Raw genomic sequence first — 72089 nt, forward strand, 5'->3', positions numbered from 1 at the left:
ATTTTGCTCAACTAGAGTGTCTGCAACTTGAGGACAGAAAATTTCCCATGTTATCAAGAACAGAGAACTCTGCATAGAAATAAGAGAGAGAGAGAGAGAGAGAGAGAGAGAGAGAGAGAGGAAAAAGGAACGGATGAAGAGAGAAAGGAAGGGAGGAAGGAAGGGAGGGAGGAAGTAAGGAAGGAAGGAAGGAAGGAAGGAAGGAAGGAAGGAAGGAAGGAAGGAAGGAAGGAAGGAAGGAAGGAAGGAAGAAAGAAAGGAAGGAAGGAAGGAGGGAAGTTTTATAGTGTTTTAAAATTAACAAAATACTCTCATTATAATAACTCTGAATTAACTTCTGTAATACTCAGTTTTCTTTTCTGAAAAAATAAAAGAGATTGGAATATATAATTTCTGATGTTCTTTCCAACTCTGGATATGTCATGACCTCTAAGACAAAATGAGACCATGTCTACCCTCAGAGAGCTTATAATCTCTAGAGGAAGACAACATATACAAGACATGTCTCGCAACATATTAGAGACCTGTGTTTGAATCCCATCTGTCACTATGTGACCATGAACAAGGCATTTAACTTTTGTGAGCCTCAGTTTTCTCATCTGTGCAAAGAGGGGTTGGCCAAACGATTTCTGAGTTTCCTTCAAACTCTAAGCCTTGTAATCTCATAATCATATTTCTACAAAGGCCAACTATTCTGTTATTCTCATGAGAAGAGGGCTTCAGTTCTTTATTTAGCTCCTCTTTTCCAGACTCCATCCTACCTTTCTTTTGCCTGTTTGCATTTAGTCTAGACTATATTATTTTGCAAATTGTTAACGTTCTTGTCTGGGACTTTGCAAATGCCACTCCCCAATGCAGAAGTCCTTCCCATTTCTGTCATCTATCCAAATACTCTTCCCCACCCCTACCTGAACATTCTTCCAAGAGCCACTTCAACTCCTACTTCTTCCAAGAAGTCTTCCTGATCTACTCCAAAAAACTACCCCATTCCACTTATAGTCATTAGATTGAACTAGAAATTGTGTCATTTTAATCTTTGTATCTGGTACAGTTACTGGCATAAAGTGGGCATCACCCTAGTATCGTCATTACCACCAGCCTGAACTATTGCAATAGCCTCCTATTGAGTCTTCCTGCCTCTATTTTTCCTTTTTCTATTTCCCTTCAATCCAACTGTCATGTAACCACCAGATTTCATGTCATTCCTCTGCTAAAATAAATCTTCAGTGGTTCCCTATTGCCTACCAAATTCAATTTACTTTGCCTAACATATTTCATCCTTTCAGAGTTTGCCACCCATCTTATCTTTAAAAATATCACTGTGCTCCAGTCCCTAGAACATACACTCTACTCTCTCATCTCTGCACCTTTGCCCAATCTGTTCCTTCTATCTAGAGTGCTCCTCCTTCCTCTTTTTGCTTAATTTCAAACCATCCTTTAAAGCCCATTGAAAGATCCATCCCTTTGGGGAAGTCTTCCATCATCACTCATCAGTAAGTTTACTATTGCACAAAATACTTCATTTTGCATTGTCATATCAATGTTTTACTTCTCTCTCTACTAGACTATAAGTTTTATGAGGTGAGGGACTATGTCTCATCTAAACTTTGGATCTCCCCCAGTGCCGAGCACTATCCTCTACATACAATAATTGCTCAGTAAATACTTTGGTTTATTGTGAATTCAAATAGATTAATTGTTCTGTTTTCTGTTTTTGATATCCCATTTAGATTTTTGAAAGTAAAGATTAACCTTTTATTTGTATCCCCTGCCCACTTTCCTGGACATGTATATATAGGCCTGGACATGTAAAAGATACTCAATGATATTGAAAATTGACTAGAACTGCAGAAGCCCTTAGGGATCACCCACTCCAAATCCCTCATTTGACAGATGAGGAAACTGAAGCTCTGAGAGGGAAAGTGACTTACACAAGGCTACATATATTGTATGCCACAAAACCAGGATTCAAATCCAGATCTTCTGACACCTTTAGTAACTGAGGAAATACAAAGGGTGACCAGGGCAGCTAGTATGTGCTAGAAAGAAGGGAAGAAGCTAGAATATTAGCACCAAGGATAAAAGTAGGAAGAGTACCCCTCAAGAACATTTTGCATTCCCACTGAGTACAGAACAAAAATGAGTTTATGCTGCAATTGGGGTCGGTGTGAGAAAGTCACAATGTCAACCAATTGAATCAATTTAGTTGTTTGTTTTCTTCATTCTACAGGTCAAGCAAATGGTTTGAGGGGAAGGATTTGAGGGGAAACTATATTATACCAAATTCTCAGTTAGGTCCCATCATCCCCACCCATATCCACCACCAAACCTTTCCTCTCCCATCTCCCAGTAATCTGCTCTAGTGGAAAGGAGACTTCAGAGCAAATCCATGGATTGACCCATCTTCTTTCTCCCTTCTCTCTAGTAGAGCTGACTACTACCTCAACTCAACCATCTCCTCTTCCTTTGGCCAAATGGCAGAGCAAGGCACTACTTGGCCCCTGAAGGCAAATCAACCAGTCCTAGAGTTTCTCCAAGATCCCATTTAAAAAATGTCCTCCTTACACATCTCCCACCTCTACCCCCCAATCAGATAAGTTAAGATTCTTTTATACCCAGAGAGGCTTCCAGAGATCCAGTGACTCAAGCCCCTTACTCAGCCACTACAATGAGGCCTTCCAGAAACTAGGGTCACGTGATTCTGCTCCCTACCCATAAAAAAAAAAAAAAAAAAAAAAAAGAATAGAAATCCCAGATTCCTAATAGGAGGTAAAGGAATATAAGGGAAGGAAGTAAAGGGAATTAATTGTAAACCAGAAGTAGAAACGGGAGGAACTTTTGAGATCAGAATTAAATTTTTTAATACAAAAAGCTTCTTTTTTTTTAAGATATAGCTGTATTTTGTTGTTGTTGTCGTCGTTTAAAAATAAATATGTACTACGGAATATCTCAAGAAACTGCACTAGAGACAAAGATGTGATGTTAATATCTTTTTTCCCCACAATTATTATGGATAAACAGTAGCACCAATAAATAAATGATAACAAATATTAAAATTAAAAAAGAGAGAAATTTAGTATGTAGAATTTTCTATTTTTTTTATAAAAACAGAGTGGCGAAGTCTATTTCATCAAATCACATATATACATAAACATATATATATATATATATATATATACAAACACAAGTAGCCAAATATATATATAGTATGTAGATGTATATTGAAACCTTATTTCAACAGGAATGTGTGGGGGAGCAGGGAAAATGGGGAGGGGCAAGTGTTAGAAAAATTAAATATCTGTTCGAAATATGCTACTGACCATCGCCAATGGTCCCCCCCCAATCGAGGTGAGGAGATACTGGAAACATGAACTTTATTCCCCCCCCCCAAAAAAAATACAAATAGAAAAGAAAAAGTAAGAGAGAAAAAGAGAAAGAGGTATATTTATAAATAGTTGAAATTAAATATTAACCAAGAATACTGAAAAAACCCTACTCTTTTAATTAAATTAACTGTTTTAATTTCTAATTAAAAAGGGATATTAAATAAGTAATATAAAACACTTTTTTTCTTTTCTCTGCCTACATACCAGGCATATGGATCCTGTTCTGTCTCCCCCCACCATGGAGTAGGAGGCAAGGTCAGGGTCCAGGGTCAGGGAAGCATTCCCACACCCGCAGCCACCCAGCCACCCAGCCACCCATTCGCCCTTTACCCTTTGTGCCTGCCTGTCTTTAGACAAGCCAACCTCGGACACCCTGGGGGAAGCTTCCTAGTGGTTTAGTAGTCTTGAGGGTTTATCTCTGCCTTCTAAAGCCTGCCTCATTGAGCAAGAGGAAGACAGAAGGGAATAGCTTCTCCTCCTTGGGAAAAGGTTTGGGAAGAGGGACTACATGGGGGAAGAAGGATGTATTATCACAAAAAATGCACCGCCCCATCTCCATATCATTTGTAATATCCCTCTCCAGAAATGTTCCATTGTGTTGTGAAGGACACCCAGGCAATTTAGAACCAGGGAATAGGATGTCTTATCATCAGGGGAGTTTGGAGAGCACCCCATCACTGTAGCATTCTGTGGTCCCCATTCCTCCTAACCATGCTGCTTCCTCTTTCCTGTCTCTCATCTCCCCGTCCTCTCCCCTTTCTTGACAAAAACAAAACAAAACAAAACAAAAAAACCCCAACAACCTAGGGGGCAGGTCCAACGTACAATCCAATAGAGTAAAATATGGGGGGGGGGGGGGGGGAGCACAGCTGAGTATGTCAACATGCCCTCAAAACCCAGAGCCAGGCAAATTCAATCTCCAGGTGCTGGACCTCTCCTTCAGTCATTCTTCCTGGGGCCAGCAGGACAAGGCAGGCCAGGGAGGGACAGAGTGGAAGGCACAGATAGATAGCTCTGGCCTCCCCCAAAAGAAGGTGGCCACGCCAATATCACTGCTCCCATCTTTCCCCAGCTGGATTCTGTATGGGGATATTTTTTCCCCACTCAAGTCCACAGCAGTCAAATACATCCAGTGAAGACACCAATAACATTAGCAATGTTAATTATTAAAAAAGAATATATATATTTTATATGTACATATAAAATATATATATTTATTTTTATATATATGTATATATATATATGAATGCATGTACGCGTGTGGGTGTGTCTATAGGAATCCCAGAAATAAAACCCTCTAATCTTCCTGGCTCCATGATTTAGCAGCATGAAAAACAGAATTGCAATCCAACTGGAAGAGGGACCCCTGCTCGGTCTCTTGCCCGGGAATGCTTCTGCCGGAGTCACACCTTCCGGACTCAAAGTGCTATGCGCCTCTCTTCATCCTTCATTTAAGGTTTCTTTTGGATTAGTGTTAGTTTCATCATCATTGGGTTGTCAGTGTTGGCGACGGTGGTGGCGGTGGTGGTGGCGGCTTGTGATTTCTTTTAATTGTTCTGATTCTGTCTTTTCCAGGTCTGAGAGGTCTGGTTCTAGAAATGCCGAGGGGCCTCACCGCCTTGGCTTGTCACATCTGCAAGGACAAAGACCAGAAAGGTTATAAATGGTACTAACTGTGCCCAAGCATTCTACTCTCCATCTTCCCATGCACATTTGGCAAATGAAGACTAGGCAAATGTGTCCTGAAACTTTTGGGAGCTGCTAATTGAGTCCCACCCCACCTCTGAAGGGAGAAGATACAATCCTTGCCCTCAAATTTCCCTTGAGGCTGATGGGGAAAATATAATTCCTGCACTCAGGGAGTCCCAAGTCTGAGAGAGGAGACAGTCCCTATTCTTAAGGCTTTCCCCGTTCTGATGAGGAAGATACCATGCTCCTGACTTCAGGGAGCTCTCACTCTGACTGAGATGAAACAGACATGACTCACATTTACAAAGTGACATACCAGCAGGTACCAACAAACAAAGACCAATTAATTTAAATTATTTGTGTCAAGCACCTTATAAACCTTAAAGTGTTATAAAAACATCAGCTTTTACTATTATTATTTGTTAGTAATAAATTCTCGACAAGACAAATCAAAGCAGTGATCAGAGTTGTTTGAAATCAAACAGACAAGGACAACTCAGGGGTGTGAGCCATGAGCTACATGTTTTAAAGGTACACAATTTAATAGAGCAGAGTGGGAAGGGTGTTTCAGGCCTCAGGTACAAACTATGCAAAAGCTTGGCAGTGGGAATATTGCCTTTTGGATAATGGTAGAAGTAGAGGGACTATACTGAGGAGTAAAAAGTAAGATGAAGATATGGATGGTCCTCAAAAGTCAGATAAGAAGGAGCCCCTAACACACCTAATTTTTAGCAGGGCAGGTGACATAAAGAAGCTAAGCATTACTAGGAATACCCCTCTTTCTCCACTTCAGTCTATGAGTTATATCAGAGCAGAACTAGTGAAGCATAGTTGGAAAACAAACACCTCTATGAAGAATATGTGCAGACTAATGTCAGGCATCTTCTTGCCTCCAATTTACTGTCTATTGGATTTAGGGGAGAGAGCAAAGGAAGAGGGAAACAGATGAGGAAGAAATTCTACTATAGAATGCTTTCAAATGAAGAGAACTCTCAAGTCTTCTCTTCCATCCTCTTGACCCTAAAAAAGACCTATCCACCCTCCACAACATAACCTTGCAGAGCCACTATTAAGGGAGACTGAGATCATATCTTCTAGACTAATGGAATAGGGTCAGAGAGTGGAAGTAGGCAGATTAGGATGAGCCTGTGATGTCTGAGATGATATTAGATTGAGAATTTGCTTTCTCAGTCTAATCCAGGTGCCCAGTAGCCTCAGATGCTCCCATCTACATGTTCCCTTCTCACTACCACTTATACCAAATTCTTTTACCACTAGAAGCAAACAGTTACATCTACTCTACTTGATTGTATCTTCATAGAATCCCAGGGAGAAAAGATTAGAATATGCTTCAGCTTTCCCTTACTCCTCCCCCTAACACACACTGGTTCCAGATCCTTCATGGGACAAATGGATCCCTCACACCAATATGTCAAGATCCATATTGGGTGCTCAGCATACCCAACCCCTAGGCAGTCACATGCCCAGGGAAGCTAGGTTTAAATAAGCAAAAAAAAGGCAGCCCAGGCAGAAAATGTTTCTAGGTTTTTTGTTTTCTTTTTAGTAATAACAAATGGGAAAAACCAAGTTGGAGAGGAGATCAACTTAGGGTTTCTTTAACTTCCCCCACCATGAAACCCTTACTTGCTGCAGCATACAGGAAATATGGATATAGGAGATATGCAGCAGATAGGAGCCACCCAATTTACTCCAACAACAGCACTGTTGGTATAAAGAACAGGAAACAAAAAGTAAGGAGATATGGGTTCAAATCCTGGCTCTCTTCCATTCTCTTGGACTGAAGTTTCCTCATGTGTCAAATGGAGGAGAAAAATATCTTCTCTGCCTCCCTGAAGAGTTTGGGAAGATGTTATAAGAGTCCAATAAGACAATGCTGGTAAAAAACAATGAGAGATGACAAAGCAACATAAACACACATTATTAATAACAACCACCTGGACCCAGACAACACAGCACATCACAGGGCGTTACCCTCCAAGGTAACACCACCACATGGAGCCACGCCAGTCTGTGCACCCTGCCAATGGGGGCAGTTTCCCTGGCACCTGGCCAGGACAGAACCCCGACACTCCACCCTCCACAGGGGGGATCCTGAGAGCAGGAGAAAGTAGCAGTCATAGAGCAGGGAGCTAAAAGCCAAGCGAGCAGTCTGTTTCTCTATGTATGTGTGTCTATCTCTCTCTTTCTCTTTCTCTCTCTCTCTCTCTCTCTCTCTCTCTCTTTCTCTCTCTCTCTCTTTCTCACTCTCGCTCTCTCTCTTTTTCTCGCTCTCTCTCGCTCTCTCTCTCTGACTCTTTCTGTTCGGGAAACCAACCTGCAAGTTCGTTCGTTTAACTCAAGCTGCCTCGCCTTGCACCTCGAGTCTGTGTTTTTGCAGGAGCATTTACACGTCTGTGGATCTTGTACAAACAAATGCTTTCTCCGCTCTGAGCAAGGCTCACAGGGACTGCAAAAAGGCAAAAGGAAAGAGATCTAAGCTAGAGCTTCAGCAGAGGGAAAAAAACCATCCCCGTGCAATATACCCCCACCCCTAACACATTGCCATCATGGGCTCCCACCTCCCTTCAATGCCCTCTCCCGGTCGTGCCATGACCGGACCCCACTCCCCATTCCCAATATCAGAGAGCTACAGCAGAAAGAGGCAAAGAGGCAGCTTTGGAGAGGCCTGCATGGAGGAGCCAAATGGGGCAGAGAGTTAGCTAGGAGAGGAGTCCAGAAAGAGGAGGCTGGTCTGATGGGACAAAAGAAGCAAAGACACAGCGTGCTTGAGCAAAGGCAGGTCTCAGGACTCCCAGAAATGGAGGTGGGGTTTCCTCCTTTGGCATGGTATATGGCAAAGAGCATAGGACTTGGAGTCAGAAGAACTGAGTTCAAGTCCCACTGTGCAGCTCACTACTTGTGTGAACTTGGGTAAATCAATGGCCTCTCCAGGCCTGTTCCCTCCTTTACAAGATGAGGTTATTGGACTTGATGGCCTCTAAGGTCTATTCCTGCTTTAAATGGACCAGAAAAAAGACCTGTAATTAGGTACTACCCTACCCATTTGGGGATGTTGGGGTAGGACGCGCTTGGATTCAAGAATGCCTCCAGCTCTATAGAGATATTGTGGAAGAATGGGGTTCATACCCTGCCTAAGACACTAACTAGCTATGGGACCCCAGGCAAATTATTTAATTATTTTGTCTTCCTCTTCTGAAAAATGAAGAGGTTGGGCAAGATGATCCTTTCCAACTCTAAATCTATAATCCTATGATCCTGAGAAGACAGACTAACCCAAGAAACTCCATTGGGAAGCAAAAGAATTTGGGAATCTCATTTGCAAAGTCCCTTCCCACCAATTCCCAGCTTCCCCAAAGGGGACTGACCTCCCCCCCAAAAAAAGAATCAATACTACTAGGATCATCATTTCTAATGCCCCGAGACACAGAATCATATGGGCCCTAGACCTCTTGACAATCTGTAACATGAAGAGAGATGGGAAGCAGGTCACTATACCCTCCCCAGAACTAGCCAGGTACAATCCCAGGAGCATCCAGGGCCTCAAGGCACTGCTGTTCCCTCTTTCTTTCCTGAGAAAAGGGAAGCCAGAGTACATCTTTATCCTAGGCACACATTTCATTGCTCCCTTAAAGATACAACAGAACAAAGATTTCTTCAAGGAGATAGGGTCCATGTTAATGACTGTGGCCTAAGTTGAATGAGGAAAAGGTGGAACCAGAAAACCTTTTCCTGCTTTAGCAAGAATTCCTCTCCATCCTTATCTTGTCATGGAGTAGGAGGGGAAAAGATGGCAACCATAATATTCTTCAGAAATTCTCCCCACCCCGCCAATCCCAGCCCATTCCACATTCTGCATCGTCGCAATGTCATTCGCTTAAGTACATATATTCCTTTCCCAAACCCTCCTCAAATGTTCCCCTACCCATCCTTATCTAAGACCTCCCCATTTGACTTTCAAACAAATGCATAAGCCAAGAGCTAGACTGGACAGGCACCACTTCCCAGTGCCCATGCCAACAGAGACCCCACCACCAGTGCCCAGTGGGTGAGAAAGTCTGTGCCCAGCCAAGCCATAGCACCCACCCTAGTCCTCAAGAACCCAGGGCCTAAACAGACGGCCACCACCACTTTGACCCCACTGGTGCCAATTAGTCAAGTGGAAAAAAATGGAGACACTAGGGATGGGAAGGGAGGGAAAAGATAGGGAGGGGTGTCAATGGGTGCTACAAAGAGAGGGTCTGATTATAGGGAGAGGGGATTAAGGGGAAGGGGTATTGAATAGCGCCGGGCACCAACGTACACGATCCAGGATTTATACCGGGATTTCTTTCGCTTGCGCTTTTGCCCCTTCCCCTTTCCTCGATTTGATTTTCTGGAAAATAAAAAAACAGAGACAGAGACAGACAAAGAACAGGTGGGATCCAAGGAAGGGCAGGAAGAAAGGGAAAGAAGCAGAAAGGGTCGGGGCGAGGGGAAACACATCCCCTCCTAAGCCCAACATCCCAATGGCTTCTCTCCCTAGGGAGGAGAACAAGAGGAGAAGGAAGCAAGCTAAAGGGAAGATGGTCTTGGGGGAGAGGGGGAAGATGTGTACCATAAATAAATCCCTTTATCATCATTTTGCTGACTTTGAAAAGATGTAGAGAGGTGATAAATTTGCCATTACCCTCATAACTCTCTCCATTCATATCACCACCTCTGTCAAGGGCAAAAAATCCAAGGACAGTGGGATTGTGGGCAGAAGGCATAGGGGCCATATTTATTTCTAAGGTATTACTATACTTTGGCAACTTACACCATCCCTATATGTGATAGGAGTAGAAAGGATATTGGCCTTGTTGTATTCAAATCCTTATTCTGATAACTATGTATCTCATTTTCCTGATGTGTGAAGGAGAATTTTTACTAATATTATTATTATATATAATAATAATAAAATAACTGACATTTATGTAGCTTTTTAAAGTTTACAAAGTGCTTTACAAATATCTCATTTGCTCTTTACAACCTGGGAGGAGCTATTATCCCCATTTTCCAGAGGAGGAAACTGTAACAACATTGTTTGTTGTATTGTATTTTTTATTATTATAATATCACAATGTTACAAGTATAATAAATGGTCTATGCATTTCTGTTTAAATATTAATAAATAAAATTATAATTATATGATAATATCATTACTATTATCACCACAGTGCCAGCCATGGCTCTTGAAGTCTAGAACAACATGATCTAGTAGAATAGACCGAAATCAGAAGATGCAAGTCCCATTAGTCACTTCACCAAGACTCAGTTTCTTCATCTTTTTAATTGGGGTGATGACACTTGGATTACCTCTCCTTCACAAGGTTATTAGGAGAAAAACACATTATGAGCCTTGAAAGTGAGAAATAATTTTAACCATTTAAAATATTTCAGAACTCTGAAGACAGGCACCCTAGGAAAAACAGTGGAGAAATGTCCCACCTCTACCAAATTGGGGTGCTTCCTTCAGCCCCAGCCACATATAAACGTGAGGAGAGGGCAGGGGGCCAGTACTGGACAAAGGCTCCAGAATTCCAGACTATGGTAAAGATACCCTTAAGGGTCCTCCCAGAAATGATGCAAAGCAACAAGGAGAAAAATGGATAGCAACTCAAGGTCCCGGGGGGCCTCCAAAACCATTTCCATGTTAAGAACATTATATGAACTTTGAGGGGGCTGGGCCAACAGCCCTGACTCACACTCCTGACTTTCCACTTAGCAACATTAAGAATCATCATAAAGGGGGATGGGTTGAAGAGCCCAAGGCATTGACTGGGGAGCAAGTATGCTTTATGATATATGTGTTGGAAGAATGATCTGAGCAGTCACAATGTGGAAATCCACTCCATAATGTGTAGGGCCATCCTGGGCAATGATAACTGTCCACTCCCAGGAAGAAGTCACCCTCCCACCCCCCAGAGCCTGAGGGAAAGCGGGCTTGTGGGTATGAGGGGGAGGGGGGATTGAAGGGGGTGTGGGAGGGGAGAGGCTGGGGCGTAACTTGGCAGGGTATCTTCCCCAGGCCCTGTCAGAGCCTGTTTGCCTTCTCACAAAATTTTTTTCCAAGCTACCCCTCTCTAGCTGCAGGCAAGGCTGATATCCTGGGAACAGACTGAGGTGGGGAACAGGGGGCTGGGACTCATAGGGAATGAGGAAGTGGGAGAAGTGGTGGGCTGTGGCCTTATTCACCCCCACCAAAAGGAAACCATCATTCCTCACACTGTCCCAGTTGGGGGAGGTGGATACAGCTCAGGGAGTTTTGCCAAAAAAGAGGGGAAAGGGGGAGGAGAAAGGAAGGGGGGCCTCCATTATTTTCCTAGGGTGCACTGGGAGAAGTAATAAGCATTAGAAGGAAGGGAGAGTCCTGGGAAACCAGATTCATTCATCCAGAGTCTCTCCACAGAACACTTCCAACATACTACCCCCTCTGTCCCATCACCACTAAAACACCACTAAAACTGCTCCAAAACTAGGAGAACATGATGGCCTTGGAGGGGAGAGAGGAGGAGGTTGAATCTTGCCCATCCCTAAGACCAGTTACCCCCAGGACAATGGGTAAGGGGAGGAATAGAAAAAAGGGAAGAAACTATCTTCTCTCTCAATCTCCATCTTCTTTTTTAGGTTCTCAGCAGCCTGACCCAGGCTTCAGAGGTTTAGCTTCCAATGAGTGGCCTACTAACCATCACCTTATACTGGTCAGTTTCTGTCTAATATTACTATGCCCTTAAAGTCAGCCTTTCACCCTCAACACCATCCCATTCCCAGATTTTAGAACCCTTTAAAACCGAGGAACCTAATCAGGTCAAATACTGGATCTATTAAACCAAGCTAGCAAAAATCTACTATCTAATCCAGAAGAGTGTCAGATTCTTAATTTGACCTCAAAACCATCCAAGGGCAATGACAAGGTAGAAACCCCAGAGGAACCTGTTTCCCCTCCAAGTACAGTCTTCAAAACTGAGTCACAAGTTAGCAAATGGAAATATATCACACACCCACCACCACCTGTTTTCCTGACAGCTCCAACCCCCTGCCTGTACCCTGATCCTGTGGCAGGGTATCAAGTATTCTAGGGATTGACACCTCCACCTGAGGGTCAGGCTAGGGATCAAACAGGGTGTCAGAACAATACAACAACACCAAGCAAGGCCATATGTAAGATATAAGAAGGCCCAGGGGTTAACAGCTCTTCCCAGCAAATACAAATACTTTGGTTCAGGATTTCCTAGTAACGCTCCAGCCATATTTCAGGACCTGAATGAATAATAATAATTAATTCATTATTAATTAATTCTGGAAGGAGCTAAGTGGGTTCTCCACCTAGCAAGGCAGATAGGGAACTATCTAGACAACACAAAAAAGAGGGTGCCTTCCACTCTACCTTCAAACCTTCCTCCACCCACTGATCAACTCTCCACACTTATACCTAGACTTAGTGAGGTCTGAATAACTCTGAATAATGAACCAACAGACCAATTAAATGGGCAGAAAAAAAAAAAAAACCCATCAAGACAACCAGCCGAGAAGGGGGAAAAAAGATCAAAAGTTATGTCTACTTACTTCTCTGGTTTTCCTTTGACAACTTTCTTTTGTCTAAAAATGAGAAAATGAAAAGAACAGAGGGGGAAAGTAAGAGAACTGGTTTCTTCCCACCTTGAACATTCTCCCTCCTGTCTTTGTACTGGGGAGTGCCCAAGAATTTATACTCCTTTTCCTCTTCTCATCCTTACTCAACTTAACCTCCTCTTCCATGTTCCTACCTAGTCAACCTCTCAATCAGCTTGGGCACTAAGAAGACAAAAAAAAACCCGCTCCTGACTTCAAAGAGTTTACATACAGGAAGAGACAAAAGTGTACACATATAAATATATGCCCCTCCATTCATTTCCTTGACCTATAACACAGTGTACCCCCAGTCCCATTGGGAGGCCCTTAATAAAAAGTCTCTATCTTCTCTCTACCCACTTCACCCCTCTCTTTCTGTGTCTCTGATTTCTAGTACTTTCTCATTTGTGCTTCAGCCTTCTTATGTCTACCTACTGAACACATTTCTCTCTGACACCCCTTCTCCCTTACTGACTCCCAAGCCTAAGGCTTCCCTTCTCTTCCCCAAAAACACTTTTATACACAAATCTCCCCTTACCTGCATCCACATTTACTGTGCTGTAAGAAGCTCATCTCCCCAATATGCTGGCCCTGGTGGGGCTTAATCCTCATGATCTGGGAGGGCAGGAGGAGAACACAGTAGTTAGTGACCCAGCCAGCCACTCGCCCGACACCCCCCTGTCTCTTGCCACTCAACACCCCGGGATCTCCAGGGATTAAGTCCCCAGGGAATGAAGGAGGTAAGAGGGAGGGGGGAATAATGGCTGTCAATAGGACAAAGCCACAGAGCCCCGCTCCCCCCCCCCCCCACCTCCCAACCCCAATAACCTCAGGGAGCTGATGTGGCTGTTTCGGGTTGGCCGAGCTGGGAATTAGGGTCCTGGGTTGGCACCATTTCCAGCCCCTTCCTTATTTCCCCCATTTTCCCCACCCCAAGTCCATACCCACAACCAGATTCCTAGTACCTACAAAATTCAAATAATTTGGTTCTTCTTTTCACTCTGCTCAAACCCCATTTGAGAGAATAATTTAATTTCTCCCATAAACACTGGCCTAAGAAGAACAAATCCCTCACATTCCTAGATTCTAAGGAAAAGAAATGGGGACAGCAGGGAAGAAGAAGGAGACAAGAGTTCAATATTTTCAAGGTCCTGAGAACCAAGGAATTAAATGCTTGGTCTCTTGAAGTCTGTGCCTCAGAGAACAGCGTTGCCAGTTCCCTTAGGTGCAGAACTGGGAAGCAGTACCAAGGGCAAGACCTTCAGGGCAAAAAGGAGGAGTCAAAACAGGAAGGGGGAGGAGAGGATGGTAGGGACAGGCAAAGCCAAGGACTTGGGCAGGGATTTTGTATATGTTGATGCAGAAGAGAGGGAGTTCTAGGAAAAAATGAGTATTTTCTAGGGAAATGATTGTATCATAGAATTAATTTTTTAAACTCCCCAAGCCCCATGTCCCTAGTGATCTTCCAGTCCTGGCCAGCCAGAGCTGTCCCACAACTTCTGATCAGAGTCCCAAGGACAGTAAGGAAGTACTTCTGGGAAGAAGGGGGTGGAGAGAGGAGAAACAGACACTGTGGCTCCTGCCACTGAATGATTCCAGAAATAAGGAATAAGGGACCAGGACAGGGGAAAAGATAGAATAAGATCAAGGATTTAGGGCTTAGGGTTCTACTACAACAGAAAAACAGGTAAAAGGATACCCCAAAAGGGAGGCTTCTTTTCCTGCAGAGAGGTCCATGCCCCTTTCTCCAAACATTCACATTTCAGGAAAACATGACATAAAGAGAATTGTCTATTCTATTCTCCTGAGAAAGAAATCTCAGACCTCAAACCGACTTGTTGCCAAAAAAAAAAAAAAAAAAAAAAAAAAAAAAAAAAACTCCCTTAAAAAGGTATAAATTCTAAGAAAAATTTAAAATAAAATAAGTTCAATTTAAAATAAATATCTGAACTCTTTTACCCTGGGAGAAAGCTTCTTCCCCATGGGTAATCATCCAAGGCTGCTTTTCTCACCTGCATAGTGACGTTGTGCACTTCGATGGGGACACACTCTAGCCCCTCATCGTTGCAACAACCAGCACACCTCATCAGAGGTACACAAGACGGCTTGAAAATGAATTCCACCTCATCTGGATATTCTTGGAAGATGTCCACCAGGGTCTCGATTGCCCGGCAGTAGCTGCGTTGATAGACATCCAGAAACTTCACCACTGAAGGAAAAGAGTCAACTTATAAGTATGAATGAATGGGTAAACTGAAAGACCCCAGCAAAACCCTAGCCAGTATTCTGATGTAAGAGGGTTTTTGGCTCCTATGCTTCATAGCCTTCAATAAGGAAGGGGAAAAGAATTTTTTTGTTTTCAGTCATTTTTCAGTTGTATCCAACTCTTCATGACCCCATTGGAGTTCTCTTACTCATAAATTACTCTCTCCAAGAGTTACCAAATTTTTCAATACATATACATATAGATAGATATAAACACACATATATACATATAGATATAGATATTAGTGTCATATATCATATCTATCACATAGATATATCTACCTATCCATCTATATACTATATATGTTTTTTGTTCAGTTGTTTTCAATCATGTCATACTCATCATGACCCCATTTGGGGTTCTCTTGGCAAAGATACTGGAGTAGTTTGCCATTTCCTTCTCCAGTTTATTTTACAAATGAATAAACGGAGGCCAACAGGGTGAAGTGACCTGACCAGAGTCATCCAGCTAGTAAGTGTCTGAAGCTAGAGGGTTACACAGATAATAAGTGTCTGAGGATGGTTTTCAACTCAGTAAGAGACTTCCTGAATCCAAGTCCAGCACTATCTACTGCACCACCTAGCTGCCCTATAGAAAGAATACTGAATCTAAAGTCAAAAGATTTGTTTTCAAATCCTGCCTCTGTCACAAATTAGCTGTGTGACACTGAACAAGACTGTTCTCTTTCTAGCTTCAGTAGCCTCATCAGTAAAAAATGAAAGAGTAGGGCTAAAGCATAAATAATATATGGCACCTACTTATATAGTAGATTCCCGGTATGTGTCAGGTACTAACTTTACCAACATTATCTTATTTGATCCTCACAACAATCGTGTAAGAAAAATGCTTTATCCCCTTTTTTTACAGATGAGGAAATTGAGGCAAACAAAGATTATAGGTGTCACATAGCTAAAGATATGAGTCTGCATTTGAACTCAGGTCTTCCTGACTCCAGGACCAACACTCTATTCACTGGGCCAATAAGTGCCCATGAATTTGGTATTGGATTTTTTAAAAATTATTTTGATAAATGTAGTTTAATATAATTGGTTTTCTTTATAATCATATGCATTTTATTTTATGCATTTAAAAACATCCTACAAAGAGGTACACTGCCTAAGAGTCCATGATATTAAAAAAAAAAAAAAGTTCAGAATTCCTGAGGGTTCCTTTAAGTTCCATGAATACTGTTCATGTTACCTCCCAAAATTTCAGCTTTCTCATCAAGTAAAATGGACTCAAGGATCCCCAAGTAATTTTCCAGCATGAACATCCACTTCTAAGCACTTTCCCCTATTCCTCTACCCCAACTCCCTTCAGAACTCTGGCCTGAATTCTACCCCTCATTCTTCTGGCCAACCCCAGCATTGTTAGTTCCTCGGACACCTTCTGCCACACCTGATGGTCTGGGGAAAGATGAAGAAGAAAGTCTGGAAGTGAGATGTAGATGAAGGAATATGGGCAAAGGGGGAGAAAAGAGACAATGTCTTCTCAGAGAAAGCCTTAGGAATCCCACATATTTCAGTAGTGTGCCAACCTCTCCTTCTTTCTGGGGTGGGAGGGAAAGTCACTTTCTCTATTAAGAGTTAATCCTTATAAAATTCATCTCAGATTCACTCTGCCCCATACCCTCAGTCTATAAACTGCTGCTCTTACTCAGCCTGGATCCCTAGCACGGGAAAGAAATGTGTGTTAGGGAGGGTGACAGGTGTGCGAGATGAAATCCAAAGAGAGGACTCTTTCACATGATTAGCCTAATACAAAGAAGGAAAAGCCAATTTTCACATATTTAGGCTTTCCACTCTCATCCCTGTTGTGGACCTCTAGGGTTTCTCAAGACATTAGTAAAACCCGAGAAGAAGCAATGCCAGAGAATAGGGAGGTCTCTGGGGAGCACAGCCACAGGACAAGGAGCTGGCCTTCCACACTCTAGGCATGTGCCTCGGAGACACCTTCCTGGGGAAAGGGAGAAGCTAAGGAAAAAAACAAGGAGGCCTCAGCTGGGCAGCCCTGAGTGTCAGCAACCACTGGGCACGGCTAAGCGTGCCAGGTGAGAGACCAATAACCCTGCCTGATAAGAGCAAACTGCTTGCATCATGGAAAAAAAAAAAAAACAGCCGTGCTTCTCCTCCTGCTGCTAAGCATTTCTGGAGGAACTGAGCAGGTGACAAGGGGCAACAAAGGTTCCCTGAGCTAGGTAACGGGGCAGAGAGCCTGGGGTGCGGTAAGCATAAAAGGGTAACTCAGGGTCAAGGGGACAGGGCACTCAATGACAGCAAAACACACTCAGGGAAAAAGTATCAACAGAAGCCAGGGAGGAACAATTCAATAAAGGAAGCAGCTGGATCCAGTGCCAGAAGGGCTAGATTCAGAGCCCTCAATTCAAATCTCAGTTTCACTCCTTACTTCCCTGCGTAACCTTGGGCAATTCAAACAATAATCAATTGGTTGATCAGTGTTTATTAAGCATCTACTCTGTGCTAGGCACTGGTATTAACTTAGCTTCTCTGAACCTCAGTCTCTTAATATGTGAAATGAGGGGGCTAAATGTCCCCTAAGGTCCTTTCTAACTTTAAAATTGTAACCCAACAAGTCAAATCCACATGGTTCCAAGCTCTTACTCCTAGGATCCCCACCTGTTCTGCCAATCATGGTGTGATGTACAGAACTCTAGATTCAAGCACCCTGGATCTACTGGTTAAGTGACTGTGTATGAATGAGTGAATACCTAAGCCTGGCATTGAACTCAGGTCCTCCTGGTTGGAAAGCCAGTGTTCTACCTACTTCACTACCTAACTGCCCCACTTTTAATCTTAAAAGCTGCTTGAGGCACTTAGTTTAAATGATTTGAAGAAATCACCCAGTCAATATGTGGCACAGTCAGTACATGAACTCAGCACTTACTGATTTCAACTCTCTCAGTTTTCCATATGCTATGTTAAATTGCTTCTCATAATATATACACATCTATTTAAAATATGGTGGAGAGCCAGAAGGAGATGATAGACTCGACCACTACTATTTCATCCTGCCAAGTTCATACAGGTAGAGGGAGGATGGGAACAATTAGCTGGAACTCAAAACCTGGGTTCTTACCCGAGCACCCAGTGCTAATATTAAGCCACAGGCTAGTTGTCAGCCCTCTCTGTACAGGAATGTTCTCTGCATCCCTAGGGGATGGCTAGGAAAACAAATGTTCTTAAAGGACATAATTTCTTAAAATGAAGCATTGAGAAAGATAATTGATCATGGAAATTTCTGGTTCTTGCTCTAAAGGGTTTGGGGGGTGGGATGAAGGAAGAGGTAGCTGGATCTCTATCTGTTTTGACAGATCACGTCATCCTGGGCTGTCCCTCCTCCTCAAGGTGGGAAAGGGTGAAGGAGAGAGAGGTAGTTTTTTTTTTGTTTTTTTTTTTAAGAGTTGTCTTATAATCTGGAGAGATCATAGACCTTTACAAGCCAATGGAGACTCCACCCAAGGGAAAGGGATTTCTAGGCTCTCCAAGGCAAAGGAAAGAAGTCTGCCATCTAGAACAGGTCAGACTATTTCCTTAGCACCCATTCCAATCCCTTCTTGCCACTGACTCCAAATAAAAATCTCCCTTAACACTCAAGCACACACACAAGCACAAATATATTCACACTCACCCAAACACACATGCTCACCAGCTTCAAATATCCTAGGTTTTCCTTATTTATCACAATCTTTTCTCCAATAAACAAAGACCATTTGTCTTGCTTCTCCCAAGCCATGAAGACCACTAGGAAAGGCTGGGGAGGTGAGGGAGGTTTTTGAAAAGGGGGGTGGGGTGGGGAAAGTGAATCTCTTAAGAGCATCCAGTTTGGTTGTGAGTGGGGCAAAAGTTAGGGAACCTTTTCCAGCTGATGGAGAAGGCAAACAAAATAATGGGAGAAAGTGGAGCTAATCCGAGATTCCATTCCCAAGGAGATTGAGGAAACAGCCTGGAAGGGTCCTTTAGAAAATCTTAGCATACAGATTTGTGCCTTGATATAGAGATACAAAGTGATGCGAGAAAGTGAAGGGGATGTCTGCCATTGAAATACCAAAGGAAAGCAGAGTAGGGGTACAAGGGTTAGAGGAAGAATCAGGGAGTACCGGGGGAATGGGGACTCTATCAAACAAAAGACAGGCAAGGTTTAGGAGGGGGAAAGGGGTAGTGAGTCAGCTTTATAGCTACAGCCCTCTGCTGGCACTAAAAGGAAGTTTACCCCAATAATATCCCTATTCCTTGGTACTTGGTGGGGGGCGGGAAGGAAGGAGGAGTATAGGAGGGAAGAAAAAGAACTTCCAACCCTCTCACTGCATAGGGGACTCTGGGACTAGATAAATCACTTTCAGCCTGGAACCCCTGCCTGGCCATTGTCCTCTCTAAAAATTCTAATTTCTAAAGGGTGAAAAAAGGACAAGAGGTTCACTTACTACCTGTGCCCAAGAAGATTTTGCCCAGCCAAGAAATAGACTGAACCCCATATAAAACTAGCTTAAATAAAGTGTCTGCCCTCATTAATCCTATTCTTTCCTTCTGCTTCATCCCCAGGAGGGACCTGAACCAGAGGCAGGGAAAGTCAAGGGGAGTAAGAAGTCAGGGTTCCCCTTTCCCATCTAATGTCCACTCCAGATATGGAAGGAATTTGGAGGATATGATATGAAAAGACTCACCTTCATTCGATTTCCGTTCCCCTTCTTCTGGGGTGGGTGCTGCCTGTGACCACTGTAAATAAATCAGAGAATTAACATAGAAGTATGGGATAAGGGGGGAGGGGTTCACAAAATGAGGTTTACACAAGTTAAACGAGACTAAGATTCTCCCTCTGGTGTCCCCATACAAGACAGAGTTATGGACTGCACTGGTCATAACTCTTACCCTCACAAATACATTTGAGGTCCTGCATCAGGGAAAGGTGTGTTGAAGTGGACCTCCTCCAGCCACAGCATCTCAGAGGAGAGAACCATTGGTCTCCCCCTAATGATAGAACTAAAAAAAGCTAACTATCTAGGTAGTCAGGAAAGAAATTCTTTCTGTCCAGTCTCCAGGCCTTTCTTCAACCCACTTCCTCATTTCTACTCCACTCCTTCATTTCTAGCTATCACTCTCAAAAAAACGCTAATCTTTACACTTAATCAGTCGTCCAACCTAGCCCTCTTCAACACACAGACTCTGGTCCAAAGGCATTGACTAAAATTAAAGGGGGGGGAGGGGGGAACACGATTGAATGTGGGCAGGAAGGAAAGGATCCAGCAAGAAAAACAGCACGGGTGACCTTATCTAGTTGACATGACAAATGCCAGGGGTAAAGTAGTGTCAGGCAGGGAGGTTGGGAGAGGAGAGAAAATGGAAGGTTGTAAGACACCCTCCCCAACCAAAACTCATTTCTGCCCTTTCCCCTGACCCCAGGGGAAAGAAGTAAGGGGTTGACTAATTTGGAGAAAAGAGGGGGGAAACCACCTTAAACTAAAGGGGGGATCTTAGTAATATGGCTACAAGGCCCAAAACTTCCAAACTGTTGTTTCCCACTCCACCCCCTAAATCCAAATCAGGGTTTATTTCCAAGTTTTCTTCCAAAATCTTTCCCTATTTCCTGATTTCTTCTCTCCCATGTAATTGGGGGTTCCCAGATTTTACCTGTTACTCCCCTCTCCAAGCTCTCCCAGATCCTATTGTACCCTGAGCCCCAAGGAGGCTGCTTATCTTCCAGATCTTCCAGAACACTGGACACTGAGTCTCCCCCAACCCCCAACTCCTGGCAGTCAGCCCCTCCCCACTGACTGTGAAGGTCAACAGACAAGAGCCAGGACACTGACAAAATGGATGCCCCCTTTCCGCCCCAATCCCCATATTGAGAGATTAGGGAAGGGGTACCAGGTGCCTCCTAAATTATCTTCCCCAAGGACCTTGAGACCCTTTGGGGCCAAATGAGCAGCAGGTGGGGTTTCCTCTAATCCATAGAGTTCTACACCCCAGTCCTCTCTGTCCCCTAGGCTTTTCCTCCAGTATAAAATCCCCAAACATACAGACTCCTTCAATTCTCCCATGCTCAAAGCAGATATCTCTTCTCTAAGAAGAAAGGCCCAGATGTATATTCCCAATTTTATCAAGTTTCCCCCCTTTCCCCAAGGTGATTTGGTCCCCTCAACTGAAAAAAAAGGGTTTGAATTTGATATATCCAAGATCCTTTCTGGCTCTGAATCTTGACTTTCTCTAGCAACAGGAAGTCTTTTTCACCCTATGTCCCCCCACAACCTAGCTCTCAAGATACTCTCTTGCTTCCCCTTTGCCGAATAGCTCCTATGGCTCCCTAATATTAAGATCCTCTTCAGTGTCCCCAGGAACCTTATTCTCATCTCCCAAGTCCCTAAGGCCAGGGGGCAAAGGGAGACTTCCCCACCAGCACCACTATAGTCACAGAGAGGGGGTGGTGCCCAGGGGGAGGGGCTGGGAGGCTGGTGCCCTTCTCTGGGGGCCTATGAAGGTCATAACTATAGCTAGACAACTCTTCCCTAGTCCTAGTCCAGAGGCCTACAGCTTGGGGGATTGGGGGAGGGGTGGCTGTGCCAGATCTTAAGAGCTCATAGGAATACAAGTGAATTCCACTCAACTTGGGGGGGGGGGGGGGGGGGGGGATTTGCAGAGGAGGAGTGGTCTTTGTTGCTAATTCCAGAGAAAGTGGGGAATGAGATTTTTGAGGATAGGGGTGGTCAGAGGGACAAGTATTAAGATCTGGCAGTACCCAAGCAAATTGTTCAAATAAATGTCCCTAGGACTGGCAACAGCGCCTGCCCAAACTGCACAGCAGTGACCTCCAGGGTAGTCTGGACCTAGTATTCAAACCCAGAGAATGACACCTTTCTCGGCACACTAGGATAGTAGAGAGCATATTTCACAGCGCCTGGGGGAGGGGAAGGGTTCCAGCTCCCGCTCCATTCCTTCCAGTTTCTTTCCCCTAATCACCATATGGAGGCTATAAGGAAGGAGGACTGGGAAATAGTCGCAAGCAGCCCGGAGCCCGGGTTATTACCATGTCAGCGCCAGATCTTAAGAGAGAGCAGCAAGGGCAAATATGCCGAAGAAGCAAGAGCCGAACTCTCCTAGCCCAGATACCCCCGAAACTCAAATGTCACAGCATTTTGGAAACATTTTCAACAAAGTGGGAGGTGTAGGGAGGACAGAATGCCGCTGAGAGAGCCAAACCTCGGCATATAAAACTCCTTTCTCTGCCCTCTGCACCCCTAGGATCAGAAAGCCCCCGTCCGGTTACACATAGGGCTGTGGGGGGAGGGGACAGGAGGCGGGCTGTCACCAGGTCACTACAAGGGCGGAGTCGAGACCAAGCGCCGCCCTGGGCGGGCTCTCCCAGGCCGGGTCCACTGGCAGTGACCGTCCCTTTCCCAGGCCCCGCGGGCGGGAAGGAAAGAAGGGGGGAGGGGGAGAAAAATGGGGGGTCGCACTACTCTATAAAGTGCGAATGGGGGGCGGGCTGTGCTCCCTCCTCGATTAAAAGCAATACAAGACTGGGGAGGGGGGGATTAGTGATGAGATCAGAAAGCAGCTGGAGACTTCTTCTGGTTCAAAAAAGGGAAGGGGGGGCCTCTCAGTGCTAGGAAGTTGGTAAAAGGGGTGTACTCGAATTTCTTTCGGACTAAAAGGGAGTCGGAGGGGGGGCGCTGGTAGGGAAAGGGGGTGCTACCCACCGCGCTCGGCTGGCTAGCTTAAGGGGTCACCTTTCCCGGGAGGATGGGGGGGGGGGGGGGTGGTCGGGGGGGCCTTGGGGGGGGGGGGAGATTGAGTGAGGAATGTGTATCCGTGTGTTTTCTGGGGAATGGGTAGATCTCTCCCAGTCTAGGGACCCCAAGCTCTGGCCCAGGCTGCTCTAGGGGAACACGCGGCCCGGCCAGTCCCAGGGCTGATGTAATCGGCTTCGCGCAGCGCGCCCCCGGCGCCGAGGAGGGGGAGGGAGGGGACTGGGAAGGAGACCTGAGAGAGGCGGGGGTAATGGAGGCTTTACAAGCTGCACTCCTGGGGGTACCAAAAGCTCCCCCACCCACAAACTTTTCTCCAAACTCATTTGGGTTGAGGGGGAAGGTTGGAACAGAAAGTGACATGACCTGAACCTCCGGAGCTCTGTCTTTTTAGCGTGCTCTCAGACTGCTTCCCTCCCTAGTCTAAGATCCGTGACCACCTCCCATCTCTCCCCCCACCACACACACCAGGGGGCATAGCTTCCAGCGCCCCCATGGCCCTGTATGTTTGCTGAAGGACCCGGCGACAAGGAGCAAACTTAAACCGCCGAAGCACTAGCCCAGCCCCTCGGATTCCCTCCTCCTCCCCTCCCTTCGGCCGGGATCCTACGTGCGTGTGGCTCCGGTGGGTGGGCAGGGCCCGCGTGGGCGGCGAGACCCTAACCAGATGCTCTCCCACCTAGAGCGCGCCCCCTCCCCAGCCCGCTCCACACTTCGGGGGTAAAGGTGGGGGAGGGAATACTCTCTAATGCCCGGTGCCCACCAATACGAATTGGGCACAGATCTTACCATCCCCACTCCCAAGGTTAGGAAAAGGAGCTCAACGTCCCCTGTTCCCCCAGCTTTCTTCCATGCTTCACCACCAGGCACTATGCACTGTGCCTCCACCACCCCCACCCCCCTTACCCCGTGCCAGATTGCCGGGCACTGGCCGCCGCCGCCACCACACCATTACCAAGCACCCCTTGCCAACACCAACTCGCTTACCTTAGCATGATGGAGATAGAGCAGCAGGGCTAAGCACCAATGTACCCAAGTGAGCATAAAGTTCATGGTTTCGGAGGCCCGGTCGCGGCCGGTGAGGCTCTCACTCCTTCTTCTTCCTCTCTCGCTCTTCGGCAGTGGCGGCGTCGGTGGCCTTGTCCCCCCGGCGCCTTCTTCGCTGTCTCCTTTTTCCCCCGGGGCCAAGGCCCGGGCCAGGGCCTGGGGCGCGCTAGCGGGCTGGGCGCTCACGGTGTTCTCTAAGGCTTCACCCGTCCATGAGCCCGGCTCTCTAGAACCGAGCCTCTGCCGTTCCCGCGGCCCCCACACCTTTTCTTCGTTTTCTTCTTTTTCTTCTTCCTCTTGTCGCCGCCGCAACTGCCGCCGCTGATGATGATGATCCGGGCCCGAGCGAGCACTGCTCTCCGCTGGGCAAGGCTCGGCGCTACCGGCGCGGACCACGGCTCCTTCGGAGCGAGAACAGCCCAAAAGTTGGACAAAAAGTTTCAGTGCATAGTCTCGTACCCTTGCCCCTTCCACCCCGTCTCTAGCCGCTGACCCGGGTATTGCTCCAGCTACCTTGCAGCCGAGCCTGCCGCCGTCAGAAGCCGGGGAGAAAAGAAAGTGTGCGTGCAAGAAAGGTCCCCCCTCTTGTCGGTGCTTGGCTGGCGGTAGTGCGGGAGAAGTGTCAGTCCCAGAGCCTCTGCGTCCCCGGGTCTCAGACCTGGAAGGGGGAGAAGACTCAGTACTCTTTTCTGCAGTCCGTTCCCTAAAAAAAATCCGAGATCACTTATTTTCCTCTCTTTCCCTCTTACTCTTTGCTCTTTCTCTCTGCCCTCGGCCGGTTTCCAAAATCCAAAGAGTGATTTAAGGGAGAAGGGGGGAATCCCCCCAGGAAAAAAAAAAAGTCCTCCCGATTGTAGTGAGGAAGGAGGGAATCGAAAAATAAATTGAGAAAAGAGAAGATGGGGGAAAAAAGAAAGGAAAAAAAAAAAAAAAAAAACAAGAAAACGAGAGCAGCCCCAATAGTCAAGCGCAATGTGCAGAAAGGGGAATATGTCGCTCGTCCTTCCCTTTCTCTTCGCTGCCTCTACCCGGCTCTGCTCGGCCCAGTTTCTCCGCCTCTCGGTCAATTTAACTGGCCTTGAGGACCGCCTCCCTTTCCAGCCCCCACTCTTCGCCCCTCAAAGGCGTAAAAATATTTAGCTCCGCCCTTGTCCTCCCCCTCCCCCCATACCTTCTCCGCCTCCTCTCCAGCCATCCCTTCTCCAACCTCAAGCTAAAGTGGAATTAAAAAAAAAAAAAAAAAAAAAAAAAAAAAGCTATTTCGCTTATTCCTCTATGTCTAGGAACCCCTCCTCCCCAGTCCCTTACCAACCTATTCCCCAGTTCCTTTCCTGCTACTGCCAACGAGTTGGGGGTCTCCCCACACCTTCTATATTAGCCTTAATGTTATAGAAATGTATCTAGACACCCCATTTTCAATAAAGGACTTCTCTACAGGTGGGGGAGACATGAAAGTTAGGGCTCCTATCATTTCCATCCTCTCCCCTTCCCCAGAGAAACCTGTTGCAGTTAAAGTGGGTACTTTTCTCCCCCCCCATAATCAAAACTGAGAATTATCTTTGCCCCCAAGAAATTCAGTCTGTCTGTCTGTCTGTCTCTCTCGCTCTCTCTCTCTCCCTTCTCCTCTCTCTCTCTCTCTCTCTCTCTCTCTCTCTGTCTCTCTCTCTCTCTGTCTGTCTGTCTTTCAATTGGGGGAGGGGGAGAAGGCAGAGGGAGGAGAGATATTTAGGGTTATGCAGGGCCAGGGGCAGTTAGATCTCCTTCCCCTCCCTTTACTGGGAATCTTCTAGAGCGTAGAGCCATAGCCATAATTAATGGGAACCTTGAGGTGACCCCTGACCTTTTTCCTATGCACCCCACTTCCCCCCACCCCTAGTAAAGTGAGATGTGAGTGGGGGTCGGGGAAGAAGGGAAGGAGAAGCAGGCTATCCATTTTCTCCCAAGTTCACCTGGCTAATAATGAAGCTGGCCGTGGTGAAGGAGCGCCGCCTAGTGGCTACAGATGGGAGACCCTAAAGCTCTAGCCCCAGGGCTGGCTGAGCCCTGGTTAGGTGGGGGGGTTACTGATGGAATTCAGTTTTTGAGAGGGTAATTTGTTCTCAAAAGTGCCTGCTTCCTCTTCTCCTGCTACATGGGTTTTGATGGAGCGGACCCAAGCACTGAGTCCCGTAGTGGAGGTACTGAAGGAAGAGGTCCAGAAAAGAGACAGAGTCCTTCCCGCCTGAAGGAATTTAAAGACTGATGGGGGAGACCAAGGACCCCTGCCCTTTGGAAAACTCCCAGCCTGGAACTAATAGGAAGCATTACCCGTGCAAAATAACAGGAATGGATCAGCCCGTGTCACACCAGCAGAGAGACAGGGGCTGGTTCCTGGGAATGAATGAGGGCAGCCTTCTTGGAAGATGGCAAAGTTTGTAAGGAATGAAGGCCTCTCTTGGGCTGAGCTGACTGGAAGCTATGACCCTGAGGGGAAGCAGAGCTGTTGGAGCCCACGTCCACACCAGACTGTCTGCAACAGTCTGGCTCAGCTGGGAGGAAGAAACAGCTGAGGAGACAGAGGCCCTTGTTCATGGTGCTGTGGGGACTGGCATGGGCACAGGGGTGATGGAGGCACAGCCTGGGCCTGACGTGATGATTCAGGCTTAACCCACCACTACTTCAGCACGTTTACATACAACAGTTCCCCAAAGTTTCTCCATGGACCTCCTGATCCCAGAGTTCAACACTGAGATTATCCATTATTTCCACTTTCCAGTAACATTTCTGGGTTATTTGGATAGGATTTATTACACCGCTCCCCTTTCCATCTCTCTTGTCTCCTCCAATATATTCTAGCACCCCTCTTCTGTGTTCTCCCAGGCTCTTCCCCTCTCCCATTCAATGTCCCCTCCCCCACTTCCCGCCCCTTTCCCTCTCATTTCCCCCAATATCCAGCCAGCCCTCAAGTTGGGCATTACCCAGCATTACTCCTGGACTGTTTCTTTGGAAAGAATGAGGGGCTCAGATGCCTGTGGGAAGAAAGGAAGCTAGGCTGTCCCACTGCCCACCACAGAGTTTGCTTTTAAAAGTACACAGAGATCTTCACAGGCATGGTTATTAATTTAGAACTGGAAGATACCATAGAAATCACCTACTCCAAATGCCATGATTTTACAGATGAAGAAACTGAGGTCCCAAGAAAGGAAATGACTTAGTAGAGGCCAAACAAATAGCAATCTTGATTTCAAATCCAATAGATCCCTCTTGTCAGCCCCCTCCAGCCGCTACCCCTCATCCCATAAATCACTGTAGTACAGCTTGAATAATCTTAACAGGGACAGGAGTGAAGGTTGAAGGCCAGTTAAAGACAAAAGAATCCCAGATTTTCTTATCCAAGTCTCTGCCTCTGTGCCCCTGCCTCCTATCTTCTCCCCAATATGTCTCCCTCCCTCTCCTCCATACAGGATGTGGCCCCATAGGCCAAGATCACACACCCTCATATGCCAGACGCTCCCATCCAGCCATCTGCCTCACCATGGAAGGAGATATAGTTCTGAGCAACTCATAGAGGGAGGAGGGAGACATGATTTCTGCCCTTCCCATCTATATCCCCTCTCAACCAGCTGGCAAGACCCCCAACTGCTAGGAACTGGTTCTTCTTACACTTTATAAATGTACATTATCTGGCTTAGTGATCCCCTCCCAGGAGTTGGCCCCCTTGCTCAGGATCACTTTCTGGCTGGTGGGATTGGGGAGAGGGTCATGAGGCGGGTGTGGGGAGATGGAGGAATATGCTAAGGTTCCTAATTGTCAGTCTAGATCTGGCTCCGAAGTTCCCTCCATACTGGAGCCTTGCCGAAAACCAGAGCTCTTTGGGTATAATTGCTTCACATGACAAATCCCCCTGACTCCAAACCCAGGGTGAGAGTGTCTAGCCTCAGAATGACTCATTTTAGCCAGAGTTCCATCCCCTTCTCCCTTCAATAGCCCCCCTAAACATCCCAGGGATGTGAATTAATTAAGGAAAGATCTCTGCCTCAGTGGTCCCAAGGTGAGGGGGACAGGCTGATAGAGGAATGGGACAGACCAGAACTACCCAAAGTATAAGGGACACAGGATAATGGGATTTATCCCATGCAAGGAAACTTAGAAGTCACTCAGTCCAATTTTCTTACTTGACAGAGGAGAAAAACAAGGCCCAGGGTGGTGAGATGTCACATAGTTGGAATCTGAACCCGAGTCCTCTGGTTTACTTTATAATATATAATGTTGTCTATAAAATGTATAATGTTGACCCAAACATCAAGTTTAATGCAATTCCCAGGACAATGACAAGGAGGACTATCTCCCAACTGGGATAACATACCCAGATAAGCAGTCACTTTCATAGAGAAAAGAAAATGCCATTAACCTTCACTCCTCAGTTCTTCTGGTTCCTGGTCCTCTAGGGATGAGCCTAGTTAGGTCTGAGGGATTAAACTGGAGCCTTTTTAACAAATACTAACATGGATTCAGAAGGTGGTACTTCTGGGTTCCCGTCACCTAACTTTAGTGACTTGTCATATGGCAGTGAAGAAGGGCCAGTATCATAAGAAGGTGAAGCAGTTGATAGTCCATTCAAAGACCCTTTGGGCATCTTCTCCCCTCTCCCCTATCTAAAACAAAGTACTTTTCTGCCATTCACATAACAAGACATCAATAGCTACTCCCACTTGAACATGAGCAAGCAGCAGCCCAGGTAATATTTCAGAGACAAGGCTGGGAGAGAAGGCCATGTGGAAGAAAGAGGTTTAGAGTAGGGATCCAAGAAGGAAAGAGAAGGATGTTTGGCTTGTGAGAAGGAGAAGGTTGTTCCAGGTGATGGGGGAAGGGAGGAAGGGGGCCAGGGGGTGGGGCAGACTATGAAAAGAGGCCAGGAGCCAGAAGTGGAGCCATAGACAAAGGAGGTAGTGATCAGCCCATATGTATAATAACTGTACTTTGTAGTGAAGTCCTCTCTCCTCTTGAAGAGGCTCCTAACAGGACAGTACCTCTCACAGTAAGGAAAGAAGAGCCATATCCTGGTATGGGGAGGGAGGAAGGGAGGGAGGGAAAAGGAAGGGACAGAGAGAAAGTAGGAATTCCTCTCATCCAAGAGTGAGAAGCAGAGGGCAGGTGGGACTTGATGTGGTAGTCAGAGAAATAAGAGAGGGACACAGCTAAAGAAAGCTGGTCCCTGCTCTCAACTGGGGAAAAGAAAACAGAAGGAACAATGGCTAATAAGAGAATCAGAGGATATTATTGAGGTTGGGCAATAGGAGCTGTGAAGACACCAAACTACATCGATATTACTGTAATAACTGACAGTTATAAATCCATTTAAACTTGGCAAAGTGATATATATGTGATATAAAGATGTATATAAAATATTATATATACACACAAATACATGTATATGTGTGTATCTTCCCATTTTATCCTCACAACTATAAATGATATAAATGTCTATCCTGGACAAATAAGAGACAACAAATGGAAGCATTACACTCCAACCCCTATAGGTACTCACTAGGTATTATCTCCATTTTTCAGATAGAGAGAATCAGGCTCAGCCAGGATAATTTGCCTAGAATGGCCAAGGGAAAATAAGATATGAAACCATGTTTCTTCAAACTTCAATTTGACAACACCATATTGTCTCTAGCTGTTTCTTATGAGTGTCTTATGTGTGGAATTAAAATATAAACTCTTTGAGGACAGGAATTTTGTCTTCTACTTCTCTTTGGTATTCCTGTCCCTCCTTCCTGCCCCACCCCCAATGCCCTTCAGCCCTGCCTAGAATTGGGAGGGGCAAAGAAGAAAAGAAAAGAAAAGAAAAAGCTGAATAATTCTTTGTTGAATTGAAGGATATGATTCCGCTTGAAAAAGGTAAGGTTTTGCTATTTTTTCACCCTCTTTTGATCAATCTCTGCAAAGAATAAGCAAGAGATGGACATATAGCCAAAAGAGAAACACAAGAGAAAAAACTGATGAAGAAAATGTAGAACAGAGGCCAACTGGAAAGACAGCATGCAGGAAAGAAGACTAAACTGAGAAGGAAGCTAAGAATGAGTTCCCAGAGCAAAAAAGGGAGAAGGTAAGGTGACTGGTGACAATCTGAAATATAAGGTTATAGATGATCTATGAGAAACTGGGTAGAGTCAGAGTTCCAGGTCTGGAAGTGTCTCCTAGGAATATATCTGTTTCCTAGGTCCCCTTCCTCTCAACCCCTCCAAGGCTGAGACAAGGTTGAATACCAGGGTCTAGAAGATAATAGCATACTATCATCTTGTCCCTGAGGGGTCCCTCTAAGATCCCAGGTGTACCCCTTTTCTATCTTGGACAAGTAACAGATAACAAGTAGAAGCATTACACTCCAACCTTGTCAGAGAGAAAGCTTCCCACACCAGGAGGACTTTCACCAAAACTCTGCCCTCATCACTTCAACTTCCCAGAGTGACTCAGTCAGCCCTCAGGCAAGATTGTAGAGGAATTTGGGGAGCAGCAAAGCATCCTGGAAACAGCATTGGATTGAGAGGAGAGAAACTCAGGGTTCTCAACCCAGATTTTCCATTATCTTGCTATGGGATCCTGGGCAAGTCTTTTTTCCCTATCAATTTTCAGATGAGATTCATCTAAAAAATAAGGGAGGACTAACTAGAATTAGGATTCTGTGAGGGAGAAGAAAATTTTGGTCCTCATCCCCAAACCTATTCTTTTCCCTTACTTGGAACTTAATCCAGTCTACTTTATCTACTTGAGATCTAAGATGGTCTTTGGGATTTAAAAATAAAATAGAGCAAATAAATAAAAAGAAAACAGAGGAGCTGAGAGGAAGATAATAATAATGATAGTTAACATTTATGTAGTGCTTTATAGTTTACAAAGTACTTTACATTTATTATCTAATTTTATTCTCACCAACAATCCTGGAAGGTAGATGCTATTTTTATTCCCCATTTTACAGATGAGGGAACTGAGACATATAAAAGTAAGGATAATTGCCCAGGATCACAAAGCTAGTAAGTGAACAAGCTTGGATTTGAACTACAGTTTACTCCTGACTTCTGGTCCACTGCTCTTTACACCGGGCCACCTGGCTGCCCTGGAAGGGGCTCTCTGGGGAATCATAGTTTCTACAAAGACATCCTCAGCCAAAGTACAAGGGAAAATGCAGCTACCTCTGGTAGAGAGCCACAGACCAGGTTCCCCGCCCTCAGCGACAGAAAGTCTCCCCTAGAGAATTTAAACAAACATGAGAAGGGTAAATCAGGTCCAGCTCTCTCATCACTGTTTGCCTTCTGTGTTGGTGGTGAAAGGGGAGGGCAGAGGACATCAGCCTCTGGAGAAGACAGAAATGGAAAGGAGTCCAGTCTCCCTCAGCCAAAGTCCCTGGGACTGTGGAGATATGGAGAAGAACAATTCCAGATGGGCAGAGAGAAGCCCTGCATTGTGGAATAGTGGAATTTAACTTCTATGTCTCCTACCCCATCTCCTTCCCTGTCAGGTATCTAGGGCCCATATGCTGGTTGTTCTGTTACAACAAGGCAATAAAGCAGAAAAAAAAAAATTAAAAGGGATAGGTTCAGTCTGGTTCTTTTGCTGTCAAAACTGCTGTGATTCTAGGCAAGTCACTTTCCCTATCTCAGTCTGAATTTCTTCCTCTATAGTGAGGAGTAAATGAATTAAAGAATGAATGAAAGAAGCATTTATTAAGCAATTGCTATGTATGAATCACCGAAACAGGAAACAGGGCCACAGCTAGGAATTCTAGCACCTGGGATAAATTCAGTTGTGGAAGGAAGGAAGTGAAATATAGGAGAGACAGAGACCACAGGATCTGTCAGGCCTGTAGAGCACTGCTATTGGGGTTTTTAACATTTATCAGTTTTATTTTTTAAAACATTTTTATTCAAAGTTTTGAGTTCCAAATTCTATCCCTCTCTCTTTCTCCTTGCCCCTCCCTGAGAGATAAGCAATCAGATTTAGATTACACATGTGCAATTATATAGAATATTAGTCATTTTGTATAAGACGACAAAGAAAAATATGAAAGAAAGTGAAAAATAGCATGTTTCAGTCTGTATTCAATCAATATCAGCTCTTCCTCTGGAGGTGAATCCTAGGCTTCATCATTAATGCTTTGGGATTTTGTCTTGGATCATTGTATAGCTAAGAACAGCTAAGTCATTTACAATATTGCTGTTATTGTATACAATGTTCTCCTGATTCTGTTCATTTCCCTATGTATCAGTTCATGTAAGTCTTGCCAGGTTTTTTTTTTTTAATCTTGCTTGTAATTTCTTATAGTACAATAATCTTCCATCATAATCGTACACCACAACTCGTTTAGCCATTTCCCAATTGATGGGCATACCTTTGATTTCCAGTTCTTAGCCACCACAAAAAGAGCTACTATAAATATTTTTGTTCAAATAGGTCTTTTTTCCTTTTTTAAATGTCTTTGGGACCTAGCAAGAGCACTGCCATTGTTAAATTAGTTTATGTATCTTAGGGCCTTGGGTTCACCAAAATAGACATTTCTATAGTAGGCCCTCTCAGGTATAATGCTGGGGGGTGGCTAGGAATCAGGAGTCTGGAAGGGAAGGGAACTATGAGGATCAGAGGAAGAATGTGATTCCTCTCTTCATTGTACAGACCCAGGGGTGGGATTGTATTGGGTCTTTCTTGACTTGAGGATGTGCCCACCCCTAAATCAGCATCATGTAAAAAATCTCCACTTGCTTGGATTTGATGAGGAGGTGGGGCTAAATTATCTCTAAGGTCTCTCTCCTCCTGCCCTTAACAACTAAGCTTCCAAGAAAATAGATGACAAGCATTGACAATGAGGTGTTAATGATTTAATATGTTACCCCCTCCCAAGGGCCCAAGAGAATTCTTAAGAAGAACAAAGCTTAACACAAAGAAATATTATCTCTAATGATGGATTTTAAGCCATAGGAAGGAATAATTATTTTTAATTTTTTTTCTCCTTTCTTTTTTGTGTGGGCCAGTCCTTCCCAGAACCCTTCAGACATATCCCTGGCCTCTCTCTAAGGTCAGACCTACTGAGAGGGAGTGAATGGGCCTCCTGCTGTAATAGAATTCTAGATTTTGAATAAGGGATATAGATTTAAAATTCATTTCTCAAACTAGCTGTATGGCCAAGAACATTAAACCTCTCTATCTTCACTTTCTTCATCTGTACACAGTCATGATTATACTTTTATAACTTGTTTCACAGAATTATCAAAGTGGGGAGGAAATACCTTTATAAATCTTAAATCATGAGATGTTATTTTTTATCTTAGGAAAGAAGGTGGCTGAAACATAGGATTCCCCTTAGTCACTTGGTGGATTCTCTATCCCCAGCTTTTCCTAGCTTCTCCATACCCAGCTCCCTATATTCAAGCATATTAATAGGGGGAGAAACACTGTATTTAGATTCAGAGGACTAAGGTTCAGATGCCATCTTTGACATATTACCTTGGTGACTTGAACAATTATTTAACTTTTCTGGACCTCAGTTTCCTCATCTTTGAAATTAAAAAAAAAAATTTTAATTAAAAAATTGAGTTAGACCACTACTTCTAGTTCTAAATCTATGATCCTAGAAGCTATCTCAATTGAAAATATGAGACAGAAAAATTTGGTGGGATTTTAAAAAATCATACAACATAGCCCAAAGATAAATCCAAATTGATAAGAACACCCATATCCCTGGGCTGGCAAGGCCTTTGTATCTGTCCCTCCTCAACTAAAAGCATGGTACTCTGTCACCCTTTAAATGACCTTAAGGGTCTTTACTGAAGATAAAACTTCTAACTGTGAAGTATAGGAAGTGGTCTCCTCTGGAATAGCAAAATCTATTTGGGATTCAAGGAGCTGGTTAGATGCCCGAATTAGACAGATATAATTCCAATCAGGGAGGGTCAAGGCATATAAGGCCTGCTAATCAGGGAAATCACCATCTCTCTGCCTCCCTCCTTAGGTCCAGAAAGCAAGGGGTGGGGTTTTCTCCCTATTCATCGCACTCCCATTTCTAGTACTCTCCAAACAATCACAAAATGTTATCACTAGAAGGGGAAGGGAATAAGCATTTATATAACACCTACTTTATGCCAGACACTGTGCTAAGTGGTTTAACAAATACCATCCCTTTACAAATATTATCTCTTAAGAGATCACCTAGTTCTAGCCTAGACCCTTCACTTTACAAGTAAGAAGACCGAGTCCCAAAAGGAGGGGAAGCGAGTGCTCAGAGTCATCCAGGAAATAAGTGGCAACACAGGTACCATTAGTGCTGGTATAAATGTATTTGTGTGTGTGTGTGTGTGTGTGTGTGTGTGTGTGTGTGTCTGTGTGCACTCAAGGGCGTGCTCTGCCAAAGTTCCTGAAAGGTGTTAGTAGCACCTGGATACACTACCCCATTTCCCATTTGTTCAAGTTCACCCCCTGCCCTTCCCTCTTTTCCCCTCCTCAAAAGCCTCCAAAACACCTATAGTGGATACCTTCCTTCATTAACCCACCCAAAATATTTGCTCTACCTGCTCCTGCCTGGTCCTCCCCTATTATGTCTAAGATGAGGTACTCTCTGGACTGCTAGGGTACAAGTAGCAGGGTTCAACATCTCTCAGCCTATCCCTTGCCCTATAGCCTTCCTTCCCAGTTTCTTCTTCTCTCCCTAGAAAGGGGGTCCCCTTCCAGGTTATTATGTGCCAAAGTTGGCTGGAAACAAGCTTAAAAAAACCAAGCCATGGGAGGGAGGGAGGGGTTGGGGGCCCAAGATGCTGCTGGGGAAAGGGGAGATCTGGTCTTCTTATGAACCTCCCTCCTGAGTTTCAAATCTCTAATTTCCCCTGGAAAATCTCAGGCCCAATGCCCAAACCATCAGAGAGATAGCCTCAACAAAATACGGATGAGTCCAAACAGGTGCTCCCCTTTGTCTGTCTTTTATATCTGCTTGCGCTCTAATCTCACTTCTCACTCTTTCCTTCCTTCCCCTTTTCCCCTGCCTGTTTTTCCCTCTATGTTTTTTATCCCCTTCTCCCTCTCTATCTCAACTTCCCTCTTGGTCCCTCAGTCCTTTTCTTACCTGATTTCCTCTCTACCATCTGCATCCCTTCCCTCCCCATTGCTATAACCTCCCTGCAAAAAGGATCCCTGCGTCTCCTGCTTCTACCCCAATCCCTCTCAGTCCTAGGAGACTTTCTAGTGCAGGCTCTTTCATCACTTCTATTTGTTGAGCGCCCTCCTGTGACTGTCTAAGGACTTGACCCCAAGTTACATATAAAAGGGGAAAGAGGGAAGGACTTGACTTTGTCCTTAGCTCAGTAGTGCGGTTTTCTCCTCTCCCCTTGCTCCGTTCCCACCCGGAGCCCCCCACATTCTTTTCCTGGCACCACAAATGGGAAGAGAAATAATGGAATGGTTTAGCTGTCAGAACACTGCACTTAAAACCAGGAGACCTGGGTTCAGATCCTGCCCCTGCTGCTTCATAGGGATGTGAGGTACATGAAGTTGTTTCCTCTCTCCCAGATGTTGGTTTTCTCCTTTGTAAAATGAGGGCTGGACTGAATGGTATCTGAGATCCCCTATAGCTCTAACTTCTATGATTGTCCTAAAGTCTCTATCCTAGATCCCTAGGGACTCTGGGAAAACTTTCATGAGGGTTTTAGGCAGAGGGGGCTGGGGCCACGGGAAGAAATCCAAACATGTCAGACCATCTGTTTGCCAGGTGGAGTAGTCATGTAACAGCCAAGCTGGTAAAGAGCTCCCCACCCAGAGACAGCCCGGCATTTCCCACCCCCTCCCGCTAGGTGACCTGTGGGCCACAGTCTATTGGCAACCAGGAGGAAAGTTTCTTCCTAATGGCAAGGATAGGTAAATGCACCTCTCTTTCCCTAGACTCAGCCCTACTCTTGCCCTGTTCTGCTAATATTCTGTCCAGGTTCCTCTCAAGACCACGGCAGACAGACAGCCTATGACTGACCAACTCTCTGGGGGAGGGGCCCCACATCAGTGGTGGGAGAAGTGTTTCCAGAAATCCAGATGTTCCCTGTGAGCTGACCTGGGTCACCACGACCTCCAGTGCTTCCAAGCTGCTTCCCCAGCTCCCCCAATCCTGCAATGCTGCTCTTCCCCACCCCCAGCTCAGGGAGTTACCTTGAAAGCACCTGACTCAAACAGCTTCTCCAAGGGCCTGCCACTTGGCATTCTTGCTTCCTCAACTGTTTACTGATGGCTCTGAACCTTTTGCCTGCTCCAGGCAGGGAGACTCTCCAGTTCCATCATCAATCTGAAGACAACCATATTAAGGTGCCTGTGTACTCATGGAGGATAAACAGAGGGAGGTCCTGCCCCTTGTAGTGGGCACTCTCCCCCAATATCCTTACTCTGACAGGGCCATAAGGATTCTTGGTATAGTAAAGGGCAGGATTGAGTGAAAGGAGAAAAGACCTTCTAACAGACTATATTATTCAAAATTTCTTGATAGCCCTCAGCTCAACTGGCTTTGAAGGATTAACAGCCAGATCCTATACTCATAGATAGCTATCTGAAAGGGACTTTAAAGGCCTTCTAGTTCAACTCTCTCATTTCATCATGAAGGAAACTGAGACCCAAATGGGGGGGGGGGGGAATTATTTCTATAAACAAAGTTCCAAAGCTATTAAATGGCAAGCAGGAATGTGAACTCAGGCCTTCTGACTTCAAAGTCACTATTCTTCCCACTGAAGAAGGATGCCCTACCTCCTCCCCGAAGGGGGTTCTCTGATATATTCTCTGATGGCAAACAGACATCAACTTGGGACAATGCCTGTTGGGAGAAGGCACCATCTTCTGCAAAGATAGGGGACTGAATAAGAAGTCCTCTCAGGGGAGAGAAGTAGTCTAAGGAGTAGTCATGAAACCTGGTTGCTACTTTGGGATCACAGGATGACTTGAATTCAGGCTAGTCAGGCTGGTCATTTCATCTCTCCAGGCCAGAATTGTATAATGGGATAAACTAGTTGATTTCCAAGGTCTCTTACAATTCTAACATCTGATGATGGGGGTGGGGATGAAGGAAATGAAAGAAAAAAGGGAACAAGGAGGGGAGGGATGAAGGAAAGGAGAAAGGAAGGAAGGAAGGAAAGGAAGGAAAAGAAGAAAGGAAGAAAGGAAGGAAAGGAAGAAAAAGAAGGAAAAGAAAGAAGGAAGGAAGGAGGAAAGAAAGAAAGAAAGAAAGAAAGAAAGAAAGAAAGAAAGAAAGAGAGAGAGAAAGAAAGAAAGAAGGAAAGGGGGGAGGGAAGAAGGAAGGAAAGAAGAAGCTGAATTTCAGTTCTTTCCTGGGCTATGGTCCCCATCCCCCTTGGAGGGCAGATATGGATGGGACTACCCAGGCTACCCCATAATGAAGCAGTGAAGTGGGAAAAGGAATTTGTCTAGGGGGAGGGCGAGAAAGGAGAGAAGTGGTTGGGTACAGAATGCAAAGCAAGGGGGGGGGGGCAAGAAAGGAATGAGAAGGCTGTTGAGTGGCTTGGCAAGTATTTGAGGAAAAATGAGAAAAAGACAAGACCCTTCTCTGGTGAGGAAGGGATGGGGAAAGAGCGTTGTACTTTGGGCACCCTGCCTCAGCCACCCCCCTTTCCCAACCCCATTCCAGCTGAGACAGAGACACAGGCATTGGCCTGCGGCCTTGGCGCCGGAGTTCGTGTTATCAGCTCCTTTTGGGGGGGAACGGGGAGGCAGTGTTTGAGAGGTGTCGACAGCCCCCTACTGGGAGGGTTTCCTGCTTGGGCCTGGCAAAGGAGAAGTGGGGGAACAGGAATGGTAGTTAGTGGGATGAAAAAAATGTTAGCAGGGTCCTATTCTGTCAAAAGACAAGGCAAAAGGGCATTAGGCTCCTCAGTGGGAATGAGGAGGATGGGCCCTTCCCTAAACAAGTTGCATTCACTCCATGGTGTACCAAAACTCATGCCTTTTCTGTCTTTCTCCCCAGATCCCCATAAGATAAATGAGACAGATCCCTTGTACCTAGTTCTATTGTCCAAGGGATGCTGTGGGAGGGCAGCTGGTTCTCTGCTTCCTTCTCTTGGGCCTGGTAAAATAAGTTACACTGAACAAGAATCATTCCCAGGTTTCTTCCCCCTTTCCTCTCCAAACAAGGAGAGAACCTCAGAGAACTCCTGTGGAGACAGAGGCCTCAGTAGCCCCTGAGGTTAGTGAATGGAGCATTTCAATGGGGGATTTAGAGACCTGGGTTTATAGCATCATGGGATCAGGGGTGGAAGGAACCTTAGAGGCTAGTTATCTCATTGAATTTCATTGTGTAAATTTCATCTGAACTATTTACTAGTCCCTGTGATTTCAGCAAATTATTTAATCTTTTCTAAACCTCAGTTTCTTTACCCACTAAATAAGGGGATTGGACTTCTGACATCTCTTTCAGCTCTGAAATTCTGTCTTTGATTATGAATCAATAGGGAAGCCAAAAAAAATAAAAATAAAAAAATCCAGCTGTTGAGGAAGTCCTTGCTATCTAACCTTTTTACCATCTCACTGAAATGAAAGTCAAGTCTCACTGGCTAGGGAAGAAACAAGCAGATTGGATAGATTTATATTCTAGGTAAGAAACCACATTTTTTTGGGTGGATGAAGATAGGCGCCAGCCCCCTGGGGATATCCTGGTACTGGGCACCAGTATAAGAGTGGCAAGGATGTTATGGAGGGACAGAAATCATAAGCAGCTCTAGTATTTATGTAAATGAGCATGCTCATCAACAAGAGAGCAAAGGTCAACCCCCTTTCCTTTTCTACCCCTGGTTCTGATCCCCATCACAAGGGAACTTTAATCCTCATAGCCCAGTAAAATTACTTGAGTGATCTGGAAGAGCCCTAAACCACTGCCAATTCTCTTCCAGATCTGGCCAGCATTTCCTTTTCCATTCATCGACCCAACTCCTTTTCCTTCCTTTTTACCCCCCTGACAGATGCTAGGGCCCCCCCCCCACATCACCCCTTCAGTAAGCAGGAGACGTGTTAGATTAAAACTACAGGTGTCAAAACGGAAAGGGACCTCAGAGGCACTGGTAGCATAATAAAAAGGTTGTTGGAAACCTGGGTTCTATTACCCGCTCATTGAGTCTGCGGCTGTGTAACTCTGGCTGTATAAATCAGTTCCCCTCTCTGGACCTCAGTTTCCTCCTTTATAAATGAAAGGGTTAGACTAAATAATCCCTTAGGTTCCTGCCAGCTCTAAATCCCATGACCCTGATTTACAGTAACCTTGGCAACAACTCTGCTGATGGCCTCAGGCTGATGGAGCCAGCAGGGACATGGAAGTCATCAAGTCCAATTCCTCTCATTTAATAGATGAAGAAATGGTGGTCCAGAGTAGGAGAGATCATAAAGCTAGTGAGTGGGGCAGGCAGAACTTGAACCCAGGTCTTTCGATTTTAGTCAGTGCTATTCTAACAGCATCCCAGCAGTCCCGGGAATTCAGGAAAAGACTGGTCAAATTCAGTAGGAGAGAACAAGATCAAGGAAGGTGGTATTTCTCCCAAATGAGGATGCTGCCTAAATCCTAAAGAAATGCCAAAGGTAAAATTTACTTTACCTGACTAAAAGGTCTCATCTCATTGTGTATATTGCTTCTGACACAGAATTGTCAAGAATGAATCTGGGAAGAGGATTGTTGAGACTGAATATGGATCACAGCATAGTTTTTTCACCTTTTTGTTGTTGTGTGCTTGTTTTTTTGTTTTCTTTCTTTTTTCCTTTTTTAATCTTATTTTTCTTGTGCAGCATGATAATTTTGGAAATATGTATAGAAGAACTGTACATGTTTAACATATATTGGATTACTTGCTGTCTGGTGTGGTGAAGGAAGGGAGAAAATTTGGTATGCAAGGTTTTGCAAGAGTGAATTTTGAAAACTATCTTTACATGTGTTTTGAAAATAAAAGGCTATTATTTTTTTTTTTAATGAATCTGAGATATGGGAAAGGAGGAAAGAGAGAAGCTCATGTTGCTGAAGTTTTCCTAGAACATAAAAACATGTTTCTCTTCCCTCCAAATTCCATGGTCAGGAAGTCCTTTGAATTTTAGTTTTAGAGACAGAAAGAAAACCAAGAGATCATGTCATCTATCTGCCTCATTTTACAGATGAAGAGACTGAGGCATGGAAAAAGGAATTGATTTACCCAAGATCATTCAGTCAGTGGATTTGAACCCAGGTTCCCAGACTCCAACTGTATCCATTTTTCCACTCTACCTACTAAGTCCCTTTAAGCCATGTCTATTTTATGATGCCATGTCACAGTCTGCTTATAAACGACTTGCAGCTTCCTTCCTGATATCCCAAGAGCCTTGGGCAATAGTGTCCAAAGTCCCTCTCCCCAAAGCTCTCTCCCTCAGGGCCAATCAAACACAAAAGCCTCATCTTAAACCCCTAGAGGGCACTGGAGAGCAGGATTTGGCTATTCTATGCCCTAGGGCAATCAAAAGACTTTCTTCCCTTTGCCCTCTCCCCAGAAGGTATAATGCCATCCAGCTTGGATTACCCACCCATACTCTACACTCACCGCACATCCCCTACCCATAAGCACCTTCACCTCCATCAGTCACAGAAGAGTCATTCCACAAGGACAATGGAGGAAAAAGGAAGAAGAGAGAAGGAAATTGAGGGAGAGATGAGAGGGCAAGAATATCAAAAGGGACTGGGCACTCGGGAAGAGAATGGAGGAACCCTAAGAGAGAAGGGAAGGAGTTGTAGGAAATAGTGAAGGATGTCAAAGACTAAGTGACCTATTGGTTTGGGTTTGTTTTTTTTTAAATATAAGAGAATAAAATGCCATGAGATGGTAGGGAGAATCTAGATCTATGATTTCTTCAATGCAGGGAGCTCTGGGTAAGGATCAATGTCCACCACAGCCTTCAAGTCTTAGAGTGCTATCTGACAAGACTCTTTCCTTTGATGATTGCTGCCAGTTCCAATGATCTTGTGATGAAGAGAGCCATCTACACCCAGAGACAGGACAGTGGGAAATGAATGTGGACCACATACTCACTCTTTTTGTTATTGTTTGCTTGCATTTTGTTTTCTTACTCATTTTCTTTCCTTATTGATCTGATTTTCCTTATACAGTAAGATAATTGTATAAATATGTTCACATATATTGGATGTAACATATATTTTAATATGTATAACCTATATTGGATTGCTTGTCATCTGTGAAGGGAATAGAGAGAAGGAAGGGAAAATTTGGAATGCAAGGCTATGCCAGGGTCAATGTTGAAAAATTATCTGTGTATATGTTTTGAAAACAAAAAGCTTTCAAAAAATAGAGTAATATCTAAGACACTGAGAAGTTGTGACTCACTCATTGTCATAGAGACATGTATTTGAGGCAGCACTTCAACCTAGGTCTACCTAACTTCAGAGTGGTTATCCGTCCATTCTGAAAATAAATGCTCTTCATTGGGGGCCGAGATGTTACAGTTAAAAAAAAAAAAAAGACTTAGAAAAGAGAATTTGGAGACTGAATCCTGCCTCTGTTACTATCTAAGTGACCTAGAAAAATTGCTATATTTCTCTGAAGCTCAATTTCCTCACTTAGAAAATAGGAATAATGATCCTATTTGTAATCTCCATATAATAAGATTGTTGTGAGGATCAAATGAGATTATATACATTCTGCTTAGAAAAAGGTTAGCCAAATTACTTTATAGTCACACTTCTTTTGTCTTCATCCCACTCCTCTTTCCAGAGTTCAAACACAATTTTTCTGCCTAAAGACATCTTTCTTTTTTTGCTTCTTTCTTTTTCTTTCTTTCCTTCCTTTTTTCTTTCTTTGTTTCTTCTTTCTCTTTTTCTTTGTTTCTTTTTTCTTTTTGTTTTTCTTTCTTTTTTATGTGGAACATGTATTTTCTTCTTATCACATGAGGATAAATCAAGTAAGTGATAGAAACTTAGAGCTAAAAAGAACCTTAGAGTTTAACCTAACTTAACCCCATCATTTGTGCATGAAAGGGAAATTTGTTTTTGTTTTTCTTTAATAGTATTTTATTTTTACAATTACATATAAAGATTTTTTAATTTTATTTTTCCAATTACATGTAAAGATAGTTTCCAACATTCAAAAAAAAGAAAAAGAAAAAACACAGTATGTAATACTAGAATGAGCATTGACTCTACAGATGATCTGAGTTCAAATGTTACCTCTTGTGTTTATTACCTGTGTGACCCTGAGCAAATCACTTCTGTGACCTCAGTTTCATTTGTGAAACCCAAATGGGTTTGGACTTGATAGTCTGAAATTCTAGAACTATGACTTTATTATGTTCAATTTACTATAGCCAAAAATAGTTAGCCCTTTCCTCTCAAAAACAAGTGTTCCTTCTTTTAACTTTCTTGTCTCTGTCAGTAAAGCCACCACTCTACTGATCACTCAGAATCATCTTTGATTTCTCATACTCCTTCTTTTCTTATTCCACATCACCAAGGTCCACCAAGAAGTCTTGTCTGGTCTACTTTCAGATTTTCTCTACCAAATTCATCCCTTCTTCTCATTTCTGCTGCCATAACCTTAGTCAAATCCCTCATTAGTTCTCAATAAATCTTAATAAACTCAGTTATTGCAAGTTATTGCAAAAGTTTCCCTGACTTTAACTTCTTCCTCCCAATTCAGACTGCAAGTCATTACCAGATTAGATTTTGGGATTGTAGAGATCATCAGAGAGACCACAGTAGCATTTAGAGGTAGAAGATACCCTAGAGATCATCTCATCCAAACATAACTGTGGTAGGAGCTATATATTCTAGGATCCCACACAAGTTAAGCTAGTTTTTCTTTAAAAGGTATTGAAACCATCCTTGAGATTTGTTGACTGGGGTACTAAAGGCTCAGATATCATTTCCGGGTTGCCTGAATACAAAACAGATTCAAGGATCTTTAGGCACTTTCTGAGGCTTGGTGGATGAAAAATGATGAGCAGTATAAGCAAGGGAGCTCCTCTCAACTGAATCCTTGTTGAATAATCTCTTGTTGGGACTAAGAGAACCTCCTTTTGTTAATCTTGTGTCATCTCTGCATCTCACTTTGTTCCAATATTGGACATAAAATATCAAAGGAATGGCCTGAAGAAGCCTAGCCCAGAAGAACCTCATTTTATAGACTCGGATCCAGAGAAATTAAGAGGCTTGTCCATAGTTATATGCATGAAAGTAGCAAATATGGAGTTTGAGCCCAGGCAGCGAGGTGGCAGTGGATGCAGTGCCAGGCCTGGAATCAGCAAAGACTCATCTTGAGTTTAAATCTGGCCTCGGACACTTTCTAGCTGTGGGGCTCTTCCTCATCTGTAAAATGAGCAGGGGAAAGAAATGGCAAATCACTCCAGTATCCCTGTCGAGAAAACTTCTGATTCTAAACCCACTGTTCTTTGTCCCATATCATGTCATCCCTCCTCTCAGAAACTTTGGACAGCCCATCAGTCTTGTTATATAAACATTGTAGGTACTGTTATCTTTATTTTGCAGATGAGGAAAGTGAGATTTTTTGTTGTTATTGGTTAGTCATTGTCAGTCATGTCAGACTCTTTTTGTCCCCATTTATGGTTTTTCTTGGCAAAGATACTGGAGTAGTTTGCCATTTCCTTCCCTAGCTCACTTTACAGATGAGAAAACTGAGGCAAATGGGGTTAAATTACTTGACCAGGGTCATACAGCTAGTAGTGTCCAAAGTCATACTTAACTTGGGTCTTTTTAACTCCAGTCCTGGAGTTCTAGTTTACTGAGCCACCCAGAGATTACACAAAGATAAATGACTTCCTCATGATCACAAGCTTCAGAGGCAGGACTTTCACCTAGTCTTCCTGATTCCATGTCCAGCATGTCCAGATCTCCCTTCATACCTTTCTCAAGACCAGACCTGGACCAACAGTGATCAGGATAAATATTAAAGGGAAAATAGTATGAAGAATAGTCTTATTTTCCAGAGGTCGTAACATTCATCTTGCTCCCTCTGGCCTAGATGGACAGAAATATGAGCAATGGGTATGAAAGGAAGAGTAAAGGTTCAAAGAAATTAAGTCCTAAATCATTAGTTTGGCATTCACAGTCTCACTATCTCACCAATCATTGTTTGTATGATATGGGAGACACTGGCACAGGACTACCCAGATGTTTAGCATCCATATGTAACATAGAGTTTTCTTGTCATCAGAAAAAAAAAAATTCTTGTTCCCAAGTTCTGAAAAGGATCAGTGTTATATCAGGGCAATTATTGGTCACACTTTGGTCTGATAATGGTCCTGTTCCAATGCAGTTTATTGGTTGAGATATTTTGACATCTATATTTGTAGTGTGGAGATTTGTCACTTGTCAGTTCATGAATGATAGTAAGTTTCTGATAAATAATTCTAGCCACTAGGCTATGCCTTGCTAGAAAGGTATTAAATTTTTATAGCCTTTGGTGATATGCTCCATGGTTTTTAATGTTTTATTGCATAATCCACACTGATCATCAAGTCCAGTCTCCTTAAGGATAACCCTTCTCTTCTGTATTTTCTGGTGACAATGACTCAGTCCTGAATTACTATCATAAACTCCTGTATTTCCACAAACAAATCCACATGACCCTGAGTTGACTGAGTTCATGCAAAAGTCACCCATGTAGGGCCTTTTAATTCAATTCATGGACTTTATTTATTTCTAAGACTCATCTGAAGGTAAACTACTTTTAGTTACATTTGACAAATACAATGGCTTATAACTGTTCTTACCCTTTATTATTGCTCAATGAAGTAATGTCTGCTTGTTAAATATATATAGAAAGAGAATTGATAGACATTTTTAGAGTACATAATAAATATTTCTGCAAGTTTCTAATCTGTTTATCATATACTCTAAGAATGTTTATCAATCCTCCTCCTATTTTTTATTGAGAAAGTGTTAATCCTTTGATAGCTGCTTTGGGAGGAACAGACTTTATGTTTTGTTAAGGTTTGTGAGAATACTTTCCAAATCCGTTACAGTTCCAAAAGTATATATTAAGATTGTAATCACATGGGTGTTTTTAAATGCTTTAAATGTTTTCTTCCCTTCTAGTCTTGATTTCAGAATGTCACTAAGTCTCAGGGTGTTTAGCCATAGCCTTCTCTTTCATGAACAAGTAGGTGGCAAAGTGAATAGACGACCTCCCAGCCTGGAGTCAGGGAAACTTCAAATCTATCCTCAGTCATTCCTTAGTTGTGTGATCCTGAACAAATCACTTCACCCTGTTTGTCTCAATTTCTTCATCTGGAAAATGAACTGGAGAAGGAAATGCAAACCATTTTAGTATCCTTAGTAAGAAATGCTCAATTGGGATCACAAAGGGTCAGACATTACTGAAAAAATACCAACTTCTCTTTTATATTTTTATATTTTATGTGACTTGATTGACAGAGACAAGGAATTATTTTAGGCATCACTTCCATTGATTCAATGTGACTTCTGGTTTCAAACTCAAAGACTTTACTCTATTTTTCCTTGGCATATATTCATGATGTTATTGTTATTATTATCATCATCATCATCATCATCATTTGACATTGTATATTATGTCACAGGGGAGAGAAGGACAACCAGGAGTCAAGAAGACCTGGGTTCAGCCACATGAAAAGATGCTCCAAATCATTATTAATCAGAGAAATGCAAATTAAGACAACTCTGAGATACCATTACACATCTGTCAGATTGGCTAGAATGACAGGGAAAGATAATGTGGAATGTTGGAAGGGATGTGGGAAAACAGGGACACTGATACATTGTTGGTAGAATTGTGAACACATCCAGCCATTCTGGAGAGCAGTTTGGAACTATGCTCAAAAGTTATCAAACTGTGCGTACCCTTTGATCCAGCAGTGTTACTACTGGGATTATATCCCAAAGAGATCTTAAAGAAGGGAAAGTGACGTGTATGTGCCAAAATGTTTGTGGCAGCCCTGTTTGTAGTGGCTAGAACCTGGAAAATAAATGGATGCCCATCAATTGGAGAATGGTTGGGTAAATTGTGGTATATGAATGTTATGGAATATTATTGTTCTGTAAGAAATGACCAACAGGATGAATACAGAGAGGCTTGGAGAGACTTACATGAACTGATGCTGAGTGAAATGAGCAGAACCAGGAGATCATTATATACATCAACAACGATACTGTATGAGGATGTATTCTGATGGAAGTGGATTTCTTCAACGAAGAGAAGATCTAATTCAGTTCCAATTGATCAATGATGGACAGAAGCAGCTACACCCAAAGAAAGAACACTGGGAAATGAATGTAAACTGTTTGCATTTTTGTTTTTCTTCCCGGATTATTTTTACCTTCTGAATCCAATTCTCCCTGTGCAACAAGAGAACAAGAGAATATATGCACACATATATTATACCTAGGATATACTGTGACATATTTAACATGTATAAGACTGCTTGCCATCTGGGCAAGGGGGTAGAGGGAGGGAAGGGAAAAATCGGAACAGAAGTGAGTGCAAGGGAAAATGTTGTAAAAAAAATTACCCTGGCATGGGTTCTGTCAATAAAAAGTTATAAAAAAATTTTAAAAAAAAAGACCTGGGTTCGAGCACTGCCTCGGACATATATTATCTGTTGGACTTTGCCTAATCATAAAATATCCTTGACCCTCAGATTCCTTTTCTGTAAAATCTTCATTTTGTTGAACCAGATCTCCCTTTAGCTTCTTTTCAGCTTTCTAGGATCCCAAGCTACAGAAGTTACATATCTATAACAGTAGAGAGAGTTTATGTCCAAGTACTTCCCTATATTGATGAGTTCATAAGACCAGAACTTGACCAAAATAATAATAATAATAATAATTCTCACCTTATTTGTTTATCCTATTTAATGCCTGAGTCCTACCTGAAATTTTTTCCCTTTCCCTACATCTTTGCTTATTTAAATGTTACCCACTCTTCAGGTTCCAAATCAAGGACAAACTTCTTGCAACCTTCCATGGCTGCCCCAATTCACCATGAATTCTCCCTCCCTGAGTTTCCATAGTATATCATCTATGCCCCTTGGCACCTGGCATCCACCACTTTGTAATTCTAGTTCTTTCTTCATGTGTTGTGAAGTTGAGTTGTTTTTCAATCTTGTCCGAATCTTCATCATTGCTTTTGGAGTTTTCTTGGCAGAGACACTGGAATGGTTTGTCATTTCCTTTTCCAGTTTATTTAACAGATGAAGAAACTGAGGCAAACAGAGTTCAGTGCTTACTCGGGGTCACATAGATATTGTCTGAGGCCAGATTTGAATTCTCAAAGATTAATATTCCTGACTCCAGGTTTGGAGCTCTATCCACTGCGCCATATAGCTGCCCACATCTTTTCATGTATCAAGAATATTCTCGAGAATATATATTATATAATCAAAGTACATGCATATACTTTGTACTATATAATCAAGTATAATCAAAAAGTGGTGGGAATATGATTGAACTTAGTCTAAAGCTATTATTAATATCATTATCTTTACATAAGAGAATCATCACTTATGAACTTCCTCATGAACAAAGCTAGCTAAAAAATTGTTACATTTTGTTATATGTAATTACATATTATATTTAATAATGAATGCTTTGTTCTGATTACTAGACTTTAAGCTTCTTAAAAGAAAAAAAGTGCTTTATTTCTTCTTTTTTCCCTACTATCTGCCATGGTATCTTGTACATAGATGCTGCATAAATGGATGTTGAAACGAATGCATTTGTGTATCCCCCATGAGACTTGGAAGTTCTTAAAGGGCTAAAACTAAACCTCATAATTCCTTGTATTCCCACTTCCTTGAACAGTGTCATGTATACAGTAGGGGTTTAGTAGATGTTTACTGTTATTGTTGAGGACAAAGAAGCCTTCATCATTTCATCACTCATTCAACAAACATTTATTAAATATCTTCCATATTCCAAACTCTGTGCTAAGTGCTGGAGATACAATAATCTATGGGGCTTACGTTTTTTAACTCTTTCTTCATTTCTTTTAGTCCCAAAAGCCAAACTAGATTGTTCTTTAAGGCTTTGAAGTTATTCTTCTATTCTAGGTTTCTTTCTTGGACATCCCTGGAAGTATAACAGATCTTGATCTTAGTAATCTTTTTTTTTTTTTAATCATTCCTTCAGCCTTACTTTATGGATTGGAACTTTGTATTAGGGACAGGATCTACATGCTTCTACAGGGAATTTCAAGGTTTTGTTTAGTCCTAATTTGTATTTCCTGGGGTCCTACTGCTACTTTCTCCAGAAGTGATGTATTCTTCAAGATTGACAGGGGAGGCTTGGGCCAGGGAGCAAACTTTCAGCAGTGCCTAAGAATTTTGATCTAGGGCACAGTCTGATCACTGTTCTCCTAGACTTCCAGAGCTCTAGAATTTAATTTGGGTCTAGGCAATACAACTACAAACTGGATGTGCACTAGAGCTCTGTTAGATAGTTGCTGGCCCCCATCTCTGTCAATTAGTAGAAAGGTTCTACAGGTTCAGAGCAATAATGTAGATAACCTTGCCCTGGCCTAGGGCCCAGGGAAGCTAAACAATTGCCCATTGCCTCTAAGGAGACTGACTCTGGGAAATCCTCCTTTGGGATCAGAGTAACTGAATTGCCAGCCCTCCCTTGTTCCATATTTCCTGCCTTGGTCACTTGCCTATGGGACTAATTTAAAATGTTGGGCTGGAAAAAATATTTCTTGTGGTTTATCCTTAGATGATCACTACTCAGTCTGGTATTCTTTGATCTTTGTTGAAATATTTGTAAGGGAGCCTGGGATATACTGCTCCTACTACTTTTTTATCTTTACAAATTTCATAAACTTAAATTCAAATAATAATAGTTGTTTACATTTTGGTACCATTTTATGATTTAGAAAGGACATTCTTTATAGCAAAACTATGAAGCAGATAGATTAATATAGATTTATAGATTATTGTCATCTTTTTTTTACAGATAAGGAAACCAAGACACAGAGAGGTGATATTAATTGTCCATAGTATTACAACTACTACTGGGGAACAAGGTTTAAGACCCAAGTATTCTAACTCTAAATCTTTTTAAAAGATTTTTTCATAAGATCCAGAGAAAAATTAATCTAATTTGAAGTTTTTTATCAGTATCTTAGTATTTTAATGATTAATAAGATCTCTAGAACAAGAAAGTCTTTGTTTGTTTACTTTAGTCTATTTTTCCTTGACATATATTCATTATATTATTGTTGTTATTATATAATGTTATATTATATATAATACATATGTCATTACATATGAATATAATTATTCATTATATTATTGTTGTTATATATTGTATATATTATCATCATTTGACATTGTATATTATGTCATATGGGAATGAAGAACAGCCAGGAGTCAAGGTGACCTAGATTCAAGTTCTGCCTCGGACATATATTATCTTATTCCCAAAACAATTTCCTAGGTATTTCTTCTTGATCTGTACCCACCAGAAATGAACATCCATCTTTTTTCATTGAAAGATAGATTCAGCTTTGCGTTGTATATCATTTTGGGTTGCAGCTTGATCGTCTTTGCTTTTATACTATTCCATTCTTCCATTGATTTCATATAACTGTAAAATAATCTTGTGTTATTCAAGTTGCCTTTCATATATGAAGGTCTTTTTCCTGGTCTCTTATAAAATTTGTTTTCTGTCATTTATGATTAAATTTAACCACAAAGTGTCTTAATTTGAAGCTTAGTTTTGGGTTTTTTTGGTCACTGCTTTGCTCTCTGTATTTGAAAGTGCTGAATGATTTTTTTGCATTATGATATTCAAGTTATTTTATTATGTTCTTCTGAGAGATATTCTTAGGTCAACTCTGTAATCTTATCTTTAAGGTTAATTGCTTTGGCTTGTATGGAATTCATATGTCCTATCAAAACTGAATGCTATTAAATTATAATGACCAAGCTGGGCCATAAACAAAAAATATAAGAAAACATCTTCCCCTTTACTCTGACTTCCTTAAAGAAGGAGATGGGAAGTAAGGACAATAGTTACAGAGTACTGTAAATATCATCGGACCTTTTATTTTTATTTTAAACCATTCTGGAATTTCTTGTTGTGGTTCCAGAGTCTGGAAGATCCACAGGACTATCTTTCCTCAGGCATTATAATATTTGTTTTAATGTGTTTTTTTTCTCTTTTATGTTTTACTCAATATTGTTTTTCTATTCAGGATCCTCTGTGTTGGATTATTTGCTTGTATGACAGACTTTTACCAATGTCTTCTCTCTTAATATCATTGGAGTTTTGATCTTTTTCTTTTACTCTGCATATTGTCACTAAATCTTTGGCTAATCTCTATTTACAAATCCCACCTCCATCTTCTCAAATGGCTAATAATACTGTATCAGTCTCCTTATACTGAAAGATAAAGACCCAATTCCTGTTCTAAATTAAGGATGCTTGGGAGAAAGGCAGAATAAGAAGGAAGAAAAGTGGAAAGACTGAGTACAAATAGCTTTCTAGTAATTTTCCCATTAGGACTGGTATAGTATCCTCCTTTAGCCCTATTCCTTCTGTTCTTTTTCCTCCTTTTCTTCATATGTCTGAACAGAATCAGTATCTACAAGTATTTTGGGGGGATGCAATAAGGACACATTTAGGTAGAGACCCTGCTGAGGGGGATCCCCACTCTCTGGCCAAACTGACAGAGGATCTTGTTGTTCAGTCATATCTGACTCTTCTTGACCTATTTGGAGTTTTCTTAGCAGAGATACTGGAATGGCCTACCATTTCTTTTTCTTGCTCATTTTACAGATGAGGAAACTGAGGCAACAAAGGAAAGTAACTTGCACAGCATCACATAGCTAGTAGGTGTCTAAGGTAGGATTTAAACTCAGATCTCCCTGATTCCAAGCCCAGTCTCTGGGCCAATTAGCTGCCTAAGGCTAAATCTCCCCAGCTTCCAATTTGAAAGTTTGCTTGTATAACTGAAAAAAAAAATGAAGGGTGCTGAATGAGAGTTCTTAGCACTAAGCTTCTCTAATGTTAATTCATAAAGATTTTACCTTTAGGAGAAGATTGTTTGGCCTTCTATCATGTATAAACAGCTGTAACTACTCTCTCCTAATATACAATTCCTTTCTCTTATGGCTTTAAGTTGATTTGTAGCTTGATGAGGTTTACAAAAAATAGACCATCTTGTTGACTTCAGGGCTTCTCAATTGGACATGAGGTCTCACTGACCCCAGGATGGCTTCATGACATATCTACCCTGATCCTGTGTCAATATCCCATTGACAAAGGATAATGAAAGGTGTATGAGAGAGAACCACAGACTGACTCCTCAACAATCTTCTGAATCATTTCTTTTGGAATCAGAGCGATCCCGAAGAAGACTCTATCCCTTACTTATATACTCCCCTAAGAGACAAATGCACTAAAATGATGTAAAGGGATTAATAAAGTTAAATAATAAGCTTTCTCCTGTGCCCCTCTCTTCATTAGTGCCCTCTTCTCTCTATCAAAACTAATTGTCTTAGTTAATGTGGGAATTTATTTTGCATTATTATACATATTTATAATGAGTTTTGTTTTTCTTGTCTTCTCATACGGTGAGGGAAGGGCCTGATAAGGAGAGAGTTTGGAACTGAAAATAAAATTGAAATTAAAGAACCCCACCATTGTCACATTCTTCATTTAGCACAAGATATAAATGGATGATAGCTTAAGAGTGTTATCTCTCCAAGGGATTTTATTTTTAACAGGGATAAAAGTAATAAGTTAAAAGAATGAGGTTTTAGTATTATCAGGTATGGGTGGGGGGGAGAGAGTTTATGAAAGTAAAGGAAAGATAGAGTTTTCCTCGGATGCTGGATTAACACACAATAGAAACAAAGTTCAGTGCTGAATAAAAAAATAGCATTGATCTGGGATACTTCTCTACACTGATAAATGTTTAACAACCAGTCCTCAGAAGAGAAACAAACATAGGACACACATTTAAGTTTAATCTGAATTACCAACATTTTCCCCATCACTCAAGTATAGCTAATCAATAAAATAATAAATCAAGCCCTGATTTGCAGCATTTGTTAATTTCTAAAGTATAAATGCTGACACTGAAATTTTAACAATCACCTCTTTCAAGCAAGTTAAGGTGGCTCCCACATATTCCTGCTTCTTCCTTATCCTCAGAAATAGAACAACAGATGCAGAGCCAAGATATCAGAGTAAAGGCAAAGATTTGCCTGAGTTCTCCAAAATTTCCTTCCAAACAACATTATAATAATGCTTCAAAACAAATTCTAGCATGGCAGAACCACCAAAAGAACAGGGTGAAAAATTTTCCAGCCCAAGACAACTTAGAATGTCAATAAGAAAGGTATGTCTCACTGGAGTGGGAGTGGAGTACAGTCCAGCTTGAGCCAGAAAAGAACATGCCCTAGGGAACCAGCAGTAGCTTTGGGGGAGACTGAATCAGCGTGATGGTTAGGTTCCAGAGCTCTCAACTCATGGATGGTACATACATTGCCCATACATAGTTCTGAGTCTCGGCACTAGAACAGGTCACAATTCCAAGGTAAAAAAGAATGCTTATAGTCACTCCAGAATCCAAGCCAGGAAAACATTGACCACACTTCTCCTTAGATCACACTACCTTGGAACAACTGAAATGTACAGACTCCCAGAACTAGTTCTAAACACAATAGCAAAAAAAAACCCTACAGCAACCCCTCCTATTGCTGTACAGGACCCAACTTTAACATAAAGTTAAAAGTCAAAAAGATGGTGGGAAAATAAGCAAACATCAAAAAAAGAATCTGACCAGAGAAAGTTACTATGGTGACAGGGAAGATCAAAGCAAAAACTCAGAAGACAATGAGATCAAAGTAGCTAAATGCAAAACCACAAAGAAAAGTGTATATAGGTCTCAGGCCCTAGAAGTGCTTTTTAAAAAGGACTTTAAAAAGCAAATGATAGAGAGAGAGGAAAAATGGGGAAAAGAAATAAAAGTGATATAAGAAAGAATTAATAGCTTGGTAAGGAAGCTTACTGAAGAAAATAACAGCTTAAAAAAAAACAGAAATAGCCAAATAGACACAAAAATCCACAGAAAAGAATTCCTTAAAAAGCAGAATTAACCAAATGGAAAAGGAGGTGCAAAAGTTCACTGAAGAAAATAACTCCTTAAAAATTAGAATTGGACAAGTAGAAGTCAATAACTCCATGAGACAACAAGAAACAATAAAAAGAATGAAAAAAAAACAGGAGAAAATTATGAAATATCTCATTGGAAAACAGATCAAGGAGAGAGAACGTTAGAATTGTTGTACTATCTAAAATCCATGATTTAAAAAGAGAATCTAGACATTCAGAAATTATCAAGGAAAACTTCCTTGATATACTAGAAATAGGATAAAATAAAAATTGAAAGAATCCACTGATCACCTGTTGAAAGAGATCCTGAAATGAAAAGTCCCAGGATTACAGCCAAATACTAGAACAGGTAATCTGAAAGAAATAATTCAGTTATCACAGAGTCACCATCAAGATAATATAAAATTTAACAGCTTCAATATTAAAGTTTTAGAGGACTTGGAATATGATATTCTGGAGGGCAAAGGAGCGAGGATTACAATCAAGAATCATCTACCCAGAAAAACTAAGTATAATCCTTCAGGAAAAAAAAAAAAAGATGAATATTTAATGAAATTGAGAACTTTCAAGCATCCCTGATGAAAAAACCAGAACTAAATAGAAAATGTGACATCATCCTAATCTTTGGGATCTTCACTCACTCCTTATCTACTAACCTATGCTTACAAACATACCCATATCTTCCCCATCCTCAAAATTCCCTCATTTGATTCATCCATCCCCCCTAGTTTTAGCTCCATAACTCTTCCTTCTTTTGCAGCTGAACTCTTTGAGAATGACATCTACAATTAACAATTAGCTCCTACTCTGTCCAGACCCTGTGCTTAGTGCTATACAAATATTATCTCACCTCACAACAAGGTAGCTACCATTATTATCCCCATTTTACAGCTAAGGAAATTGAGGCAAATAGGATTAAATGATTTGCACAGGATCATATAGCTAGTTCCTATCTGAGGCTGGATTTGAACTCAGGTCTTCCTAACTCCATACCCTGAGTTCTATCTACTATGCCACCTGCCTTCATATACTTTGACCGTTTATCTATTGGAGAAAAGCATAAATTTATATCAATTTCTTACGTATCATGGATATGAGACCTTTATGAGAGAAATTTACTGCAAGATTTTTTTCAGATTTACCAGTTTCCTGTCTAATTTTTACATTGAATTTGTGCAAAAAAATTTTTTAATTTTATGTAATCGAAATGATCCATTTTAACTTATGCAATCCTATCCATAATTTATTTAGTCGTGAATTCTTTCCCTTTCCATAGTTCCAAAAGGTAATTTCTTCCTTGTTCCTGTGTATGGTGTGACTTTTTATATTAAAGTCATGTTATCATTTGTAGCTTATTTTGATATGTGACATGCTGATCTAAACCTCATTTCTACCAGAATGCTGTCCAACATTTTATCAGCTTTTGTCAAATAGTGACTCTTTGAGATTATCGAATATTATATCACTATGCTTGCTTCAGTTTGTTGTCTACCTAATCTGCTTGATTAATTGATTCTGTTATTTTCTAACCAGCACTAATTCCTTTAATGGTTACTACTTTGTAAATACAATTTGAAATCTGGTCCTGAAAGGATACCCTGCATTCTCCTCATCTTCCTTCTTACTACTTTTCATTATACACTTGAGATTCTTGATTCTTTGCTTCTCTGTATGAATTTCATGATTTTTTTGGTACTAGAGAATGTTCTTTGGGGTTTTTGGCTAGTTTAGCAGTGAATAAGTAAATTAATTTATATGATATTGCCAATTTTTTTTTATGTTGTTATGATCTACACATGAACCATTAATGTTTCTTTAATTGTTTAGTTCTGTACTTTTACAGAGAATATTTCCTAGGTACAACTTGGCAGATATAACTTTCAAATATTTTATTGCTTCCAGATTTTTCTTTCTACCTCTTTCTGGTATTGGTAACAAACCAGAATGTTGATACTTTATGGGCATTTCTTTTATATTCTACAATTGTGGTTAATTTATTATTTCAGTTTTGGGTGCCTAAGATTTTCAAAGTAAATCATCATAACATTTACAAAAAGTGATAATTTTGTTTCCTCTTTGCCTATACTTAAGATCTTTGTTATCTTATTGCTGCTACTAGTATTTTAGCACAATCTTAAATGGAAATGGTAATAATAAACATACTTGTTTTATCTCCAATCTTAATGCAAGAGTTTTAAATTTTTCTCCTTTACATATATAATATTGTGCTTAGATTTAAATGTTCTTTTCACTATATTAAGCAAAGGTTAATTTATTCCTTGCTTTTTAGGATTTTTTTAAAGTGCTGAATTGTTTCAAAACCTCTTTAAGGATATGCCAATATAATTATATGATTTTATTTATTTGTTTGTTTGATTATTTTGCTGAGGCAATTGGAGTTAAGTGACTTGCCCAGGATCACATAGCTAGGAAGTGTTAAGTGTCTGAGGTCATATTTGAACTCAAGTCCTGACTTTAGGGCTGGTGCTCTATCCACTGAACCACCTAGCAGCTCCATTTTTTATTTCTTATGTTAATAACATGTTTTATAATATTTATTGCCTTCCTTACATTAAATTAATCTCGCAATCTGGTATAAAACCAATCTGGTCATAATTTGAAATCTTTCAAATATGATATTGTAGAGTACTTGGTAATATTTGATCTAAAATTATCTCAATGTTCAGTAGAGATAATTGCCTATATTTTTCTTTTTCTGCTTTATTTTTCCCTAGATATCAAGGTCATATTGATATCACAGAGAAACACTAGAAAGATGCCTTTAATATTACTACTACTGCTATTGCTGCTACTGCTACTACTAACACTACTATAAACCACTTATATAATATTGTAATTAATTGTTCTTCAAATGTTTGATAAAATTCACTTATAAATTCATCAGCTCCTGAAATTATTTTTTCATTTATGGCTTGCTGGGGGGTTCTTTTGAACTTTGGATTATTTAAATAGTCTATTTTTTCTTTTATTAATCTTGGTGTTTTATACTTTTATAAGTATTCATCCATTTCCTCTAAATTATCAATTTTGTTACCAATATGATTTGGCAAAATAATTTCTAAAAATATCTTTTATTTCCTCTCCAATTATTGAGTTTTTATACAACCAATTTGTTTTTTCTCTTTTTCAATTGTTGATGTATTTTCATAGTTTTTTCAAAAAAATTTCCTAATTTTCTTAATTCAATGGTGGTTTTGGTTTTAATTTTCTTCTTTAATTTTCAGAATTTCTATTTTGTTACTTAGTTGGAAATTTTGTATTTGTTGTTGAGATTTTTTTAGTTGCTTGTCTGATTCACTGATTTGGTTTTTCTTTCACTGATAAAAAGCATTGAAAGATATAACTTTTTCCCCGAAGAATTTCTTTAACAAAATTCTTGTAAATTTTATTATAGTGACATTGTCATTTTCTTTGATGAAATTTTCTATTGTTCCTATAATTTATACCAAAATCTGTATTGTGAGAGAAGAGTGAGATTATTCAGATGAAGTTGAGGTCCATAGGATAACCCCCATTCCTTCCACCACAATTATATACTCTTAATTTTATGCACCTCTATTATATGATGGGGGCAGCTAGTAGCATAATGGATAATGCATTGTTCCTGGAGTCAGAAAGAACTAAATTAAAACCCAGCTTCAGAAAAATACACCATCTCTGTGACCCTGAGCAAGGTACTTAACCTTGTTTGCTTCGGTTTCTTGTCTGCAAAATGAACTGGAAAAGGAAACAATAAACCATCCCAACTTTTTTGCCAAGAAAACCCCAAATGTGGTCATGAAGGGTTGGTCACAACTAAATCAACTTAACATTATGTGATAGTGGCTTCCCTCCCTCTCTTCCTCCTTTTTCCCCCAATAAAGTCCCCTGTCCCTACCATTTTTGTCTTCTCCAAAGACCACCAAAATAGAAATTTTAGCTTTTTCTATCATCCCTTAAAAGCATTAGCATTTTCAGATGATTTTTTTTGTTTCTTATCTATTAAAAGGTAAACAATTTATCCCTACATATTCCTTTCCAATAAAATAAATAATGTTTATTTTTCTATGATTCTCTTGGCTTCCTCACTTCCAATTGAAAATATTTACTCAGTCCTGGCCTTTTTCTCAGGAATACATGGAAACCCTCTATTCCATTAATGGTCCATATGTTGCCTACAAGATTACATTTAGTTTAGCCCATCCTTGGTTGTAATCTTTATCTTTTCCTTTTTGGAATCTGGAATTTGCCTTTGGAATATTTCAAGATCTCCTTTTATTTTCAAAGCAGTAGCCAAGTCTTATGTGATAACACTGTGCCTTATTGGTACTTGAATTCTTTCTTTTTGGTTGCTTAAAGTATTATTTCTATAGGCTTAAATCTTTGTTTTGAGGCTATAAAATTACTGGGGCGGGGTACATTGAGGTTTCTTTCAAGAGATGACTGGTGAATTTTCCCCCTATTTTTACTTTTATATCTGATTCTAAGAGTTCTATGTTCTTTTTATTTATAATTTCTTGAAATATAGTAATTAGCTTTTTTAGTCATGATTTGCAGGTGATCCTAAAATTCATAAATTATCATTCCTTGACTTGTTTTTCAGATCAGTTATTTTTTTATTTATTATTCACATTTCCTCCTCTTTTTTCCAGTCTTTTGGTTTCAAAAACCATTTCTTGTTGTCTTATTGAATCATTTTTTCCTGTCTGACTTATTCTAATTTTCAGGGAATTTAATTCTTGAATGCCACTTTCTACCTTCTTTTCTTAGGTGTCAATTTTCCTTTCTATTATTTCCTCTTTAGCTATTCAGTTTTGTACCCCTTGTTTCATTCCTTTCAGATACTGTTATAATCTGCACTTACAAGACATTTTTCCTTCAGAGATCTACTTCAACTTGTTGCAGGGTTCCTGTCTTCCTCGGGGTTTACTCCTGGGATCATCTCTCAAACTATAATATTTCTTCAGGATATTTGGAGTTTTCCTTGGTTTGCTCAACTTATCAATTTCAATATCTAGGTTGGGGATGAGTGGAGAGGTATACTTAGGTTAAACTCCAGAACTGAATGGTGTGGACAAGGCCAACTGGTCCTAAGTGTTGTGGACGAGGCTCCCTCCTTCAAGGGACTCCAAGATTGCTCCAATGCTTGGCTCTGCCCAATAGCTCCCTTTTGTCACCAGAATTGTTATCTTCTTCCTCTCCCTGCCACACAGTGTTATTAGGCTCTGCCTGGGGTTTTCTCCCCTTGCTGAAGGGCTCAGAGAACACTCTCTCCTAGAGTGCCATTACAACTCTGGAGATGCCTCAAGCTATCCTCTAAGTTCTTTCCCCAACCTATAGATCCACTAATGAACTCCACCTCACCCTCAGTGCTAGACCTTCCTTGGAGATCTTTTAAGTTCTGTTCTTTCCTCCTAGGTTCTTGACTTCATGGACTTTGGGGAGATGCCTGGCTGGTCCCCAACTAGGGAATTTCTCCCACTTCTAGATTCAAACTCCTACCCATTACTTCACTGTCCAAACCTATCCCAGGTGCAAACTGGGATAGCACCTACTATGTGCAGGATACTATCTCCCAGGATTTAGGGGTCTTTTTGAGGATACCTGGGTTGAATAGAAAGTCTATTACAGGTAAGTGCTCTTATTTCTTTTTAGACTGGTACATTTCTACCCACTGGAATGTCTATAGGAGATCTAGATTTTACATCCTAGCATGCTGCCTTCTTACATCTCACCTCTCTTACATCTCTAAACCTATCTCTCATACTTCTTTGCACACTGAGCAAAGGATCATACAGCCTGAAGGCAGGGAAATTAAAGTAATAACTTCTATAAAATAAGATTAAGATTCTTCATATCTGCTTCCATTCCCATCTCCAAGTCCTAGAAAGAATCAATAATAATTTTAATAAATTATACTTATAAAGTTTTGAAGTCTCTCTGATTCTAGGTCCAACACAAGTCCCTATGCCATAAACTCATTCTTCATATTCTCAATCTCAGGCTCAGATGAACAGCAGTCAAAATAGACACTGAGCTCAAGTGCCCCACCCCAATAATATTTGTTATTTTGTCCTACATACACACACACACACACACACACACACACACATACCACATACACACATATGTCCATCTCAGGGAATGGATCCCTCTCAGGGCCCAACACTTTCCTCCTCATAATTAGAGACAGCTTTCTCCAGGGCCCAGGGAGAAAGAAAGGGGAGGAGGGCATTGTGGACAGAGTGGGATAAGGGCAGGGATGAAGGAAAGCAGTGGGGACTGGCCTTCTGGCATCCCGGGGGAGTCTCCCTCCTTAATTGCCTGAGTTCTCCAGCTGTCACCACTAACGAGAAATTAAAAAACACTCTGACCCTCTGACCCTCTTCCTCAGCCCCCGCCTCTCACAAATGCTCTCTCAGCACGTCCCTCTCCTCAAGGAGCACCCATCTTGGGGACCAGGGAATAGTAAATGCCTTGGTCTGGCCAAGAGAGAAGTTTAGGAATTAGTCAAGGGATTCCCCTGCCAAGAATATAGGCACAAGAGCCTGACCAGAGGGCTCATAGAGCCCCCCCCCCCTTAGCCCAATGAGAGCACTAGAAGGACAGAACAAGGGGGAATACAAGAGGCATTATTTACAGCAGGAAGAATTGAGATTGGACAATAAGCAGGACTTCCTGACTACATGTCACCCAGAGAAGGAATCACCTATTACTTGGGATAGTAAATGATTGTCAGCTTCTGATAGTTTATTTATACTTTGTCCTTGCAATAGGGTGACAAACAAGATGACTTCTGGAGAAATACAAATGCTTCAGCCATGTGGGTAACACCTCAGCTTAAGAAGTGATTAAAGAACAAATGATTGAAGAAGATTCCTCCCATTAATGACTCCCAGGCTAGAGATAGTGAACAACATTCAGGCCAAACAAGTATGAAATTTAGAAAGAGAATAGGAATGAATAGAATGAATTAGACTATATAACTATCAGATTATTCCTTTTCCTTTCTTCCACTATCCTCTAGCCTTCTCTTCCATCCTTTGATGCCTTCCAAACCTTCCCCTCATCCCCTTCCCCACTTTCCTAGTATCCCTAGCCTCCTCCTTTCTTTTCCAATATCCCTATTCTATTACTTCTTATCCACTGTCTCCCAAGTCACTTGCCCTTTAATAGGGATCAGAGTTATAAGTTAAAGGAATAAAACTCTTACAAATATCAAGCATTAGCCAATGGAGTGGGTAGGAGATACATTCTCAGGGTCTCTTAGCCTTCTCTTCTATCTTTTAATTTCTCCCCAATCCCTTTTCTTCTTCCTCCTTTATCTCCAATTCCTTTTTCTCAGTGTCTCTTAAAACCCCCTCTCTTTTCCCAATCTGCTCCAACCCCTACGTTTCTCCAATGTCCATTTTAGTCTATTCTCCTCTCTGCCTCAGTGCCTTAGTCTCTTCCTTTCTCTCAGTTATCCCTTCCAGCTCCTACTCTTGAGGTGGGTTAACCCTACTTAGGCAATAGCTAATTGGGTCCCACTACAGTGCTCTGAGCTTTTATCCTTGCCAAGGCTTCCTTCCTTCTCACCAGTGCCCCCCACAACACACACACACACACACACACACACACACACTCCCCCCTTGCTTCAGGAATCAAAAACCAAGGAGTTGGAGTGCCACAGCCATCTGTGTGTCCTCAGCAATTAGTCCTCCCTGAACTGAACTCTCTGTCCCTCTGAGAACAGGCAGGGGTTTGGGATGAGGGGCAGGGGTGCTGACTCAGTGTATTCTTCAAATTCCCTCCCTTTTCCCCTCCTCTGTCCCTGTGCCACAAAAGTTACATCTCTAGGACTGATTACAGCTGAATGCCTCCTCCCCCACTCTCCCTTCACCCCCCCCCCCCCCCCCCCCCCCCCCCCTCCCCCCCCCCCACCCACTTAATCCACTGTTCTTCAACCATTGCTACCACCATTGGCCAAGTAGGTTACCATACTCTCCCCCAATCCACTACACACAGAGAGGATAGGGGTTCTATCTTGGGATCAGTATAAGGTAAGCCACATAAAGAGAAAGGGAGTGGAGAACGGAAAAGGCTATGAAGGCTGATGGAAAAAGAGGGAATGTGAAGGAGGGATTCAACAGAAGAAGGAGGAAGAGCTAATAGAATACTAGGCTTTCTTTGTAATAATGCAACATCAAGAAAAGCTGCTGACTGTGCACCTCTGGAAATAGTGCTGCTGTGTTCCTGAATCCAGCAGGGGGGACTAGAGAAGGAATCAGCTCGGAAGACCATGCTGTCTCCTGATGCCCTGTCCCCTCATTCCCATCTCCTACCCTCTGGCTCCTTGGGCATCCTAGACCTGATCAGAGACAAAGCATTCACTAAAAGAAAGATTCCTATCGTGGAGTTCACTAAAAATCTCCAAATGGGCCAATCCATCCACAGCAAGTCTTAACCATCCTTCTTCCCTTACTATAATGAGATACAGAGCTGAGTGCTGGGATGGGGATAAAAAGTAGGAAAGAGAAGACATGGTCTCTGCCTACCGGAGTTCTTTAAAGAAATACCTGAAGAGGAAAGAGACGGAACAAGCCACTGATCTGTGGTCAATTCTCTAGTCAACAAGCATTTATTAAGCATGTGCCAGGAATTGTGGTAAGTCTTAGGGATGAAGGGGTAAAAAGTTCTTGCCTTCTAATAACAGGAGATAATAAGAAAATAACTATAGACAAGATGCAATTAGTCAACCAGCTAGCATTTCCCAAGCACCTACTATATGCCAGGCACTGAGCCTGAGAATAGAAAGGTGAACAACAATCCCTGCCTTCACAAGGTTCATAGACTATTAAGATGGACAACATGAAAATCAGTATGTACAAACAAGATATAGACAGGACAAATTGGAGATAATGTCAGAGGGAAACATTAAGACTGAGGACCCATAAAGATGTCCAGAAGAAGGTGAGATATTAGCTGAGTCTTGAAGGAAACCAGAGAAACCAGGAGGTGGAAATGAGAAGGAAGAGAGTTCATGGGGTCAACCAGGGAAAATGTCCAGTGTTAGAAGATGGAGTTCCTAGTTCAAGGAATAACAAGAAACTTTATTTACTTTCTACTAGATCTATATATGCCCAGATCTACCACTTAGTGACTTTTCTCCTCCAGTTTCCACCAATCCTGCCCTGGGTCCAGAGATAACCCAAATTTTCCCAGCTTTTTTATCCTGAGAGAGAAAGACTTTTCTTCCCTTAAAATGTCGAAGGGAAAAATTCACACACACACACACACACACACACACACACACACACACACATATCCTTCCAAAGAGTAGAGTGGGGGAAAAGGGAATAATGGAATTAACAATGAATTTGAGGCCTTAGAATCACAGATATAAATCTACAAAAGAATTCAGTGATTCATAGTAAAATGTACACATTTTATAGATGGGGAATTTGAGGCCTAACATGGGTTCCCCCAAAAGTTACATAGATAGCAAAGAGGTAGAACAAGATGGAACCATACAATATCCTGCTTAGACCAGTTAACCCTGTTACATCTTAGCTGGATGACCTTCAACAAATAATGTTTTCTCACTTCACTCCTAGCTCCATTTTAGCTCTCCCTTCCATTCCCTCTCCACCATGTTTCCTTCATCAAAGATCCCCCTCCTTCAATTTTCAGCTTCCTTTTATGTATTTTATTTTCCTATTAGAATATAAGCTTCTTAAGAGTAGGTACTTGTATTTTAATTCCTTGAGTTTAGCACATTACCTGGAACATAATAAGCTATTAAAAAAATCCTTTTATCTATCTCTAGGGTTTAGTTTCCTGAACTAAAAAATGAAAGGGTTGGACTAGATCGCAGATAAGGTCTCTTTCAGTTAAGATGCTAGGTATAAAAGTTAGATGGTTAAGATTAAAAGGCATGAAGTTGAAAATTCATTAACCTTGGTTTAACCCTATCACTTGGGCTCCACCCCAACTTCTTTAACCGGTTTCCATCCTCTCTTCCACCTTGCAGTCAGATAAGGGAGGGAGGACCAAGTGTATCAGGAAACTCTTTTGCTGGCATCCATCTGCCATCAGGACAGTAGTATAGTTATTGATGATTCTTGCCAGTCCTTTTTCCTTGAAAAAAATTAATAGTATATTTTGTTTTACATTACCTTATTTACAAAGATAGATCGCCTTTCCTCCCCTCCCACCAAAGCCATCTCTTTGTAACAAAGAAAAAAAGGAGATAAAGAAAAGCTGTTCAGCAAAACTAATCAACGTATCAACTAGATCTGGTGCTATATATGCTGTTGTATACCCTATCATTTCCCAATTCTGCACAGAGTGAAAAGGATGCGTTTTCTCATTTTATCTTCTGAACCAGTCCTGGTCATTATAATTACACAGGATTCAGTTTCATTTGTTTGTTCCATATAGATTGTTCTAGTCATTGTGTATGTTCCCCATTTCCTCTCTCATCTCAACTCTCCCACATATACACACATAGTTCTGCTCAATTAGCCCCCCATTATTTCATATGAGTCTTCTTTAGTTGTTTGAATTCTCCATGTCATCCTTTATTAAAAGTCAATATGTTCACCTACCACAATTTGTTTAGCCATAATCTAGCAATTACTAGCTTCTCTTTAATGGAGCTTTATCCAATATAGGCTTTAGCAGAAAATCAATTTTTAATTAAATAAAGAGAAAGGTATAGCAGTTGAACAGAATTTTATTAGAAGCAACCAAGCTGCCAAGAAGATAGCTCCTGTCCCCAGGCAGTTCCCAGTCAGATGTCTCTACCCTCAAGGAGCTGCTACTTACATAGGGAAGACCGAGCCCCAATTCTCAGGGAAATCCCAATATTAATGGAGATGTAAGCTTTTTTAGGACAGTGACTGTCTTTCTTTTTGCTTAGATGTATGGAGTGCTCAAGTACCACTAGTGTCTCTGATGAGAAGGCTTGCTGAGAATCACTGCTCATCCACCTTTGGTGTCTATCTATCACCTCTCACCTGTAGTCCTGAGAAGCTGTAGCATGTGCAGCAATAGTAAACCATCTCAGTTCACCAGTAAACCATCTCATCAGACAGACTAAACCAGGTTGAAGGTATCTGATGAGCTACAAAGTGTCAGTGAATTAGGGAGGTATCTATCCCCAGCATGTGAAGACTTTCCTTGGAGGAATGGGCAAATGAGAACAATTTGTTCCAATGACTATGAAGGAGACTGAAGAGCGCTTAAAGCTTGGTCAGGCACCAAAGATGCCAAAATCATCCACTGCACCCCAAGCCGCCGCCAATCCTCCATCCTGAAACTGGACTTAAAATATTCTGGAAGAGTGGGACTTTGTGTAACTCTGCTCCACTGAAATCCAACACACACAAATCAAGAAATAACCCCATGATGTCACTAGTTCTCTTCAAAAACAAAGGACAAATAATAATATGTAGATCCCCAGCATTTAACACAGTGTCTAAAACATAGTTATCATTTAGTCTGTGCTCATTGTCTGCTTGAATTCATATTGGCTTTTTGTGGTGATGAGTTTTTCTCAATCAACACAATACTGGCAGATAAGTAGCATAGTGATTAGAATCTTGAGTCTAGAATTAGGAAGACCTGAGTTTAAAACTGAGATCTGAGACATTAACTAGATATGTGACCTTAGGCAAGTAATTTAACTGTTTTATGCCTCAGTTTCCTCAACTGTAAAGTAGGATTAATAATAATAATAATCTCCAAAGGTTGTTGTGAGGCTTAAATGAAATCATATTTGTAAAGTGCTTAGCAATATCTCAAACATAGTAGGAACAATATAAATTCTGGCCATTATTATTACTATTGATGATAATAATAATAATGTTACTTATAGAATATGTATTATTGTGACAATACCATAAAGACATGAGGGTAGGATCCCTTGAAGTTTTCTGACATCACAAAAAGATCCTCATTCTGAACGAAATCCAGAATCATTGTGCTAGATGAGTTTTTTAAGGTCCCTTCCAGCCTTAGTATTATATTCTGCTATACCAAGGAGTTAATACTGCAAAAAAGGAGATCATAAAACTTCCTATCCCCATCACCTTTTCTGAGCCTATCTTCCTCAGTGCTGTCAGCAGGCCATAGACCACCACTGCCTGGCATACAGTGATTCCTGGTTTCCAGGACCTTTGTGTTCTCTAACAGCAATTTCCCTGACTCCTAACTAACTGTAAGGGGCTTGGCAGGCAAGTACAATAGGGGGGCTGGAAGGGAGGACAGGGTGGACACTGGGGCTCAGCCCATAGATGTCCTCATCCCTCAGAGGAACCCACAGCAGGGAGGGTTTCACAACTGAACCATCAAGAGAGGCCCATTCTTGGAAAGCTGGGGACGGGACAACTCAGCCCTGAATGCGGAGGGGGTTGTGGGAGGAGAAGAGGTGTGGACCTCTCTCCTGCAGGCCCCTGGAGTCAGCATTTGAACCATCAACAACACTAGCACAGAGTACATATTATTTTCCACCCTTGCCCTCCCCACAGGATAAAAGTCAAATGGGAAGAGGAAATGGGGATTTGGAATTTGGATCCATCTGGACAGTGGGGCAGAAGGCACATTCTCCCCTTTCCTCCTCCCCTCCACCCCACACAAACATTATGATTGAGAAGTTTAGGAAGCAAGGAAGGAATAAAAGATAAAATAAAAGGTCAACTGACATTCTGATAATATGAAGGAGAAAGCTATCAAACCCATCCCAGTCAGGGAGTCTCGTGGAGACAGAGAGGGAAAAAGATTAAGGCCAGAGAAAGAATAGTAAGAGGTAGAAAGGAAACCACAGGTTGTTCTGATACTGAAATTATCTCCTCATCCTTTCTTTAAGAGGAATGAGACTACAGTGAGTTTTTGCCCCATATCTTGCGCAGCTATCTGAGAAGATACTGCTTCCTCCAAAACCACAATCCCAATACATAGCATTAGAGAACCATAGTTCTTTAGAGCTAAAAGGAACTTTCTTACCCAGCATAGGATTTCTTATTTTGGATCTGAAAGGAACCTCACAGGCTGCCTAGTCCAAATCCTTCATTTTATAGATTAGGAAAATAAGTCCCAGGGCAAGTAAATGATATGGGTAGTTAATATACAGAGGCAGAATTTGGACTCATATTCTCTAATTCAAGAATCAGTGCTCTTAGCCATATACAATATTCTTGAACAGGAAGAGGTTTTTTCCCCCCTAATTCAAACATGTCAGATATTTATATTTGCATTCTCATGGTCTAAAATAAGTATTTTAAGCATGAAATTTTAAGAGATCATTACTTTCTTGTAAAGGTATTTTATAGTTTAAAATCAATATTTCAGTCCAGATTGAAACTTATCCAATAGGAGTATTAATTTCATTTATTTGAAATTTCATTTTTGATACTTCATATTCATATGCTATTTGAAATTCCATATTTGAAATTAATTCAGTAATGCTGGTCCCTTGTATTGGAAAAATGTGTGCATGCACATACACACATATACACACATAGAGCTTTCTATAAATGATCAAGATTAGACTAGTTTAATCAGTGCTTTGCACATAGTAGGTGTTTAAATGTTTGTTGAATTAAATCAGACTTACAGCTTACTTTCTGTTTGCAGTAAATGGACTTGGATTTGAAAGGGAATTTGTGGGAATTCTTCAGATTATTTGACTTCATCATTCACAACAGTCCAGTTAATTCTGTATTCAGTGTTTAAAATGAAGGCTTAACTTAAGTCCTTTTTTGGAAAAAAAAATACATTGTTATGATGATTTAAAGATCAGTATTGGGGTGAATATGATTTTTAAAATTTGCAATATATGTATAAATACTTGCATCAAATTAGCCAGCCTCTTTTTATAATCAACTGATGTTTAGATACTTTTTGTATCTTGTTGCTGAAAATTTTTTTTTTTGCATTTCAGCACATCAAGTTACAATAAAGTTATTATACAGAAAAACAAAGAATTGGTGCTCTTTTCACCCTTAACAATCTAGTGCAATTCTCTTCATTTACAGAGAAGGAAACTGAGGGATGATATCTATGTAATTAGAAATGGACCAATAGGGAGAGACTTATAGGAAAAGATTGGGCAGGTCTGTCAATCATTCCATGAAATCATGCTAATTTTCTGTCTCCTTCTATTGGTTTCTTTCTAGCTCCCTTCTCTCCCTGATATATACAGGTGTTCTTAGAAGGACATCCACACATAAACATCTGGCTACCTGGACACCCAGACTTACACATATACAACCATACATACATGTATCTATATACAGAAATATATATCCACATGCACATATACACAAACCCACATACACATCCTTATACACAGACAAACATATATCCATACATCGCACATATACATGACAGGCTGGTTGAGTCTTTTTTCAATCCTGTCCAACTCTTTGTGACTGCATTTGAGACAGGAATGGTTTACCATTTCCTTCTACGGCTTATAGAGAAGGAAACTGAAGCAAACAGGATTAAGTGACTTGCCCAAGATCACATAGCTAGAAAGTTTCTGAGGCTGGATTTGAACTCAGAAGCATTAGTCTTCCTGACTCCAGGTTCAGTGCTCTATTCATTTCACCCCTAGCTGTTCTCATACATACAAACACACACATATACACATATATACGCATACATATAACCACATGGACATATACATCCACATACAAACACCCATATACACATACCTATATTAATATATATATGTATACACACACATATACCTCTATGTACACACACATGTGCACTCATATACACACACACTGTTTTAAGATATACAAAGGAGAATGTGATAATCTGGAAAACATTTATAAGGTTGGACTTAGACAACCTGAGTAACAAAAATATAGGTGATCAAATATTTACTGAATATCGATTATGTAGAATCCCCTGTACAAGGCATTATGGAAAATAGAAAGATGAATAACTCAAGTCTTCAACAAACTTCCAATCTAGTTAGGAAGATAAGACATTAACACAAAAACTTCTATTCTAATATACAGTAGGTGCTTAATAAATATTTATTGATTGATGAAAATACAACTAATAATACTGAGCAGTATAGAAGTATCAAAAGAATAGTATAGACAAAGCACTCCAGGAATTCTAAGAACAAACAGATCAGCAATGTTCTTGGGCAAGGATTCATAGAGGAAGTGAGAATTGACCTGGTCTCTGAAAAAAGGGAATGGAGGGAAGTAAAATGAAAGTTTCTGGAGCTTGGGGAAATGGTCCCTCTTTTTTATCTTTGTGTCCCTGATGCCCAGAGCAGGGTCTGAGACTTAATAGGCCTCCAATTTATGGTTGTTGCTTGCTGACTGACTCTGAAGGATAGGTGAGAAGTGGAATTTGGGAAAGCAAGAAGAGAGGACATTCCAGGTAAGGGGAATTGTGTGAGTCAAAGAATGGAAGTGGGAAAACACTGGGGTTCATGAGAAAACACAGAGAAGTTAGAGTGAAGTTAGAGCGTTCTAGTCCATCATTCTCATTTCTAAAAAAGGAAATGAAGTCAAGAGAGACTATTCAGGGAATAAGAATCAAAGCCAGAAGGATAGTTTCATTTTTATCTTTGCATTCTCAACACCTAGCATAGTTTAGATGTTTAAAAAATTCTTATTGATTGAATATTGTAAGGCTTTGTTGGTGGTGGTCAATCCTGATCGACTCTTTGTAACCCCATTTGGGGTTTTCTTAACAAAAATACTGGAGTAGTTAGCCATTTCCTTTTCCGACTCATTTTGCAGAGGAGGCACTGAGGCAAACTGGATTAGGTGACTTGGCCATAGTCACATAGCTGGAGGGTGTCTGAGGCCAGGTTTGAACACAGGAAGATAGATGATTCCTGAATCCTAGAACAGGGCTTTATCCACTGAGTACCTGGTAAAGCTAAACTATGACATTGTAAATGAAAACATTTCTATCCTGGAAAAAAAAAAAATAGAAGAATCAGAGCCAAGCTTGAAACTCCAGCACTATAACTGAAGTGCCCCTTTGCAGTCTCTGTTACCAGGGAGAAATAGAAGCAGCTAAAATCACTGTTTTCCAGAAGAGTTCTTCTCAAACTCCTTTTCTTCCTGTGACCTGGGCAGACCAAGAGACAAAAAAATACAATTTCCAAAATATTGAGAATATGTATATGTTCCCATAAAGCAAACATTAACCATATCTGGCTGATGTCAGCATTAACCCAGTTCCATTGTTCCTGTTCACACACAGTTAACAAGGAGATAGGATAAAAATCCGGGTTAGACAGGACACATTCCTTGGCCTCAGGGAGCTCACAGTTTGTTAAAGAGATTAAAAAAAAAAAAAAAAAAAAAAAAAAACATAAAGAGAGACAAAGAGAATACTTTACCCACCTCCCCCTCCCCCTGAGGAGAAAAAAAAACAACAAAGATGCAACTCATCTTCTATAAACTTTCTTTGTTTAAAAAATAATCTACTGATACACAGTATCAGTATCTGATACACAGAGAGAGACACACACAGACAGAGACAGAGAAAAGCAGAGAAAGAGAGACAGAGACGGGGAGGGGAGGGGGGAAGGGGGGAAGAGAACAAGTTAATTGTATAAAAAGGGAATTTAACAGAGTTGAAAGAGCATAGAGTTAAGTAGAGGTAGATTGGGGTTTTCCCCCCATCCACAAACAGGATACATTTTAATGAAGGAATAGAATATGCAAACAATTATGTAAATATGACACATATAGACTATACATGGAAGTTAATCTTAGAGAAGATACTGGGGAAAGGAAAGGGAAGACTAGGGAAAACTTCATGTAGATTTGGCCTATCCTCAGGCTAATGAAACAAGTTAATGAAATCAGTGAGAGTGGGAGAGATTATAGACCTCTTCCTTCTCCCTCCCTATGCTCTCCCCCCCTCCTTTCTCTATTTATGTGTGTATGTATGTGTGTCTCTCTGTCTCTGTCTTTCTGTCTCTCCTTCCCTCTTCTATTTCTCTCAGTCTCTGTCTCTGTGTGTGTCTCTATGTGTCAGCAGATTGGTTTTTAAACAAAGTTTCTAGAAGATGAGTTACATCTTAGTTTTTGTTTTTGTTTTTGTTTTTTCTTGAAGGAAGGGGAGGTGAAGGGAAGTATTCTCTCTTTTTAAAGGTAAGTTTTGAATCAGAATTTGAGGGATATGACTCTTGAGAAGAAAGGAGAGGATGTCTAAGGCAGATGGAATGGCCAGTGTAAAGGTCTAGGCATGTCAATTAGCAAGACGTATGTGGTAGATGAGGAACAGACTTTTCTCCATCTGGAGTGGGGAACCTTTGTTAAAGAATTACAAAAGATGGACTTTGTGAGATGAGAGAGAAAGAGGGGGAAAACTGCCCCCCTTCCTCTGAGTGAGGGAAAGAAGCTCTCCTACTCGGATTGGGGAGGGGGGCCCAGAGCAAATCTCCCTTTGATGTGCCACTTCCCATCTTGATGCCTGGATGCTCCCACTGGGGCAGGACACTGGGAAATAGAAAGTGGGAAAGAGGGAGGGAGGGACCAAGGGAGCCAATGTGGGGGAAGAGCACAGCCCCACCCCTGCTTTGCCTCTGGGCCTCTGCTATAGACCATAATGTTTGCTAAGCAGCTGGAGATGGCAAATCTGAACCCCCTCCTCAAACCCCTTTTCCAGGTGCTTCCCTCTGGCCTATAGAGTCCCACTCTGTGAACAGCTAGAAACTGTTTACATTGTAGGTTTGATCCCCATCTGGGTTGGTTAGCTTCCCAAAAAGAAAAACTCAGTCACAGACTAAATCCTAAATTTAGCCACAGTATGATCCCTTCTCCCTAACTACAAATGGCATCCTAAGGCCAGTCAAGTCAACCATTTCATCTTCAAGGGTCATTGATCCCCAAGGTAGTCTGGCAAGACTGTGGCTGGCTCAATTCGATCAATCCTCACTCCCCAAAGGAAATTTTCGACTAATCTGGAGGAAGCTAAGAGAAATCATCTTCCTTTCTCATAGGACAGCAAATACTTAGGGTCCAGAGATACAGTCTACTCTCTAAAAGATCCAGTATATGTCTCCAGGTTCACTGCTTCTTCTCAAGAGAGTGCTCCTCTGTGTCCTGAGTCACCGTGCCTCCTGTCAGTTTGGTGCTCCCAGGGAAAACTGATTCAAATTAGGAAAAGAGAAAATAGAATCTGCTGCAAATGGGGAGAGAAATGTTACCGAGATGAGCATTGGATAGAAAGTAAGAGAGTTTATGTTTAAATCCAAACTATGCTACCTGCTAATTAATCATGGGTGAATCACTTCCCTGCCTGAGCCTCAGTTTCTTATTTGTGAAATGAGAGCAGATGTCTTCAAAAGATCTCTTCCAACTCTAAATCTTATGATTTGATAAACATGTATAGGTATATATGCTATAAGTTAATAAGAACAATGTGTATTGTGTTGGCATATCTTTATATCACATGCATAAGAGAAATATAATCTTTATTAATTTTATTAATAACAATAGCAACATTTATATAGTATTTACTATGTGCAGGCACTATACTAAGTGAATTACAATTATTATTTCATTTGCTGCTTACAATAACCCAGTTCTATTATTATCTTTTTTAACAGATGAGGGAAGCTAGACAAACAAAGGTTAAATGGCATTCCCAGAGTCACACTATTAGTAAGTGTCTAAAGCAAAATTTGAAACCAGGTCTTTCTGACTCTGAGGCAGCTAGCTGCCTTATTATCTGGAATATTATCTGCAAATGACCACCTCCTGTCTTTGTAATCAGATCACATCTAGACACTGCTTACTCCTGGTTCTGTTCCTACCTCCCTGACTGCTTCATCTCAGCCTTCTTTGCATCTTTAAGATCACGTCTACTCTTTAAGATCACGTCTACTCACGTCTGCAGCTTTTTTCGACAGGGAGGTGATTTAGGCCAGTTCCAAAGGCAGTGTGATGAAGAGAGCCATCTACAGCCAGAGAGAGGACTGTAGGAACTAAGTGTGGATCACAACATAATATTTTCACCCTTTTTGTTGTTGTTTGCTTGCATTTTGTTTTCTTTATCATTTTTTTTCCTTTTTGATCTGATTTTTCTCATGCAGCACAATAATTGTAGAAATATGTATAGAGAAATTGTACATGTTTAACATATATTGAATTACTTGCTATCTAGGTGAGG

At 41.5% G+C, this 72089-nt stretch overlaps 1 protein-coding gene and 1 long non-coding RNA gene across 3 annotated transcripts in view; one reads left to right on the forward strand and one right to left on the reverse strand.

Annotated features, from left to right (window-relative positions):
* Positions 1-3081: 3081 nt before the first annotated feature.
* On the reverse strand, positions 3082-24517 carry VEGFA (vascular endothelial growth factor A; the record flags this gene model as incomplete). The annotated part of the gene is made up of 8 exons (XM_012549055.2): positions 3082-5019; positions 7411-7542; positions 9397-9468; positions 12681-12713; positions 13264-13340; positions 14738-14934; positions 19673-19724; positions 23738-24517. Coding segments are annotated over 8 exons (1365 nt in total), but the record flags the coding sequence as incomplete, so codon positions are not given.
* A 43578-nt stretch (positions 24518-68095) lies between these two features.
* LOC116423188 overlaps positions 68096-72089 on the forward strand; it is an 11736-nt gene continuing 7742 nt past the window's right edge. For both annotated transcript variants that reach the window (XR_004233689.1, XR_004233688.1), the window contains exons 1-2: positions 68096-68330; positions 70918-71146. This is a non-coding gene — a long non-coding RNA (uncharacterized LOC116423188). The remainder of the gene's footprint in view (positions 68331-70917; positions 71147-72089) is intronic.

This window comes from Sarcophilus harrisii, chromosome 4 (assembly GCF_902635505.1).
Source record: "Sarcophilus harrisii chromosome 4, mSarHar1.11, whole genome shotgun sequence".
NCBI lineage: Eukaryota > Metazoa > Chordata > Mammalia > Dasyuromorphia > Dasyuridae > Sarcophilus > Sarcophilus harrisii.